The sequence below is a fragment of the Erithacus rubecula genome (assembly GCF_903797595.1).
Source record: "Erithacus rubecula genome assembly, chromosome: 11".
Taxonomy (NCBI): Eukaryota; Metazoa; Chordata; class Aves; order Passeriformes; family Muscicapidae; genus Erithacus; species Erithacus rubecula.
In genome coordinates, this window is record NC_136663.1 from 13,564,524 (window position 1) to 13,625,471 (window position 60,948).

The 60,948-nt window shown below is 39.6% G+C and overlaps 1 protein-coding gene across 2 annotated transcripts; it reads right to left on the bottom strand.

Annotated features, from left to right (window-relative positions):
- Positions 1-27,652: 27,652 nt before the first annotated feature.
- DIPK2A (divergent protein kinase domain 2A) lies at positions 27,653-45,921 on the bottom strand. Of its 2 annotated transcripts, none has more exons than XM_079314926.1 (3): positions 45,131-45,921; positions 33,421-33,724; positions 27,653-30,980 (listed from the first exon to the last, which is right to left on the bottom strand). In XM_079314926.1, the coding sequence occupies exons 1-3, from the start codon at positions 45,782-45,784 to the stop codon at positions 30,649-30,651; spliced, it is 1,290 nt and encodes a 429-aa protein (XP_079171052.1). In that variant the 5' UTR covers positions 45,785-45,921; the 3' UTR covers positions 27,653-30,648. The 2 variants fall into 2 exon arrangements, with proteins under 2 accessions (XP_079171052.1, XP_079171053.1); XM_079314927.1 differs by lacking the exon at positions 45,131-45,921 and adding an exon at positions 44,643-44,902.
- Positions 45,922-60,948: the final 15,027 nt, after the last annotated feature.

Below are 60,948 nucleotides of genomic sequence, written 5' to 3' on the forward strand. Positions count from 1 at the left end.
GCTGAGCTAGCTTTTTCCTAAAAAATATCCCACTAATATATAGTTGAAGCACGCTGGCATAAGTTCCTGCTTCTGTTTTCATGTGCTGTGTGAGTACTTGCTATATTTACAGCAGATTACTGTCCATAAGAAAAATAATTCATTTGAATCCAGCAGAAATGCACTGAGGTGTACAGCACACTTGTCAGAGAGATTAATGTAGCCCTCAGTAATAAGATTCACCTCAGCACTAGGGTTAAGCTCTATCAGCCTCCCTGCAGACAGGCCACGAAAGCCACAGCAGCAGAACACACCCACAACACTGCCCCACACCAAGGCCAGCAGATGCCAAAAGCCACACACGGCCCAGACAAAACCAATTAGCGCCTTGGGTGACCCCAGTGGCTGTCTCTGCCAGGGTTTAGGCAACTTCTCTGAGCTGCTACCAGGACTGTTCAGCCAGGTAACAGCCAGAAGGAGCCAGTGGCCAACATACTTTCCTATCCTTGGGCTGAATCTCAAATGAATGGGAGTGGGGCTGAGGCAACACCAGCTGGGAGCTGGGGCAGCCCAGACCAACATGCTTCCAGTGCTTTCTGCCAGCTGATCATAGCTCCAGGGATTTCACCCCAAAATGTTAAATGCGCACAGACATGAATCACTCTCACAATAGCAAAAGACAAGAAAACATTCTTGGTCTTACCTGCAGCTCCATATTCTGATTTATCCAATGTATTGTTCTTAAACATCAAACAAAAAGTAGAGCTAGGACATGCCTAAATGGACCCCTTCTAGGCAGCCACCTAGAAAACCTTCTTAATCAAGCAGGCACAATTTAAACCTTAATGATGGCAACAAAAAACCCCAATTAACAGCAATTAGCTACACAGCTGCCAGTCACAAAAGCGTTAACCCCTCCTCTAGCACAATCAATTCTGCAAGCACAAGTTACACCATCTTCCTCTCCCATCAGAACCTGCAGGTCTCAAATACTTACTGTATTTTAAGCAGGTTTTATTTGCCAGGTATGAATTCAGTTTCCTACAGCATAATTGCAGCACTTGGGGTAACTCTGAAACATCCCAAGCTGTCTTGTCTGATTAGGCAGTCTCAAAATCCACTAAGCCAGTCTTGGATCAAAAGCCAATTTCTAGCCAGATGTGCTATAAGTGAATGGGGTTACAGAAAATAAAACACAAATACATTTTGTAGGTGTTTTATACCTCTTAAAGACATTTGATTCCTGTGAGCATCCAGGAGCACCAAACTGCTGAGCTTTAACAGTAATTGGAGCTGAGAACAGAGAATGAAGTTTCTTTAGTTCATTACTCCCTATGACAAGAACAGGTTTTACTAATGTAAAGTTAAAAAATAGGGAAGCGGCGAATTTCCCCTAATAGAAGTTAATAAAATTAAATAGTCTTTAAAAAGCAACAATGGATCTCCTGTTACTTGGAGAATTTAAAACTGCCCTAGCCAAAACACCAAAGTTGGTACATAGCAATTTTCTTCTGGCAGGAAATTGATCTAGAAGAAGAAGAGAATCATTTTGGTTGCAGAGAATTAATATTTATTCCACCTGTGTTACAACAATGCAATTGGAGCAGTGACAAGTGTTTTATTTTGTGAGAATCAAAAGGCAAGGTAAAAGACAGAGATGTTCAGGGCCTGTGTTGGTTATGTGTGTTGTCATCTGCTGTCACCTGCAGAGCATAAACTGCTGCAGGCCAGGCTGTCCTTGGTTACACCTCTGCAAATCCTGCTGAAAGCTAATAGGTTTGGACAAGTTTATTCAAAGTTGTCTCTTAAGAAAGAAATAAATGGGGGCAAAAAAAGTTTTAATGATGGCCTCATTTAGCCTGTGGTGCTCCTGCAAACAGCAGAGGAGCTGGAAAGGAAAATATCCACCCTGGCTTTCAGATTTAGGTGAGGTTTACGGAGCTAACAGAGATCATAGAAAATCTTTTATGCATAAGGAGAGGGCAACTGGTAAAGTTCCATGACAAAAGAAAAAGACTACTTGAGTCATTGACACCTTTGCAGACCTAGAATAATCAGGTTTCATTTTGACTTGAGACATTTTTTTTTCAGGAGACCTACCTCTAGAAGGAAAAAGTATACTCTTATCCTGTCATGCCCTGTCCACAATGACACACCACATTCTCTTTCTAGAAACGACATTTACTAAGATAATGAATATTAAAAAACTGGCATTTTTTCATGCCACAGAAGTGGTAATTACATGTATCTACATGAAAAGTTTTACCAATTAATTCACTAATCTTAATAATTAAGATTTAATTCTTCTACCAAACCCCAAATGAAGCAATAAGGATAAGGCATGACTTGCACAGAGAAACAGCTCAAAATGAACAATGAAAGGAATGTAAAGAAGATTATTATGTCATCTATCATCAAGGAATCCATGGCATTCCTGAGGGATTACTGTTACTAGGGAGGAACATGACTCTTAGATTAAGGTCAATCAATATAGAGCTAATCAGAAAACCATTGGCTCATATTGATCTGGTGCAGCAGAACTGAGGTTAAGAACACCCCAGTGCTTGATCTATTGGCACTTGAAGATGAACTAACATTAACATTTCCATAAGAATAAATTCTTTAAAGCAAATTAGTAGTAAACTGGCCTCTGCAGTGCAGTAACTATGCCACTGTCCTTCCAGAAAAAAAAAAACAAACTTTTTCCCCCTTTTTGATGAATTTTTTTGCCTTCATATTTGATATAAGAGTGAGCCCTCTGATCTAACCAAGCACTTTTACTGCAACTGGCAAATCAACAAAGAGTATGAATGCCAAAGGAGGTGGTGATGACCAGCTGGAGACAGTAATCTCTGGGATCTGTAAGAAGGATACAAACCACAGTCTCACCCTAACATTTCTGCTTATTGCTCTGAGAGAAAGGGACTACAGAGCCAGTTTTTCAATCCTGTCCTGGCTCGTGGAGCAGCATTTACTCCACTTTCTGTTTGGAAACATGCCCAGGAAGTGTATGTGAACTGCCTCAGGAGATGAGCAGGTCTTTGCCAAAGTACCTCTAAAGAAAGCCAGGATCTCTGTTCTGTCTCTTGCATGTGGAGCTGACAGTACCTCTTACAGTCAGTACATTCAAAGCCTTCCATGATAAGACCTATTTTTAGTTGTTTATAACTTTGCCAGTGTTGACCATTCTGAGGAATTTCCTGTGCTGCTGGGTGCTTGCCGCAAGCTGAAAGATTTTGGAAAGCGTCAGCTTAAACAAATGTGCCAATTTCAAGAAAGATGCAAGTGAATAATGATCCACAATTCAAAAAAAAAAAAAAAAAAAGAAAGAAAAAAATTCATTTTTTAATACCTTCAAGCTAGAGAGTAAGAAATTGAAACATGACAGAAGGAAAATATCACTGCAGTGTCATGGTGTGAAAATCCTCCCAAATTTGTTTAAAATATAAGCTTCCTAAATTCCAGTTTCAAATGAACAGTTGAGACTTTTGGTACAGCCTGACAGTAAAATGCTTTGAATATGCAATTTCTGGCCTGAATTAAAGAAAGGGGTTTTTTCTGCAACTGCACAATTGCCATGGTTAATTTAACACCACACTTGAGAAACAAGAGAAACTCCTCCTATGTTTTTGTAGTTTTGGCTCTGAAGACAAGAGTGAGCTGTGTAATTCAGCAGAAAAAAGCTGGGACAATTTAGAAAGACAAGAAGTTAGAAAGATTTTACAGTGACAGGGAGAAGAAAAAAAACCTTAATAAGAATGACTGAAGAAAATAAAAAGAATACAATTTAGAAGGGAAAGCATGAAAACAAGTGGGAAATGGTGTAGAGACAGGATAGGGAGAAACAGTGCCAGGACAGGACAGGGCAGGGAAGGCGCAGCCAAGGTCCCTGAGGACAGTAGGGGCAGTTGTCTCAGAGCAGGTGACATCCCAGACAGACATGGGTAGCACATGCAAACTTTTGGACCTCTGTCATTTACGTGAGGATCTGTGATGCTTCACATCCTTCTCCTCTGGCACAGCTGGCAGGATTTGGGTCCAGTCTGGTTTGTCTAAAGTCTTTCACTCTGCTCGTCTCACCTGAAAGGAAGTGATCTGCTCAAAAAAAGAGATAAATAGTTCATCAGCATCTCCTTTTAGCTAACTCACAATCATAAAAGATGGAATATTTTGTGAGGTTTTTTAAGGATTATAGAAGCAAGGTATTTAGTCCCAGCAAGGGCATTAAGTTGCATAACAGCACTCTTCTGTTCTCTTTTTCTCAGCAGGGTTCAGTTTCTCCCTTCTCATGCCAATGTAACTCTTTGTTGGTGGATATGGCCATGCCCTGCCAGATTTGAGCACAGTTGTTAGTTTATTAAATAAAACAACAATACATTTTCTAGTTTGCAGGTTTCAGAAATTTGAAGTGGTTGACTCAGGTATGCACCATCTTGGAAGGACCATTTTCCTTTCCTTTTTTCTACTGGAATGTGTAGGACTGAAGGCTTTCCAACAGTATACTGAAAACCTTGGTCTAATCAGAAATCAGAGGCATGCAATGAAGGAGATAATTTATTACCTCATGAGTTTTATGTGGAGGGTGATTATTTTGTATAGTGTGATGGAGGAACGGAAGGGTAAAACTTACCAGTTGCAGTTATCAAGGCAATGCAGACTTCACTAGAACCATAATATAATTAAGGAGATGTCTCTGATCAAAGAAAGTTGTGCTCTTGCTTTTGAACTCATTCTGAGGAAAGGCTCAGTCAGCACTTTGCTACTGTAAAACTGAAGCCCTCAACCTTTGAAGTTATTAAAGATTTTAGAGCACTTTTTACAATGAAAAAGCAAAGTTTAGCTAAGTCTCTAAGTACATTATATTTGAAGCAAGCATTTCTTCTAAAATCTTAACTATTTCACTTGCTGTTTTGAAGCATTTTTGGGATGTTACTTCACACAGCTAAGCAATATCTGCATCACATTTTAGCTTTTAGTGGTTTAGTCAACATTGTTCAATTTACATAGAGAAGGACATCTTGGAAGGTACAAATTTGCTCCCTTCAGCTGCCTGCAGAATTAGATAATAAATGTGATTATTTTATTCCAGAGACACTCAGTTCTACCCTACCCTTAAGGAAAGGATGTCTGAAATATTAGGTCGGTATTTTCTGCGACAAAGTCTAAAGATAACTGCAGTGCAGGCACAAGCTGCAATGCTGCCAGCCACTGCTAAAGACAAATATTGTGTTTGTTCTTGTGCCCTAGATAGGAAAATGGTGCATTAGAGGAGCTGTACTGAATAAGTGTGTTGAATGAATAAGTGACAGTGGAGATCACTGTGCTTTAATTACGACTCCATCTCCATAGTCAGATTGGCCCTCAGTTTCCTCATGGATAATGGATACAGAAAGGCAAAAGACACATGCATTTCTACTGCTTGATTATGGATGAAAATCAGATATATATATGATTAAATTACAGATTTGGTGTTTAGATTCTGTATGAGTAAAAACTTTCCATTTTCACAGGCAAAATGCTGTCAAACTAACTTTGCACCACTTGGCCATTCCCAAAGCACAAAATCCCACAGAGGTTACTGGTACCTACACGAGGGTCTGGCAACCTCCACAGTTATCTCTGGGCACTCTGGACTGTGTCCTTTGATGTTAATAAAGATTTGGATGTTTGTGTTTCCCCATACCCTGTAATTTTTTAGCCAATTCTTAACTCAAGCCATTTTTTGCTCATCACAGATCTTCCATCCTACAGTCAATGGCTATTCAGCAGCTAAGAAATAAATTATCAAATTTCAGCAGGTTCCTTCAGGATTAATTTAAGATTCTGCATGACAGAAACAGGTTTATGTGAAGATTTAAACCTATTTTTAATGAACTTGACCAGATAGTTGTTTCTACTGTCAACAATAAAATATCTTGTACACACAGTCAATGTAAGATCAGAGTTGATTGAGTTTTACAGCCAGTCACTGCTTATTTAGTTCCACATTTACTGAATGTGGCCTTCTTTCGTTTTCCTTTCCTCAAAGGGAAAAAAAAAAAAAAAGATAAAAGAGAAATGAGCATAAATTATTTCTGTTCCTTACCTCTGAGCTCCAAAGACCAGACTTCTCTAGCAGTGATTTGTACTCCCTTTCCCAGTCACTGCTGTCCCCAGACACAGCCCTTGCTGAGGAATGCCACCAGGTAAGATCAGGACCCTGTACAGAACTCAACATTTTAACCAGCCTTTCAAGCAGCCAAGCTGCCACTTGATGGGCAGCTGAGGGTTGCAGTGCTGCCCAAAAGAAGCCAGCACCTTTTCAGGCCATATATTTGAGATGGTGGCAAGAGAGCTACTGTGCTTCAGTGGCATCTGAGAATAATATTATGAGTGCATAACTTCACACCTTCACCACAGACATTTTATTGACACCATGACATTTTATTAGAGCATCAACTTTGTAAGCTACACTGCATTAATTACATTAAATTACTAAACACGCACAAATCCAGATACTGGAAAATGAGGCTTCTGTTGCAAAGCAGTTTCTCTTGAGAATAAAGTCATTTTGGAAAGCTTAAATACATACCTTTGCTTACTAATAATAGTGTTCTTGATACACAGAATATTTTAATTCTACTGAGTCTTTAATGTTCCCTGAGTTGCTAATTTGACTAGTAAATTCCACATGCCTGGAAGCAAAATCTTCTTGTTGCATAAGTCCATAATGAAAGATAAAGACAATTAAACTGCATCTCAAATTATGGGTCTAAGACAGCATCCAAAAGTCTTAGAATATGAAAAAGGACCTGCATTTTTCTTGGACATTTGACAGCATTTGTTCCTTATTCCACAGTTTAAAACATAAAATTGCTTTTTCATTGACTCTATTTAACTTTAAACTTTATAGCCAGGAGACTTTTTGGGAATATCTGATAACACACAAACTGAGTTCCCACAAAAGGTAGCATTGTATTACACACTCTGACTTCACAGATTCCAAATTTTCAGCTCTTTGATAACAAAGCATTTCTAAAAACCTTAAAATATCACCCCAGAAATATTATCGTTTGTGCTTGCTTCTTAATTTAGTATTTCATGATTTAGACTTTTCCCAAAACATTTTCCAAGATGAGTTAAAATCTGAACTTCTAAGTTGCACTTTTTAGATATATTTCCATTACCATCAATATCAGGAGTCAAAACTATTGTGAGGAAAAACAATTTATTCTGCTTCAAGTAGCAAGTAGCAAGTTTTCTATTTTCTCATGGTATGAGAATCTTTCTCGTTAATATTTTTTGCAGTCTTTTTCCAAGACCATTTAAAATATTTAATCTTCCTCTTAAAGCATAATTCATTCAGGATAGTAATTATATTTAACAAAATAGAAGAAACAATTTCTTCTTGGCATGATTTATAAGTCATATTGCTTTACATTCATATATTCCACAATGATTGCTGACCATTCATAACAAAGACAAGGTCCTGGTCTGACTGAAATTTGCATATTGCAGTTACTGGCAATCTAAAAATATTCTAGTATGAGAATTATTGCTTTCCTTGGTAGCATTTGCAATGGCACCTCAGTGATTTTAAGGCCTGAATATCCTTTTTAAAATCAAACTGGCATTGATGTAGGAGCCCAATTTTGAATGTACCCCCAGCATTCATAGGAAAGCATTTGCATTATTTGGGAAAGCCCAGTGTGTTCTTTAGCTGGTCTTTAGGCAGCTAAATACATCCCAAATCTGGCATTAAATCATAACTGACAGTGATACTTGGTTTATAAACTTCTTGGTTCTTGCTCTGACTTACAAATATTCAGCTACTCTTTGGCCTGGTAGAGCAAACCACTACAGCCTCCATGCAGCACACTCAGGCTCTGGGGGGGAAGGAAAACCAGCTTAAATCACTGTAAGGCCTTGCATTGACTTCAACAGGTTTTGGATCTGCCCACAGCTGACAAAAATCTCTGTTGATTATTTTCAGCTTTTCATCTATTTAATTATTCCTCACAAAATCCCTTAACAGGTTTTATTTTCTATATAAAGCATAGCTAAATTGTACTGATAAAGCATAACCTGACACCATTATTTCCCAGAAAAAAATGGTCATGGCTTTTGTTTTATTTTCTAGATATATAATGCTTAATTCTTTAATTTCACTGAACAGAGAAACCTATGTATATGGTGGTTTCCAGCAAAGATCAAAGAAGAGCTTAATTTCATAGCTTATCAATAAGAAAATCTTTCATTTTCCTAACTAATGTTTTTATTCATAGGTTGGAGACTGAGATAAACTCCCACAGAAGAATAAAAAGGCATTTACTCTCCTGTGAAGGCTGCACAGTTAGAAGGAAAGCAGTTCCTGCCAGACTGGTAAATCCCTGACTAAATGGAGGGCAGGAAACAAGGACAGTGTTAGTGCTGCTTCTTTTGCAGCACTGCACCAATTGGCACAGGGAATTCCTCCACCAGATGAAGGGGGAGCAGGGACTAAGTGTGACCTCCTGGCTTGAGACAGCCAGAAAGGTGCTGCTTTTTTTTTTTGCAAATGGCATTCTGCTTCTCTTCTGTTTGTTCTCCCAAAAGATCCGGAGAAGAATATTTACCTTATGCAATATGTAGGGATTTGAGGATAAAAGCACAGATATTATAAGCTGCTGAGCAGTTGTCTCAGATAATGTGCCATTAGTCCAGGAGCTGACAAGCATCCTAACCTTAAATCTTCAAAAATTCTGCCATGAATATCAGACCACTAGAGACAATCATGTATGTTTGACTAGAGCATAAGAACAGTGTGTGATATAAGATAAGAATATATATAAACAGGTTATGCACCTAAATTCAGTAACAAATTCAGAGCATAACTAGCCAAGGTTATGTCTCCAAAAATAACTAAGTATGACTGGCAGGACTGCTCTGATTAAACCAATGTCCATCCTAAAAACAAGGGAGCTGTGAGAAATAAGGAGCACACAGAATCCCAGGGAGAGTGAAACACATTCATCTTGTCTGTACTTGCAGAACTCTCAGCCTTGAGTAAGAAAAGACACATGACTACAGTTTTCTAATAAAAGCCTGCTTTATATATGAGAATGAGATTCATTATATTGATAAGGATTTTAAAGTATTCATTTTGGTTACTGGGGAAAAGTCAGAAGCAGAATTGTAATTTTTAGCATAAGAGGCAAGTATTGGGATGGGATGATCCTTGACTGACAACATTGCCAAGTGAGTAAACAATGTTCAGTGTAAGTGCTCAACCCCAAACCTCTCAGTGGAACATGGCAGACTGCACTGCAGTCCACAGCAAAGAGACAAACTTCCAAGAATGTCATTTTGAGGCTGGATAAAAAGCCTGGTGGGAAAGCATATTTCCTTGGCCTACAAGAGGCAAAGGAGCTCTGTTCAGGTCTCCTGGCCTGCAGCCCTGTGCCATTCCACTATGAGGTTTAGAAGTTTTCCAATGAGGAGTGTGAATGCAAGTTCTCCAAATCACCAAAATGAAGCTAGGAAAAAATGAAATATATACATGTATATATATATACTTTAATTCACCACAGAACTTTTTATTGGAAGGAGATGGTTTGGCTGCAGTAGAATCGTGTGCTTAAAATGTAGAAAAGGATTGTGGGTTTTCATCCCTCTGAGATTTTGTTTTGTTTATTTTACAAAGCTAACATCCCAAAAAGATGACTTATGTCCAAAGCCATGTGTAAGTAATTTCTATAATTTGGTATAATTTAGAAAAAAAAAACCAGATCACTGAAACTCTGACTCAGTAAAGTACTGAATATGTGCTTGAACGCCACTATGAATAGTTGGCTTTTCCTAAAACTAAGCTGAGCACTTGAGCAGGCAGTGGCATGAAGAAGTAACTTGCATGAAATGCACTGATTCCTTCAGCAGTCCCCCAGTGCATCTCCTGTGTGTCCCCTTTTGCATCAGCACATGCCAGCAAAGGCACACAAGGCAAGGACACCTCAGGACAACCCTTACAGGCAGCATTGCTGATTTTTCTTTCATGAAAATGTTCAAGTGTGAAAGAGAAGTCAGGAAATGAGAAAAGGAACAGCTACAGAAAACTGGTGCAGTGACCCAGAGGGGTAAACTTGTAGATTAGATTATGAGAAAAGAGATAGCAAAAAGTTTACAGTACAAAATATTTTAACAAAAAGTCTAGAAGAGCACCAGAAAAGTTTTGCTGAGAACCATTTTCACACAATGCTTTCCTATATTTCTTATTCTATCCTAATATGTCAATGTAACAATATTGCCTATCTTGTCTAGGCTTAGAAGGAAAGGCAAAGAAAAGGAAAAGCTGAAGAGACAACAGTGAAAGAGTAAACATCAGTAAGAGAAATGTGACTTGACAGGAATGTTTCAGGCTTTTTTTTCCTCCTTTCTCCTAAATATAACTGCATTTTCCAAGGGTACAGTAGTGTTCAGACTTTGACCCACTAGTGTTTATTATACAGCAGTCAATGTCATTCAGCCTTCATTCTGATTACATTAGTCATTACAAGTCCATGTTACAGACTTCTCACCCTTCACTTCAGGTTTCTGGTTATTTCTATCAAATCTGGCAGCCTCTCACCACCAGCGAATTCTGATGAACAGAAGGGAGTTCAGCAATTAGGAGGAGCCAAAGGCAGGAGGAGCTGAACTTCCCCTGCCCTGCAGAGGCCTCTCACATCACTCTAGCCAAACATGAAGTCTAACAACTTGCTGTGTCTTGTTTTCCAAGATCTTGCTTTAGAAGGACTTACTTTGTTTCCCCAGACTACTTATTCCACCAAAAAAAATGGATGTGACCTGGCCTCTCCTCTTTTCTGCAAGGGTGGCACACAGAGTCACATTTTTGGAGGAAGTTCACACTTCTTCATGAAATAGAAAAAATCCAGAAGTACTGCAGCTGGGCTACACAGCTGAATTATACCAGGGAAGAAAATGTGACAAGGGCAACTAGGGCAGGACCAGTTCTTCAAGGTGTAAGTTTAAACAAGTTCATTAGTAGCAAGGAAAATACATCTTCAGAAATTACTGTCTGCCATAAGCACCAGTATTTCACAGTGGTCTAAAAATTTGTGTTTGTATCTGTCATTTAAAAACACATGGACACACAAAACAAGCCCATTTCCAGCCAGATGCAGCAATGCAATTTTCAGAGGTAAACCATGACCTTATGTAAATGTAAACACTAGTCCCAACTCCACTTCTAGTGCTCAGAAACACCAACTTTTAAACCAAAGTGCACTGGTGATCTTTTCTTTGCCAACCATTCCTAAATATCTTTTTTTCCCCTCCTCTCAATAGACACATTATTTTGTGTTTCTGTTTAAAAACATTTTAAACTTAGTTCTGTTATAGTTCCCATATTACTTGAGGGGCAAACAGGGGCTTCTAAAATGATGTCAAAATTTCATTATAATATTTTTTACATAAAAATATGTCAGTAATTATTATCATTTCAGCTATCCACTGTTCACTGCATTGTTTACAGTCCTTGGCAACATGATGCTTGAAATGCTCTCTCACAGTCACTGCCATTGTGCCAAAGCCATTGGACCTGAACCTGGTTCTATCCAGGTGCATTTTCCAAGTTAGCCAAAGCAGCAATTCTGAAATTCAGGTTGCCTTAGACTTTTATGGAACATTACTCTGGCTGCAGAAGACAAATAATACCTGTTCAGCATAAATGAACTGGTACAATGTCAATAATTTAAAAACTTATCAGAACATGCAGAGGTTTTAGACAGAGTCAGCATCTTTGCCATGTGCCCATAGCAATTTTTGCAGTACTAAGAGGGAGTGCTAAATAAGGATTTATTGTATCATTAAAATACATCCCAACTCTGCAAGCTATCTGGACAGAAGTACAGTCTCCTGAGTGGAAGGCCTTAAAATCCATTGACAAATTTAGGAATTATCATAAAGAGGATGTATAAGGTGATAATGGAGACACTGGAATGGAACAGATTGAAGTTGAACGCTGTATCTGTCAAGGTTTAATAGCACAAGAATTACAAAAGGCCCAAATATTTCCAGTGTATCAAATGCTCCAGGTTCCATGCTGGGCACAGTAGGGAATTGCAGCAGGCACAGAATCCAAGTAGCAGCAGAGGGACATTGCACAGCTGCACCTTGGTCAGGCACTGTCCTCAGGTGCAGCTACACCCAGATTCCCCTGCAGGGCTGGGCTTGTGTCCCTCCCCTGCTCACATCCCCAGGCTCTGGGAGACCCAGCACATCCCACCTTCCTTCTGCACGTCAAAACAGCCTCTGAACCCATGGGAATCCACTGAAGGCACCCACATTTACACCTCAAGCCTAAAGCCTGCTGCTCTCTTCAAAGATTTGACAAGACTTGGCAGCATTGCCAAGAGGCATCAACCTCTATGAGCAGCTTTAAATTAAGTAAGAGCCTCTAAACTTCATTACTTGTGGTACCTTGGAAGGCTCAGCTGAATGAAGAGGTTGCAGCAATAGCTCAGCACAATAATTACACCAGTCCCAGATCTCTTGGTTTGAAGCTCATCCATAACCTTCAATCTGGGTTTCACACACACAGCTACAATTGTAGAACTGTCATTTTAGCTCTGGTTTGTGCAGATTTTTGTTTAACAGTCTCAGTTTCAGCTACCACTTGTGCTACATCACTCCTTTGTGACAACCTTCTCTCAAGCTCTCAGTTATTGGCAATGCACAGTAGATTAACATAATTGTTATTAATATTTTACCATAGTAGCTCTTTCCCAGTACAGCTTTGTCATCTCATCTGTTTCTCAGCACTGGTGTGTTTTTCTGAGCTCAAAATCAACCTAAATCAATTATTTTTAAAATTATGTAATTTTTATCATAGATATTTTTATTATGCAGTATTTTAGTAAAGTGGGTAATGATCAAAGTACTATAGTTCCTAGAACATGCTCTTCTCACATAGTCAGGATTTGTTACACTGAGAAGGCCCCAATTCTGATACAAAACATATACTTTACATTTTAATGCAACATCTTAGTTATTAGAGCTCTTAGTCCAGAATTTCAGAATGATCTGCCCTACTGATTTTACATTATAAGTATTTAAGCCACTTTCTAAAATAAATTTTAAAATCTGCATATAGCAGAAATTAATAATCATTTATAGTTTATAATACCTTCTGTGAAGAAAAATTAAGAATAGTTATATGGGTCATACAGTTAGTTACCTGCAAAGAAATGCTGACTACAGGGACCATTTAATGATAGCAGCCACTCACAGAAAGTAAGTAGTTATTTATCCAGCTGAAGCTAGAAGTTCAGCAATTGAATGCCACTGGAGTACCCTAACTCCACACTGGGGCATTGGCAGATACTGGAGTGGAGAATGTCCTGCATGTAACCCTTGGGAATCACTGTCTTTAGGCATCCCAAACTGAGCCTGTGCAGCCCCTGCTGCTGTGACAGGCTTGTGCTGCTCTTTGGGGCTGGCTGGGGGTGACAGCTCTGTCACAGTGATGCTGGGAAACAAACTCACAATCTCAAATGTCATCTATTGTTCCAAAAGCCACAAGGATGAGAGGATTAGCTGTTACAATGCTAGGATGGGTTTCAGCTACAGCCTAAATGATTTTGTGATGCCAGTGGCACCTCTATATGTTTTTGGAGGACACATGGCATTTCCTCTGTTGGTGACCCCATATGCTTGGAATGCCATTGCAGGTTTTTGCACAGAATGACACCTTTTTTCATATGACTTATTAACTGCTATTCACATTACCTTCTGCAGTGTCCAGTCAGCTTCTACAAGCCCACAGACAGGGTACATATCCATCTTGAGAATGAAGTTGGACAAGACAGCAACTCAGAGGGAATTTCTGTAGAGTGCGAGCGAGTGACATAAACACATAATAAACACATAATAAACACATAATAAACACATTCACTGGGTGTTTCACAGCAAGCAGGAGAGACCTGCAGTTTTCCAAGGTGCAGTTTGTGACCTAAGCCCTGTCAGATCTGCCACCTGCCTTGCTGAGAGGCTCCCTCTGGCCCCCAAAAGCACTGAGGCAGCTGAAAGCAGCTCATGCCCCAAGGCCAGCCCTGCCCTGTAAAAATAAGAAGCTACTTCAGCATCCCTCCTATGCCTTTGCCTTGCTGACTTGAAACAGGCCATTTTCTGACTGAGGGGTGTGCCATGAGGGATTTGGGTATTGTGTTCTGAAAGTGCTAAGGGACAGCTGTGCCACAGGAACCAGACATCAGTGTTAATTATTGGCTCTGCACAGTTGCTCAGTGAGATATGGGGTGTTTGCTACTCTACTTGCTTTCTTTCTACACTGGTTGTAGTGTTTATTCATCAGTTTTTCTGTGCTTTAATTTAGTTGATTGACATGCCCAGAGAACAGAGAGTTCTGGTTCTTTTATAAATGCAGAAGAAAAACTAACACAAATTAAATCAGCCTTGACATTAACCTACATCCAAAATAAGTGAACTACTTAGGTGATGTGAAGTTTTAATTGTGCTTTTTATGAAGCAGAGTAAAATCTTATCCTCAGTGTAAAATCCAGGCCTCAGTGGAAGAAGGCATTCTGGGGACAGGGACAAGTGCCAACCACGTTTCCAGATGTTTCCAGATGTTTCCAGAGCCACCCCACCACCCCAGTTCAGCAGGCAGCCACTCTGGGCACAGGGCACATGCTGCTGGGTTTAGGAATCACTAACATATTCTCCACCAGAGGTAACATGAAGCTCCCATCTGACCGTCCATGCTCACTCAGGCCAGCTCCTGGAGTGTCCTGTGTCCTACCCCAGCCACACCCAACCCCTCCCAGCCTTTTTCCCTGCAATGGAAAAAAAAAAATAAAAAAAGCCTAGAATGTAGCTGCCAAGTGAACTGGTTCATGGAGCTGATTCAGAAATCCTGGAGCTGGAAAGCTTGGTTTTCCTCATGAGTTTTCAGCTCAGCTGCATGGAGTGGCTGCCTAAATAATTTCAGGTTTGCCAGTGCCTGAGTGAGGACGATGGCAGGACTACAGAGCTGAGGGTGCCACATGGGAGCGTTGAACCTGCAGCCTCAGCTGCTTTCTGGAAACTTTCTTCTGTGTTTGGTTGGCTTTTCATAGCTACAAAGGCAGGGAAGGAGCAAAAGGTTCTTCTCCCAGTAGCTATATGTGCAGATCAAAGAGGATTCTTTTTGTTGCTCTTATTTCCTGAACCAGTATTTTAAATCTTTTCTAAAACAAGAACCTGAATTTAATATCAGTAGTACCAGAAATATTTGGACAGGAATTAATATCTTCCTCTCTAAAGTCTCATCTCCATATGTTCTGTTTTTCTGTCCCATCTAGACTAGACGAACAGCATATGAATATTTAGTTATTCTAGATTCATATCAGTGTATTTGAAAGCACAATTTCTCTCTCTCTTAACTAACCAAGCAGGGACAAAAAAACCCAACCCAAACAAAAGGTCTCTTCAGGAAAAACAAAATAAAACAAGACTCCATAGCTTCAACCTAATGCCATATACAAAGAACAATACCTAAAAATGGCAAAACCTAAAATCTCACCTCCCATAACACTGGCAAAGGTTGAGAGTTTTTGCCCCACCCTCTTACTGCTATCAACTTCCTCTTGCAACATCTTAAAAATATTTTCCACATTGGTTGTGCACTTTATAAAATCAAATGCGAAGATAACACATATCTTAAGCCACCTGATAAGCTTTGATTGCAAAACTTAAGTTGCTCAATAAACTTTCCTGTGTAGTAAAGTCTGCTGACTTCATAGCCTTAGAAAGCCCTGAGATCCTGAATTTTTTAACAAGAAAGTAAAAAGTTAAGAAATTGTTATTGTTTTAGATAACTTGGAAAGGTTTCTGAAAGTTAGATACAGTGCCTGAGGCCAGCACACTTGAAATCTTAATCATCAGTGTCTCCAACACTTTGGATATGAAGGTTTTATTAAAACAGGGCTAATAGATATTTTTAAGAGTCTCTAGCCTTTAAAAGTGGTAGGTGCACACATAATGTGCCATCCCCTAAAGAATTACTGGCACAGATCTGATACGACCTACAAAATTAAGCCATAGCTTCACTACTTCAACCTGAACTCATGAAACCTCTGAGCTCATTATATTATTACTCTGTTCTACAGATACAGAATTGAACTTCAAATCAATATATAATCCAATTGCTAACCTTGTGAGCAATAGAGAGATCTTCCTCAATGTTCTTTCCCCCTACTATAAATTCATACATGGGCTGACAGGTTTTAGATGTTTCATTGTTTACAATTTGTTTCATGGTTGCAAAAGGAATGCAATTTTGACAGTTCTCAAACCAGAAATCTCTCTGATTAGCAAATATTCACCAACCAAAACTGAGCAACATCTAAACAAAACTTCCTCAAAAATCTGAAATGGGGCATGCACATGAGCATCATTTGAAAATAAAGCTCTGTGTGCATACCAGAAAGACACATTGCATCAGTTAGAGCCGAGATGGTGAGCACAGCACACGAGTTCTAGGGGGGGATGATCTTTTAATTCTCTTTGGTTTGCACAGCATCTGGATTGCCAGGCTAGGCTCACCAGTTTGGCCTTCAGTGATGTGCTGTGGATCTCACCTGGAAATTAAGAATGGCAATTTTTCCTCATTTCTCTTAACAACATGCAATGTCCAATGCAGGGATAACTCCCAGTGTGGCTCTAGGCAAAAGCCTCCTGCAGACACTGCTAGAAATGCCACATGGCTGACACCAAGGTCACCCTCAAAAGTTCCCCACCTTTTTGCTCATGCTTCAGCTCTAAGACTGATTACATTAACAGATGCACATAATATCTGATTTTACAGAATGAGGTGTAACGTTTGTTGCCAAATTATTTAATTGCCTGGGAAGCAGGAGCTCCAGACATAAATGTATTTCCAGAAGAATCATTAATATACAGCCTCATTTAAAAGTTTGCAAAGACACTATATCTTGGTACCCTGACTTATCTATTATTTAGGGCACTTTAGGGAGTTGAAACTGTGACCTCTGTATATTCTCTTACATACTGACAAAATAAACTAAAAACTTAAAACAACTCATTACTTCAATTGCTTGCAAGTTTTAGGCAGCTGGCAGTAAATTTTCTTTTATATAAATAAATGTTATCTCATTACCAACAATCTCCATTAGGATCTAGCAGACCATGAAATAGACTTTGCAAGATCAAGCAGTGTGCTAAGGCCCAGAAAACCATTACTTTAGCTCCAGCTCCAGAAATTATGAGAGAAATGAAGCACTATATTACAGTGTGAAGCACACACACTAAACAAGCCTTTTTAGTCAAGGCATTAGGAAAAGAAGCACAGATTACTCATTACTGTGAAAAGTACAGTTGGGTTATTTGGCACCTGCCTCTTAGCTTAATTTCCTACTGTTATTAACTTTTTACAGAATGTGCTTTTTGCAGAGGAGAGGCTGTAACACTTCCAATACAGGATCGTGAAAAACTCATTTTAGACACTAGGGGAGGCAAATCTATTCTAACATACTACCAAAAAGACTTACCTGTTCAAAGAAAAAAAGTATTTACAGATCTGTGGTAAGAAATCCAAGTACCACAAAAAAAAAAAAAAAAGACAAAAATATCACCCTGCATGGTAACTAAAATATTTGAGCTTCCTTACTGTTTGAATAGAAATCATGTCCAGTTTATTAAACATACTGAGTTTTAATCTCCCCATGAGGCTAAAATGATATATTTTAAGTCAGTTCACTAAAATAACAGAGGATCACATTTGCTGCCCTAGATGCCACAAGACACATAAAGCTCAGGCAAAATGCAAACCTTCAACCAAACACAGTCCTGAGCCATCCAATCCACACCTGGGGGCAGAACAGGGATTTTCATTTTGTAAAGGACCTGGGCTTCAAACCTAACTGTGCTTCTCAAGGCTTCTTTTCAAGCTGGGTTGTAGAGAAGAGAGACCCAAATTAGTAAATCTCAAGAGGGAAGATTAGCAGAATCAAAATCTAAAGGTTTTTGTCCATCTGCAGCTACTGGAGGGTCAGCAGTCTTCCATCCAAACCCCAGCACTGCTCTTCTTGCCCTGTGCTGGGATGGAAAACAGGGAAAACCAACTTCAGGGGGCATAGGGTACAACACAGATCACAGCAAACATGTTTGATTCATGTGAGAACTTAAGAAACAACTTGTTTCCCTTAGATTTAAAAAAAATGCAGTCCATGAATATAAAAAAAAAAATTAAAATTGAGGAAGATAAAATGTTGTGATCCACAATAAGAATGCTTTTGAAATTCTGTATTTAGCACTTTTTCCAACCTTACTTTTCCTGAATCCATATTTAAAATTATCAGAGTAAATTTTTTAATTGTCATTTAATTTAATATGATCTTACCTGGGCAATGATAGAAACCAAAATTCTGTGACACAGAAATCAAACCATCACAATAATATTATAATAATCATAATGGTAATACAGTAGCTTCTACAAAGGCATTCAAATACAGGTCTAAAGGAGCTTTAAAATGTCTATAATTGATAAATTAAACATGCTTTTGTGAGAATTTATAGTGCAGTTATCCAGAAATTCCAGCTTTTACTTTTCAAAATATTAACAATGATTAAAATTCCTTTCAGAATCTGCAGTTATTCTGTGCAATTGGTTTTGTTATAGCTATATCATTACTATAAAATCAGAACAAAAAGAAAAATGTGTTTGTTTGCCATGATAGTGATGCTTACAGTATTAGAAATTCTACAGCTTAAAAGTCAAGGAATTCTGAACACTATATACTTAAAAAAATATAGGGAGATATTTACAACCAATTTCACTGTATTCTCTCCTTCGAATGTCTCCAGAATTAGAATCTCTCATGTATTATATTATTTCTTGAAGTCACACTCCTGAAATAAGTTGAAAAGCTTCTAAACTGAGAGATCCTGAGAGTTTAAGACTAAGACTGTAATTCCTTTGGGCGATTATAGGTTTTTCAGCTTTAGCTGATAAACAATAGAGGCCAGGAAAAACGAGCAACACTTTTACTGAAAGTCCCTCCTGCTCCATTCCTGCAGCTCCTGAGCCATGTTACCCCTCAGACCTGGCAGCAAAAAACCCCAAAACAGCCACTGCTTTCCACTGCTCCCCTGGCCCAGCTCCCCGGGCTTTGGGGCCACTTCCCACCAGTTTTATTGTTATATCCAGTAGGAAATGTGTGTCATGTGTGGGACTCAGTGAAAGATCACATCCTCCACCTGATTATTGCCATATTTCAGGGTATTGAAATAAGAACTGAACTTTGGGGCTGCTGAGGTACTGGGTAATTGTTCTTTTCTGTGGAGGGAATTTCAACTGCTACAAACTCAAATCCAGTTCAGAAAACTACTGTGAGCACTAATTTATGTCTGTTTTTGAGATATATAAACTCACTCACTGCAGGCACTCCAAAGAAACTCAAAATCACACTGCTGCTTTGAAGGGGATTTAATCCTCCAGTGAGTCCCAAGCACAGCTGAACTGCTCCATCTGGGTTCCTGTGTAGCACCCACCATCCAGATGCCCAAGTACCTGAACCAGTCTCTCAGGAGTTAATTTCCATCCATCCCCTCCTGCCACACCAAGGCAGCCTTGAGTAGCTCTTTCCCACAGAGCTTTTCTGAACCTGTCAGAAAATATTTCCCATTTCCCTCAGTATAATTAGGTCATGTTCAACAATCCACTCATCATCTGAGCTCGTTCATCAGCCCTCCTAACAGGACAATATCAGCCCAAAATCCAGGAGATTTAAACGAAGCATAAATTGTTGAAATAAACACATTTCCCATTGTAACAGCTGCCTTTGTGAGTGTCTCTTCCATGGTTCCAGCTGGATTAATTGAGGATTGCCTTTGGCCAGGCCTGGGTTAATGTTTTATGGCAGCCCATCCCATGGTGAGGCTGGGAATTGTGGCTAAGCCAGGCTGGATAATGCCCCAGTGTTCCAGCTCTACTGAGCCCTGCTGGCATCCTGGCAAGGCTCTGCAGCCCCCAGGCACAGGAGCTGGGAGGGACAGCTGGGGACACCCAAAGCCCCATTGTGGCACAGGCAGGAGCTGGGGTTGGAGCTGCTGCTGCAGGACTGGCTGCTGGGATGTGGAGAGTGACTCCCTTTGTGTCACTCCACCTATTAAAATATCTTTATGTCAGCCCAGGAGTTCTCTTTTGCTCTCCCTGTTGTCTCCACCAGGCAGAGCCTTTTCATATTATGAGACTTCAGTGCTCAGGTGCCAAAGCCACTGGACATTTAGCACAGATGTTTCTGCATTCAGCTTCCTTCCTTCCTCAGAAATGATTGTCACAATTTATAGAATAAGAGTCATAGGAGCAGAGGGATCCAACTGCTGTTAAATTTCCGCCTCAGAACAATTTGTCTTTGTTCTTTCAAAAATATTTCTGGAAATGTTTTTATCCCCCCAAAGCAATACAGCTTCAGTGCCATGTCATGCAATGACCTATATATGCACAGAGGATGCTTGGTAAATAATAAACTCAACAGAAAAGCCACTCTTCCAAAACACTGGAAAAGGTTGGGGGGATGCAGGCTAGCACATATTATGCAGGAATTTTCAAAGCAACAGAGAAAATAGATTTCTTGGCAGAATCTCCTTTTTTTTAAACAGTCAGGTTGAAAGACGGACAGTTCCAGATGGCACTTGGGTGAAAACATGCAGCTTCACTGACAATGTTTACCAAAGATGTTTAAAAAAACTACAAACAAATAAGAAGTTTTATGGCAGCACTTTAAAAAATGGTTTCTTAGCTCTTGAAATTTGAACAGAAACAAGAGGGTAGCACTGCAGATTGTAAAGAGCTGCATTTTTTTGAGGACAGATTTTTCTCAATTTCTTTAGGGAGAAAAAAAAAAAATCTGTGTTTACCTGCTGAAAGACAGAGTGTCTCTGTGGAACAGACCCGTGGAAAACCCCAGTGACCGTATGAGAATGCTTGGAGAAAATGACAGCTCTGCACATCTCTCATCAAGGTGTGCTGAATCTGAAATACATTTTGGTTTACTGTAACCACACTTAAAGGTTATCAGCCATATGTAATGGAACTGTGACATTTCAGGAAATATTCATCTTCCAAGTTCAAAATACTGAAGAACCTTTTTCAATTTTAGCCAGCTCTCCTATGCACACATTACTAGAACAATCACTTCTAGCTTTTACCTTTTCAATTACATTTGGGAAATGTTAAATGACAATCCCACATCCATATATATCTCTTATGTCAGACAATCCATGGCATTAAATTTGATATCTATGCAGCAGCATTTTTGCTTTGTCTATTCCTTTAGCAGAATTTCCTGAATATTATTGTCTCGTTTTTTAATTTATTTTCTTTGTTTTAGCTAATATTGAATAATTCATATTTATAGAAGTACCTTTTAAATCACTGTCCATTCAGCCCTGTGGTACAGGGAAGATGACAGTGTTGAAATCCTAGTCTTTCAAAACCAGTTCTAGTAGGACAGAACTCCTCTGACCCTTTCAAGGTGACAGGGAAGCACTGAAGTAAATGGGATTGGCAGCACAAATATTTATTTTTTCCCAAAACAGAACAAGGAAAAGTTTGTGCTGGAGCTCCTGAGTTACCTTTTTCCACAGAGGTTTGCATTGTGAAACTTTGTACAGGAAAATATGATCTTATTATGGCACAGCACATAAATGCATTCACTTCACAGCATTGTACATCTGGACTTAAAAGCTGAAGAAAAGCTATAAAGAAAACTGTCTGCACATAACCTGGGAGAAAGGTGAGAGAGAGGCAAACCATTTTCTGAGAATCAGAATCATAATCCTGATTTTTCATGTGCTTTACATTTCAGGATTAACCAATTCTTTGCCACCTCTCAGCCTCTCTCCTGCACTTGACTTACTTGCTACAATAAATCACAAGTTATTTCCAAGCCATCTTCTCAGGGGACTGACTGCTGGACTGCTCTGAGCCCACACACCTGTATTTTCCTTCTGTAAAACCCAGATTGTGCAAAGGAAACCAGATGGGAGATTACTATGCCTTTCCTACCAGGCTTGGAAATACTTCCTGCTTCCTTCTTCAAAAATAAAGAAATACATAGATGTAGCACAAACCTTGAACATTCAGTCCTCTGTGAGAGGTTTTCAGCTGAGCCACACTTCAAAGCCCAGAGTGTGGCACTTGACTCACCCAAAATGATTGCTCAGTGCCTTACACAGCTTCAGCAATCCCCAAGAGTTCCCTTCAGGGAAAGACTTGGCCTAGAACAGTCTACTTGAAATGCCCACGTTGTACAACAGTGCAGTGATTTCTGTCCTTCCCTGCTGGCAGCTCACCCTTTCCTTGCTGGATTGTGCAGTGGTGAGGGATTCCCTCGCTCCCTGCAGCCAGGACAGTGGGACACTGGCAGGAGTTCAGCCAGGGAACTGCAGCAGCAGCTTCCAGAGCTCACCAGCTTGGTTTGCTGCCACCTCCTCCCACATCACTTGCTGATCCATCCACGACCACAGCAATACTCAGCTTGAGCAGATTCTTTTTTCTTTATCTTTTTTCCTTTTTAATATCTCCAGGCACTGCTTTGTTCCATGGAAAACCAAGGTGGCATCAAAATCTTTTTTTTACAAAAATCTCACTCTTGTACATGGGTTAACTGCAATGAAAAGATTCTCTATCACACAGTATTGTGAACAGTAGTATAAAGACATCATGCACAGCAAATAGGAGAAGTGAGAGGTTTGTCACAGCCTTTTGTACAATTTAAGCAGCAGTTAATACACATGTTCTTCTATTCTATCTTTTTTCCCTAGGAAAACAAACTGGCAGTTAAGAGGCTACAGTCTAGAATTTACACTATCAAAGCAGTTAAATATGACTGGATTTTAGCATAGTCAGCAAGTACAGTAAATGCTACCAGATTCCATTCAGCTTTGAAATGTGATCTCTAATATTAAAACATTCCCAAACACACTGGGAAAAATACCTGCAGATCTACAAACAGGAATATAAAGGGTATCTGTGAATATTTTAACCCCAAAACTGTATTCAACATATAAAATAAATAAATTTTAGAAATACTGCTTGGCTTTGAAGCCTCTGAATACATGAAATACTTTTCTTAAGAGACCAAATTACTTCAAAGCACTTTTGACACCTCGGACATCTATCCAAATTACAGAAGACATTGGTGGGCTGTTGTTCATGTTTTCCCCTGTGGCTTGCTACAAACATCAAGGGCTGCTTAGCTGTCTGTAAACAGGACAACTAGCAAGAACCTAGAGACCTTCAAAAAGCCTAGAGAAGAATAGGCTTCAATACATATAACATGAAATAACACTGATATTTGAATTACAAACATATGGACTGAATACTCTTAAATGGTTTGCCTTTAGGGAAATCATCTGACCATACCTTTTAGCCATTGGGAAAGTATGACCTACTGTGAATATCTGGTAGACATTGGTGGAGAAAAAGGTCCCTGGAAACTGGGCTCAGCCCAGCTACAGGAACCGCAAAAGAATTTTCAAGACACGTGGCTATCCCAGTTAAACACTGTTTTCTTTTTAACTGGTACCTGACAAAGGGCACTGGTACCTGGTAAGCTGCTCCAAAGCTTCCTTTGGCAAGCTACTACTCCACATCAGCCTGAGGTAGGAATCCTTTCCCCAAGGCCTTTGCAGGCTGGAGGGCTGGGGAGCTGAAGCCCCCTGATCCTTCCTGCAGGGAGCTGCACCAAGAGCCACCCAGCACCCAGCAGAGCCTGGCCTGAGGCTCCTTTGCCTCTGCGTGGGGAAAAGCACAAGTCCAATTTACTCTGGCTCTTGAATGCAAAGCAGAAAACAGCCACCAAAATGAAATCATTAGAACAAAAAATCAACATCTGTGGAACAGAGGATGATCATGGGCTGCTGAACTGATTTCCTCCTGCAGATATCTGACAGCTGCCTGGAGTGAGGTGCTATTTCAACAAACATCCTCCTTTCATTGTTTCTGCTTTGGAAAAAATACTCTTATCCTGGTTCATGGTCTTCTAATTATACTTTTTTTCTTTTTGCTAAATATTAAGCACAAATAAATCTTAAAAACAGATCCTGACCCCCCAATACCTGCTCTTCCTGCAATTCATATGCTGATACCATTGTATACCACATCCAATTACCATGGTTAGCTCATGGGAACAAAATCTCTTCTCTCTGGATGACTTTCCAAGGTGTGGGTTATTTTAAACATTGTCCACTCTGCCTGCAGTATGTGAAGTGAGAGTTTAACTTCAAACCCATTGCTTTTGTATACTGTTCATTAATCCACTTTCTCTTACTTTACCAGCTCCTTTCAATTCACACCAACACAGACTGTGGCTCATGCACTGGCACCAAACAATGCAGCACAGTTTGTTTGTTTGTTTATAGAATAGAGAAGTTCTGGTAATATACCAGTAAAGAGCTGTGCTACAGACCACAAACACACACTGCTGCATGTGAAACTGCAACTGTGTCCTTACTACACATCAGGTTTTTAGTGATAGCAGACAGGGAGAAAGCAGTGTCTCCTGGGTAATTCCAAGAGAGATGCTATGATGGTTTTGGTGGTTCAGTGTACAGAATAAACTGCTAGCCTACACATAGAAAAAGCACATAGAAATGATAATATAAAATATGTGGTTATACTTGGCAAAAATGTTTGCAATAACGGCTTATTTATGGAAATACATCACAGTAAAATTAAAAAATTCTAAATTGTTTAAAAGGCACTAATACAAATTGCTAAAAAGTAACTTTTGCAAAATTTTAACATTGTAATGGCAGCAGAATTAGATTAATCTCACATAATGTAATCAGTTGAACTCCAGGTAAGTATGGAATAATGCAAAAAAAAATAGCCATAAAGTCACCTATAAGAAGATATCTTCTTTTCAGAATGCTTTTGCCTTAAAAGAGATAGGTTAAAGTTTCTCATGTCTCAAAAATCCAGGCATCAAAAGAAACAGTTTGTTTCAAATTCTACATCTAGTGAATTCCAAGAGCCAGAGCTGCAATCTTTCTCTTACACTTCTAACAAAACCTTTTCAAGTCTGTAAGAGCAATATTCCAAATCAAAATATCTTTGTAATTACCAAAACAATCAGATAGAACAGCTCCTTTTCAGTAAATCACAAAAATATAAATACAACAGTGCCATGTAAGGTCAGCTATTACATTGCAAATCAAAAATTTTAACTTGAAAATAACTTACAGTAAGAATAGGAAGATTCTTAGTTCGTTCTAAATAACAGCTGGTACAGATCAGTTTTTAGGTCCTTAAGACATCAGATCTGATGAACAAAGTCACAAAGAAGGCAGGGAAATTAGGTTATCAGACCTTCCACAGGTAAAGCAATTGGGTAAAGACTCAATAGCTGTGAGCCTGAAGTCCAATCTAGATTCTGCAATAGCAGCTTATGCTAAATACCCATATAGGTGTACACTTATATATATACATTTGTATTGAATACGTCATTAACAAAAAGTAATAGATAAATAGTATACAAACTTAACTCTGAGAAGCTCAGTCAAAATGCAGGGTTCTCCTTCTGCCTAGGGAAGAATACATTCATCTCTCAGAGCCTGGTTTCCATCAGCCCTGCTCAGGAGTAAAGCAGACTTGACATGAATGTCTCAGTCCTGTTCCTGCTTCCCGGTGCTGGTTTGTTGCAGAGCAGTGTTGATGCACATGAACCAGGTTCCAGCTTTACCCATGTGCACACCCCATGTCTTCCAAGCCCTAACAAATACAAATTGGAACTGCTAATTGAGCACAGACACACTGAGGATGTTCAGAGGAGACAAGCCCCAGCTCAGGCATGCACACACTGAGGATGCAGAGGCTTTGCTGAGCCCTGCACTGAAGGAGAACACAGCCCCAGGAGCAGAGGGCAGTGCAGGGGAGAGAGGGACAGAGACCCTGCTCAGGGCACAGAGACTCCTCAGCCTTTGTCCCCTCCCTACTGCACTTGCTGGTCAGGCACCTGGATAATGCAGTCCTGACATTACAGCCTTTATAAATTCAGACAGCTATATCCACAAGCAAAGAATTGCTACAAGTTTTTTTTAAAGAACCATTTCTGGTAACATATGTGGCCCTGGGGCAGGAACACATCATAGCAAGTATGTGCAGGTAGGCAGTCCCATAGCATTTTCACATTTCAAACAGTGACACCACCACACTTCACCAGCCAGTCTCTTTTTACCCAAACCCCACCTTCCTGAAAGGAACAGGGAATGAGGTGACCCCAATACTTCTACTTCAATTGCCAATTAACTATTTAGAAAAGAAGACAATATTAGCAGAAGGCTAATCCAGTCTATTTATACTGTAATAGTGCAAAATTATGCTGAAAATAAACAGGTTATATAAAGATCAAAGACAAACATAATTTAATAACATATGTATACATAATTTTACTATTTGCCAGAGACAAAACGCCATCTCTTCCAGGAAGATGTTAACAATAACCCTAATATGAAGTTTTGTATAATACCTTGGGGAAAAAAAGTAATTAGAAAAATAATTAGGAAAATATTGTAATGGACTGCTCACAGTATCTACAGGAGACACTGGGGAGAACTGCCAAAGTATGTACAGCTGAGAAGGACAGGATTGCAAACAGCTGAAGGGATAGCTGTTAAACTGGTTTAATCTTCCCTGTCAAGTTCTCCTCCTTTGTAAACTGGGAAGTTTTTAAACAAAACATCACCACCAACAAAAATAAACACAACCAAGAACATCTAAGTCAATGAACATAAGAAGGTGGTGTGAGAAAGGAATGTGTTTTCCTAACCTTTGTCAAGTCTCACCTCTCTAAAACAAATTGACAGCTGACAGGTGTTTACATACTTTGATTTTATAAAATAATAAGTAAATTGAGAATTTTTTTCAAGTATATTGATTTATATTAGAACTGGATAAAAAGTAGGATGTGAATTGCAAATGCAGTGTGTGCTTTGCCATATTCCTGTAACTGTGTGTGTCACTGTACAAACTCCACTCTCCACTCCAAGTGTGCTGCCTGTTGATAAAGACAGTAGCTCTTGAAAGTTGTTAAATCTGCTTTTTGCCAGAGCTCTAAACTGACCCTTAGGAAAGCAAACATGAGTGTGCTAAGATGAACCATCTCCACATACAGTTTCTCAAATGAGTGTACCTAAATAAACAATTAGAACTGCTCCCAATATTCTGCAAGAAGTACAATAATTAGGCCCATTATTGGTATTCTAATTTTCTACTGTGAGGCACTGTGAGTCAGCAAGTTTCTCTTCATTCAATTCCCCAGCAATATTCCAATTTTTTTCCTCACTATTCTGGTTCTACTTTTCCATGCCCTCTCCTGATGAAGGCAGGTCCTTCTTCTCAGAGAAAAATGAAAATTAAAACAATAAACAATTTCTTTAATATGTGAAACTACCAATAATCCCCACATAATAAGGAAAGCATTCATTTTTCTCGTAAGGAAAATACATCTAGTGGGGTGAAATAGCTGCACACTTGACAACTGGTACTTTTTACAGAAAACCAGACATCCCTATCCCCAGCCTGAAAAGCATAATTGAGAACTTTCTACAAAAACTGGTTCTATGTACATTTTAATGCATCCTAGACAAAGACAATTCTAAAAAGACTTACTGATCTGAAAACGAATAGCTGAGATGAGGTTCTTAAAGTATTCTTTATTAATATCATTAGAAGTTGCAGAAACAACTTTCTTGTAATATAAAGGCACAGGGAGACAGTTTTGATAAAATATTCCAAACAAACAGTAACTTACAGTACAAAAGGACAATTTTAATGCACATACAAACCCCAAACATCTCATTCAAAAATATTTCACCATGTTCATCAATAATAATGGGCAATGACTAAAAATATAAATTGTTATTGTACAATAAATATCTGACAGGTGCAAATGGAACAAGATTTATTGCTCTCCACAATGTTTTCCCTGTAGTGTTTTTGTTGTAGTGGGGGGTTTTTGGGGTTTATTTTCCTTTAACTTCTAAGTTCCTTTCACAAGCAGCTTTAGTAACTTGCTTCTGGAAGGACTAAACCCCAAACAAAACCTAAGAGAACATTCTGACAGCTACAGAACTGTCTCAAGTAGTAACCAAAACTGGCAGTGTTTATTTCTTTCACAACTTTAACAATCATAGTCCACTCTTTCTCTGGGAAATGTGGTAGATGTTTAAAAATCAACATAGTGGTAACTCAAGGCTTTTATGGTAGGGTGGTAATGCTGCCTTGAGAGGCTGCCTGGAACAGAGGCTGGACAGAGTTAAAGGAATAAGGTAGGGATTTATTTAAAAGCCTTCAAAGGATACACCTTGGGCAGTGCAAGAGCCTGGTCATGGCTACACCCACTTTTATAAGTTTTGGTCCATTTACATATTGGGGTTAATTGTCCAATTACAGCTTCAGGTTATGCAGTCCCATCCTCCCAGATTGCTCCTCAATTCACTGTTGTTTACACTTTTTGGGCCCAAAGCTGCAAGGGTGTCCTTGGTTCTCAGGCTGGATAAGGATTGTTTTGTCTAATTAAACTGTGAAGAGAACTTGCTGACACTTTATATGAAGTTCAGAGTTATATACTAATGCAGTACAGAATCTGGAAAATATGAAAGCTAGAACTTAAGGCATCAGTTGTATCTAGTCTGAGGGTTAGTCTATTTTCTTCAAATAAGTGAATTTTATGAAGAAAAGCAACATGAACCTTCTCCAACAGCCCGTGCTGCAGCAAGCACATGAAACTGTTCAAATGAGGGGAGAAATTAAAATTAAAAGCTGCAATGGGCATTCTAAATTCAGAAGACGAGACAAGGGACTGGGAACAAATTAAGACTATAGAGGCAATGACGACATAAGAGTGAGAATTTCCAATTCTAAAATATCCTTAATCATAGAATATTTCAAGTTGGAAAAGATCATGAAGTCCAACCAGCAACCCAGCACCACCACCATGTTCACCATTAAACTGTGTCCTCAAAATGCCTAAGAAATCAAAGAGCACTCTGCACCTCTGTGTGGCTCCACTCTGAGCTCTGAGTAAGGAGGGCAGGTCAGTGAGTTTGCCATTTTCCTCACTTGCAGAACAATTTCCATCAGGCTTCGATGCAGTAAAGGAGGCAGAGCAGCTCTGCTCTTGGAAGTAGCACCCATTACCTTGCTCAGAATTAAGTTTAGCTTGTACAAAATAGTGTTTTATACACACATTTAGGAAATATTAGTCTCCTTCATTACTGTTACTAGAAGTAATATGCACACATTTCCTAAGAGTATCTTTGTATGAACAAGACTTCAGGAAAATGAAGCATAGTAGCTGTAAAAAAAAAAAAATAAAATAAAAAGCAAAACCAAAAACTAAGGAGGCAAGCTTTCAAGTGAGTTCTTGTAGCAGTAACTGAGGCTTTTATAAAAGCTGTAATTTATGAGAACAACTCCATATTTACACAAACCTCAACAAGTCAATTTCAACTGTACTGGGAATAGTCAGATTCAGCTCAAGAGAAGGTACCTAGAGTGAGTACAGCTTGCTGGTAAACCAGAAGATGAACATTCAGAAAATTCCATTTATCACTTGGGAAGGATGTAAAACAAACTGCTAACTTGCTTGACATTATTATTCAAATTAGGCTTTTCTGTAGCATAAGTACAGAGTTTTAGAAGTCCTTCAGAAAGTAACCAAGGACCATCAAAATCTGAATTTTGAAAATTAGCTTTACTACAGTATAGCATTCTTTGTTACTATATATTCAAAAACTAATAAACAAGACCATTTTCTTTGGCTTAAACTACACCAAACTAGTGATTTTTTATTTTTAGTCAATCTTCTATCCCCAATTTAAATTAACACAGACCTTTTTATTGTAGTATCTTTCCAATTTTCAAATTACCTCTGTTAAAAATAAGAGTTTGCTCTCATACCATGATTTCCTGTTAAACAGCCATGTGCATATACTGGCATGAAGGGCAAGTTTTGTACAATAGTTACATTAAGTGATATTTCCAATGGCAGAACCACAGAAGACATTAAAATGAATGTAAGTTCAAGTGAGATTTGAGCTTATGATGATCTTAAAAAAACAAACCACGTCTAAGCATAGTAAAATACAGTGTAAAACCCCCTAAAATCAGAGAGTAAACTCAGGAATCCTGCACTCACAGCATTAACATGAAAGCCTGTTCAGTTTGGAACAATGCAGACAGCTAGATACCCGGATGTAAATGCCACTTCAAGGTGTTTAAACAAACACAAAAATGAGACAACGATGTCAGAAAAAAGGCCTTTAAAACAGGCCACCAGTCTAACTTGACTTTCCAAGTAAGAACATCAGTTTCACAAAACTGTGACACTAATGCAGTTTTATGTGAAGTACCCTTTGACACACGAGCTGTCAATTAAGCTATCACAGTCTTTTGTGACCTACTCCCTTTTAAACAGTGAGGGAGAATGGTCAATAGTAGCTCAAGTTTTAATTCAGTAAGTACCTTGTTTGTTTGCAAAGGAACATTATAACACCATAAAATTCTATTTTTACAGTATTTAGAAAACTGATAAACTAGGGGTTTTTATTCTCTCTTTTTAACACGGGAGTCCAAAACTTCTGTTTTCCATGTGTCCTTGCAAGAGTGTGAAAGAATTTGGCTGTGGACTACCTGGCGTTGCTGCTGAGCTGTGCGAGGTACTCCCGGAGCTCCCTGGCGGCCTGGAAGCGGCCGTACCTCCTCTTTGGGTTGGCACACTCGTCCAGCAGGGCCTCCAGGCGCCCCTCTTTGGCAATGCCGGCTGGGGGGTCGTGCAGCAGCCCCCCCGAGGTGCCCCGCCACGTGGCGTGCCGCGACAGCAGGTTCTGGCACACGGCGTAATAGTTGTGATCCACGGTGACACGAGCACAAAGGATCTCCTTCGAGAAGGACAGGCAAGCTTCTTTATCACAGTCATCGAACTTGCTCTCGTACCACACGTCCCAGTTCTCAGGTTTATCTGTGAAATGCAAGGAGACAGTAAAACAAGTGAGAGAGGGGTAAGAGCACATGTGTGTCTGAACATAATCAGAAGCTCGGTACGCAGCAAACTGGCAATATTTAAACTACAATCCAGTTTGGTTTAGATAAATGTGGAAACTGCATCTGACAGTCTGATACATCCTGCTGAAACAGTCCTGGCAAAACAAAAAATAAGGGAAAGAAAGAGGGCACAATAGATAGCAAAGAGAGGGCAAGAAAAAAAGCAGCACAGCAAACACATGAAATCTACATTTACACATACCCAGAGGAAATATGTAGTATGTGCAAGTACAAGAGAACAATCCAGAGCCAAAGCTGAGAGAAAAACAAACAAGCAACATGATTTATTTTAGCTACATAAGATTTGGGTTCTCCAGTTGCCCTGGAAACTACTGCTGGCAAGTGGTCTACCCAAGACTAAAACAACAGTGTAAAGTAATTGCCTGAAACTTTATCTTCTTACTTTCAACATGGCAGTGACCAGAAAGAATATAAAAAGCAGATACTTTACTTATAATCTTTGAAAAAATTAAAATTCAATAAGGCAAGTGGTATTTATGTACATGCACAAACCCTCCTTGTCACAGCTTCCTTTAACTTAAAACCTGATTTACATAAAAATACCTCGTGCAGTAATAACACTTAGAAGTTTGCTAAGTGTGAGCTCTCCTGAGTTCTTGCTAGTTTTTGTTAGAAAACTTTCATCTGAAGATTCCAGACTCCTGCCAGCTTTGAGAAAAGGTCCTTATCATGCAGTCCCACAGTTCTGCAGATCTCTCTTAGCAGTATGAGGTACAAAGAAAAATTAATCTGTGCTTGGCTAGTCTGAGCTGACTGTTGGTGTTCTCATTCACGGCACACTGAGGGACAGTTTAGGAAAAAAAGAGTACTGAAGGATGAAAGCTAAAACTATAAAAACATGAGGTAAGATCTGTAGAATTAACAGCAAATTCATTGTGGGGAAAAAAAAAATCAGCAAAGGAGAATGGGAAGAAAGGGCTTCAGCAAATTCCAATGTGACATCCCATATGGAGTAGAATTACATATTAGTGTACAGTGCAACTGGACAGAAGGCACATATTGAAATATCTTAACAGGCATATTGATCACTCTGGACAGAGACTGTCTAATGGAACTTCCCAAAAGATCCACAAAATCAACATTAAATGTCAGCCACAGCACAAGTTCATACAAAGAGTAATAATTTTCTCATGTACTCTTTTGTTTTCTGTGTTCTTGATTGTTAGATCACAAATCACACCAAAGCCCTGTTTTGTTTTTTGACCTGCTGGGACAACAGATGTGACACTTGCAGCATTCAGGTTCTGCAAGGAGCTAGTCATTCCTATTCCACATACATATCAACATTTTCAGAACTCACTGGAACTTTCTGTCTGAACAATTCAGACATGCTCCAAAAATTAAAGCCTTCAGTAATTAAAGTGGGAGGGAAAGGAACAGAAAAGAAAAGAATGGAGCAGAGAGGAAAGGGTTCTGCAATAAATGTACTGAATATTCAATATATTAAAAGGTTTCCTTGGTAGTCTCATAGTTTTAATCTAAGCTGCTTGAAAATATAATAAATCTAATTAAAAAACCCCAACAAACAAACACACATTCTTGTAGGAAAATGTGTGGACAGAAAAACACCGTCTCAAATTAATTCTGCAGCACAACATGTGAAGTCTATTTGCAAAACTTAGAAAAATCCCTTCACCCAAAGCAAACTGCAATCACTTGGCCTCTTGTCATGGACTTCTGCAGAATCCAGAGTTTCCTGTTTAATGTCTCCATCCCTTAGGTCTGGAAGTTTTCTTTATAAGCTCAAAAAGAATATAAACCTACATGATGCCACTGCTTTGAGCTTTTACAGCTGACAGAAAAAAAAATAATTTGCAAACAGCACTAGAATTACTCATTCCTTGGGTTCCATTATTGCAGAGAACCATTGGGAAACAAAATCAGGTATGGGAGTAAGGCAAAGCAGGCACTAACACAGTTTGCCATTCACAGAAAGCAGAATTCCAAGACTTGCATTGTTACATAGGTGCCTGGAAGAGCCAAAAAACCCTCTTTTTCTTAGCTAAGGTGGTCAAGACAGGCTGCTTATCTGTCCCTCTGTCCATCCACCTGTCCAAACACACCCCGTGCCAACACCCTCTGTTCCCACCCCCACCTCTTCCTTTATGCAGCTTTACAGTACTTAAAGGTATGCTCAACAGTACATAAAATTGACAAATTAGTCAAGTTAATTTGTACTCTAATTGCAAAGAAAGCTAATTCGTTTGTTAATTAGTAGTCTAGTTGTAAAGCAAAAATAAAATTTAAAAAATGCATTTACCAATCACACACACTTTAAATACTGCAGAGAAAGAAGGGAGACACAGGGGGTGAGGGGAGGGAAAGAAGACACTTACTCTGTCTGATCAACCTTTTGTCTGCTACCAGAACGTTTTCTGCATCTACAATGATAACCTTCCCATCTCTCGGTCCCACTGCAAAGTTGTCAAAGCTGACATCAAGGAGGTAGAGTGCAAATTCAAAGTCATTATTTGTCAGCTGCTCAGCTATTTCCATTAATTGCCAGGCCAGATCCACTCGTTTCTCCCATGGTGCATTGAAGTAACTCCACAGCTCCTCTCCCACGTAGTTGACTGCCACCATTCTTCCACATGCTCCCAAGTACTTTGCAAATGGCCAACCCTCGTCAGAGGGAAAACTCTGCATATAAAAAAAATTAAGATTTTTATTTAATATTAAACAGCTCAGATTTTAAAAGGCTTTTCAATAAAACTAAGAAGAGAAAGCTGCAAATATCCATCTAACACATAATCCACATATTTCTCAGTTTTGAAGGGAAAGGAAAAATTATATAAAATGTATTTATGTGACCAAGAGGCCTTGCTGGACTAACACAGGGAAAAAGTTGGATAGTCTGAAAAAATACACAACCCATAGCTAGCTTTCCATATGTACACACACACTCACAAGTATTTACATATACAATTTCACCAACCATCTCTTTCCCTTGGTGTTTTATTACACATATGTTGTAGTAATGCAAGTATATTTTTCATCAAAGTATTTCTGCATTTGATCATTTAATTAAAACCAGTTCTTTTAATAACCTAAAGAAAAAAACCTCTACAAAGTGGCATGTTCTCTTCACCACCACCCTCTCCATTTTCCCAGTTGATTGGATTTCTTTGAGGTTTCTTAATATTTCTAGTATACCTTAACACCGTATCTCTTGATTAATTGCTACATATATATGGTGTGTTTATTACACACAGTCAGGTAACATTTTTATCCACAATAAAATCTGTCTCCAACAGTACCTTTCTTGGAAAAAAAAACAAATTTCCTTTGTTATGTTAACTTCCTTTCTTGGAAGTTAACATAAGAGACTGTCTAGGAATAACACACTGCAAGCAATTACAAAACAAGCCATAACACACCAGTATGGTTTTCCCAATTCAGTTCTGCTGGATATGCCCTAGGACTTCAATACAAACAAACACTTAAAAGTTACCCTCCAAACTATGGAGGAATGCAACAAGAAGAAACTACAAAAGCAATCATTTAAGAAACTCCAAATTTATAGAAGAATAAGATGTACACCAGTTTTAACTATTAGGAGATACCCCCACATGTCCATGCTCCTTCCTCATTTTCTGCCAGACACCACTCATGATCAGTTCTGCAGTGAGGACATAGCACAGGTTTTGCCACAGCTGGGGTGACCAGCATGGTGAGCTTCAGGACCAATGAAAGCTTTATACCTTCTGGAATCCATGATGGCAGAAAACATTTGCTGCCAATTGGGCAAAGAGAGGGGAAGGAAGCACACCATGCAGAACAGGTCTGAACTACAGGACCATGCAGAGAAGAGGTGCATAACATAACCTACCTTGTCTGTGTAGTACACCCAAAGAAACTAAAATCATGATTAGTATACATAATTGACAATGTTTGCCATTGTTATGGCAAGAGCCATGAAGCTGCTCTCTAAGGTGGCAAACCTTAGAAGACAAGTAACCGTGTTTACAATTACAAAGAACCACCTTTCTTGGCTGGGAAAAAGGACATCTGAGCCACAGTAATAACAGAAAAGTTTTTGATGCTTCTGCACGTCTGAACTTCAACTCTGTTTTTATCACATGATCTACTCACATAAGCAAAACAGGTTGTGATAAATCCTGAGGATAATACAAACTAATTGGACAGGTTTGAGAGCAGTATGGCATTTTCAAGCTGTGATACCACGTAACTCAGCAAAACTAAATCCCTCTCAGTAACTAAATCTACCATGCAATAGGGAAAACATTATCCAGCCTCAAGGCTTATTCACCTGCAGGACTCAGGGCAATTAATGAAGGTAGAAGTACAGCCAAAGAGCCAGGTTCAGGTCAAGTGTCACATTCCACAGTTAAGAGGGTTTGGGGGCTTTTTTCCCCTTGTTTTGTTGTTAACCTTCCAACAACTGAATTCAGTGTTCTCTACATATTCTGAACAGACAATATAATAAAAACATGGCTGTGGCATCAATGAATGTCACCAAAGAGCTATTTCATGTGCATTTACTGTGACTCTATTTAGTCCTGGAGCAAAAAAAGAAGCAAATAGCTGTCGTCCACCAAATTAAATTATTTATTTTACCTACATCATATAAACTTCTCGTTAAACTGGAGAGAAGTTGTCTGACTACATTTCCTGATAAACACATGCTTAACTAATTTCAACAACTGTGCATGACATTCTCATATTGCTGCATTTTATCAGCACTCAATTCAATGACACTTAAATGTTTTTATTTAAATATTACTTTGGACCACCCCACTTCTTTTCCACAGTTCTCCTTTTTTATGTTCCTATCCTGATCTGCTTATGACTTTGCCTCTCTTTTCAAACACTAATTCAACCACAAACAGTTGAACCTGGCAAAGGATGTGCTACCACTGGAAGCAAAGGTGTCCCTCCCTCCCAACCCACAAGCACACTCATTGCAATCCCCTGCACACCATTAGGAAAACAGGGCTGGTACTTGCCAGGCTGGTGCTCCCTTGGATCAGAGCCTGGTCCATACCACATCACCACCTCATGCTGGGATGCAGTGCTGAAGAAAAGAGGAGGCCTCAAGAGCTGGGTGCAGAAGAAGGGAGGAGCTAAGGGGACTTCTCCTTTCCAGCAGCAGCAGGGATTTATGTCATGCATTAAACTGATTTTCAATGTACAGCGTTAGTCACTGATCTTCCAAACACTCCCGGCACTATATACACTGAATTCCATTCCAGACAAGAAATTCTAGGAGCAGTTTGGTCTATTCAGAAGTGCACACCTTCCTGTTAGCAGTAGAATAGCTGCATGCCATGCTGTAACAGATATATTTATAACACTGTGGCAATAAAAACATCTTTTGACAACAGGAGAGTGGGGAATCCTGCCAACATCTGCACATGTACAAACAACATCTCTGCTTTGGCTCCCTTCCAACTGGCATGTAACAGCCCCATCTACACTTCATTACCCAAGTCAGTAGCGGAAGGAGGGGATAAAAATATGTACAAGTGCCTCATTCAGTAGTTTTTATATTCACTTGGTGAATTTGACAGGAATATTAATTGAAGTGCAGATCTCTTGTCTTTGCAAGCAGCTGTTTGTAACTTTTTGTACTATTCTATTTTGAAAGCTGTTTTCTAAGAGGAAACTGCAGCTAACTTGACCAGGATTTTTCATGTATTAAAATTTTGAAAGCCAGTAAGAAATTATAACAAATTTATATGATTAATGAATATGTTTTCCATTAAATAATGCAGAACTTTATTTTAGGTTTTATTTTAGTAGTCTGCATATTTAATTAGATAATTTTGTACTTGAATATGCTATTTGCAGGCTTAAAAACCTGTATTTGACAATCAAGGCAAGAAACTAAGCTCTTGTTCAAAACCAGAAGCAGATGTTTGACAGAAGAATCTGATTCTGATGCACCCACTCACATTTTATCTGTGAACATATATACAAATGCCATGGAAACCACAGACAATTAAATTTCTTAAAGTGTTTGAAAATACAAGTAATGCATATAAAAATCTAAAAACAGGTAGCTTAGTAAGACTCCCCTCATTAACACTCTTGTCTTTCTCTATTTACAGAAATATGTATAATCTTCTAACAGAAAGATGGCAAGCAGTAAAGATGCTCCATTCCCAGTGACACACCCCAAAATATATTCTGCTTGCTCTAATTAGTGTATCTCTAATATACCTCTATAAGCAAAGCTTAAAGACCTAAACAAACCCAGTCAAATAGACAATGGACATGTTCTTCCTGAAAGAATAATGTTGCATTTATGACTTTAAAAAAAGCACTGTAGTCTCAGAATAAATATTAAGAATTAAGAGTGAATTTATCACTCCACTGAAGCACAAAACACACTATCAGTGCATTTGTCTTTCTCACTTCCATCTGTCTAAACCTGAGAAGATACACAAATGTGCCACTGCTTTTTGTTCAGAGCTGTGAATTAGATCAGGCAGTGAAGACTCATCAGCTTGAAGCTGATAAGGCCTATTGTATTGTGCAGTAACAAAAATCCCCTTTGAATTAAACACTTGGAAGAATATTAGTTTATCATAATGAAGCATATAATTCATCCTCATATTCAAGAACAAAAAGCCAAATCAATTTAACAACTGACATTTTCTGTACCACTAAAAACCATGGTTTTCATTTTCAGAACTATTCCAAAAGATGCTCTATTTGTCATCTCCAATGTTTGCATAAAGTGAGTTCCAGCTCAGAAAAAACACCCCAGACAAAGCCTGCCCAAACAAAGAGCTACATCTTCTATGTGATTAAATGTTTAAAAGCACACACAAACAGAGGGGGGCCTTGTCTCTGTAGGACACTGAGGAACTTCATGGCAAGATGAGCCTCTCCCTGCCACCTTCACTGAATCATTCTGCTGAAGTGCATCTGCCCAGGCACAAGTGGGCAGGGCAAGCAGAATTCGAATAACATGTCCTTCCTCAAAAGGAACATTAGTTTTCTCTCAGAGCACTGCTGATTCTGCAGTGTAAACAAAAGTGGCATTTGTATGATTCACCAAGGCAAATAAGCAAAGCTCTGGAACTGGGAAGAGCTGGAGAGCACATTTTACAGTGATGTTTTTTGGATCCAAGGACTTACAAAGCACAGTCTCAACACAGATGCCTCCTTTTATCAAGAATTGATCTGCATTCTGGAAGATGCAAGATAAGTATTCAAATGATTTTTGGATGCTAGTGAGTACAATGAAAACCATGTAATTCTCAAGTGTATGTCACACCATTTGACATTTACCTAGAACTCCCACAGAAGTTATGCATATATAGCCTACACACAGAGCATGAACAGTGCATTTCATTGAGTACTCCAGTTACTGGTGTTCCCACTGAAACCATGTTTTTTGATTTATTTGACTTTTGTTCCAGTTTGACTACATTTCAACCAGTTACTACATACAATTCATGCCAACAAGAGGTTCACACCAGACTTAACACACTATAGAACAAAACCACACAAAACTCTAAATACTCAGTTGTCAAGACGAACACTTGAGCTGCAAAAGTTGTATTTCACAATGTCAGCAGAGATACACCTCTTTTCCAAATACATCAATGAACAATGATTAAACTCAAAAGCCATAGTAAAGCAAATTTAATGTCATTATTGGTTTGCAGTTCATAGAAGTTTTTTTCAGATTACATTTGCAACAGAGGAAAATAATCACTGTGTATTTACTTCTCATCAGTAATGAGCATGGAATATATCACTATAAAGGAGTCCTAGCAGAGATGGCCTTATTTTTAAAATACTTTGCAAAAGTCTAAAACAAAGCCTCTATTACTTAATTCAGGGAAGCAAAACATAACTCCCCCATACATCTGAGATACCAGAACAATATTGGTATTGCAAGGTTTCTAATGTGGGGTAACAAACTTTTTTCTGCTTCTGAAAACTGAAAGAGTGAGAATTTCTCAAGAGAATTTCTATTTAAGTCTGTATAGTGACTTCCCAGCAGCCTTTAAGTTCAAACAGCCATTCATCATAACATACACTCCACAATAACTTCAAGAATTTCTAGACTATTTTAAAATATCCCTTATAATTCACCCTACATGTTTTCACTGAAGGGAACTTTCACTAAGAAAGAAGGATGAAAATACTTTTGATAACTTAAGGAACATAATTAAATATGACAGTTAACATGACAAGTACAAGCCCGTTCTGGTCTAATATGCACAGTCATGTGTCACTGCAAAAAATGATTCTTCAGTTTTCAATCCAACCACATCAGTAGAACATTCTTGTAACATGAGGCCACTCAATTTTAATTCAACAAAGAACAGTTTTTTGTTTCTTTTGAAAGGTTCATGATGGAAATTCAGTCTATAAAAATCCTAGTATCTGTATGAACCAGGACTTAAACAGCACAAGCCCACTCAAGGACATGTCAGGTAGTGCAGATAACCAATTTAAATCTGCTACTTGGCTTATGGCATCAGAATTAGGAACAGAAACACCAAATTCAGTAATGAAGAAAGCTGAATGGGTACCAAGTATTAAAACTGCCATTCTATATTCTATCAATAGAATAGAACTACAGAAAATAACTTCTGATTAGAAGAATGTGTACAATAAAAACAGAGAAGAGGAATTTGCTCATTTACTTCTTATGTATGGATCAGCAAAAAGATTTTGTGGAGCATTTGGCTAAATTGCTACTTTGAGTGAATTCTGTGCAAGAAATTGTTTCAAATTGATCAGTTAAAATTTGAATATATGTTTACCAGATGCCAACTATTGCTCTTCCCATAACAAAACCAAACAGAAAGCCCAATGACGACAAGCAGAGAAACCAGAAGAATTTTAGGTTATGTGGCAACAGTCTGTTCATGCAGAGTAATTATACTAGTAACAGAGATACAGCTGTTTGTTTTGTTTTGCTTTTTCCCCACAAGGAATAAGAATGATCAGAAGTTGTGAGAAAAATAAAGCCATTAAGCTCAACCATTTAAAAAGCTAAAACCATTTCTGAGGGGGGGCAATGATTTACAGTCTATTAAAAATGCAGAAATACTGCTATTTGGTACATAGAGATTGGCATTTCTCTTAGAGTCAGAGAAATAAGTCCTTGAGACTTGTAATTTACATACAAAACACAAATGTTCACCATCATTCTTTGAAGAATGTTCATTTAAACAGGTTGTTAAAAGCTGCAGCTAGAGACAAAGTTGCATTAATGCACTCTGGATTTGACAGACACCTTGAAAAAAATCATCATTACATACAAGCATTTTATTTTAATTGCAAAAGTATGCATGCAAATTTCAAGTTTGCTTTGTGTGCTGGTCTAGTATTTTCCACAGTAGCTGGTATGGGTCTGTGTTTTGGATTTGTGCTGGAAATGGCACTGATAATTCAGGGATGTTTCAGTTCTTGCTGAGCAGTGATTACACAGAGCCAAGGCCTTTTCTGCCCCACCAGCCAGGGGAATGGGGGTGCACAAGGAGCTGGGAGGGGACACAGCCAGGACAGCTGACCCCAGCTGATCCAAGGGATATTCCATCCATATGGCATCATGATCAGCACCTGCAGCTGGGGGAAGGAGAAGGAAGGAGGGGGGAGACACATCCAGAGTGACAGCATTTGTCTGTCCAAGTCATTCCATGTGATGGAGCCCTGCTGTCCTGGCAATGGCTGAGTACATGCCTGCCCATGGGAACTGCTGAATGAATCCTCCTTTGGCTTTGCTTTCCCAATTCTCTCTCCCATCCCAGTGTGAGGGGAGGGGGCTGCATGGGGCTGAGTTCCCAGCTGGGGTTAAACCACAACACTCTGAAAACATGCAAACAGAACTGACATTTTCATATGGCACCTGGCAATACTGTAAACCAGCACCACAGCCAACACAAAGGCAAGACTGAGGGTTTCAAGACCAGCTCTAGATGCACTTTTGCCAAAACAATTTTTAAACCCTGCATTTCAGTTTTGTCAGTACAGATGTCGACTGTTTTTTGTGGGAAGCATAAGAACTCAGCAGAAATACAACACCTCACTGAAAAACAGCTTTCTTATCTGGAAACAATTCCTTATTTCAGCTGTCTTGAGTGACACTGCACTTTTCCTAACACTGAGAACAAGGATTTGGGGCATTGTTGTTTTTTCCTGTTTAAGTACAAAACATAAAATTTGCCACTGGCAAAACGTGTCAGACACTGCACGGCTGCTCCCCATGGCTCACAGCACGGCAGCAGCAGCTCAGGAGCTGCCGTCCAAAACTGTCACAGCACCTCCAAAGAGGAAATCTGGAGGCTGACAGGGATCAGAGGAGCACTCTCAAAAGTGAGGCATCACACTTTTCAGTTCTATTAACAGTAAGTTTATGTTCCAACTTGCAAGTGAAGATAAAAATTAAACAAGTTACTTGATAAAGTTGAATAACATCCAATATTTAAGCAGATATCGCTGCTGAAAATATCTCAAAAACTTTCTCCACGACATCTATTTTACAAGACAAACTAGAAGTTGGGTGGTTTATATAAAGTCACAGGACAAGGATAAATCTGCTTACATCCATAATGGTTCTATGAATTCTACAAAGAATGAACAGCCACACTGCACTCCATCTGTAATCCAAGTTATTTTCACAATTTTTATACTTCTTAAGGCAACTTCAGCCAACCTATCTTTGCAAGTGCTTGATGTACACCAACATCATATTCAGTTAGAAATAGGATGCTATGCATAGATCCTACCCCCCAGGTGACTCCCCTTTAAAACACTGTTGCTTTTGTCCAAATAAGCTGTTCATGCCTATATGAAATACTGGTTTAGATGTAGCATTTTGATTACAAATGTCACCTTATTTTACTAAAAAGTAAGCATCTTTATTGCAGAAAACAACTCCTAGGAGGGGAGATGAAGAAAACCCAAATCTATCAGAAGTTAAATCTTTAGCATATAAGTTCTTTGGTTCAAATGTGAATTCAGATGAAAATTACAAAAGGATTTAATTAGTGAGCCATTTTGCAAGATTCTACAGAAGAAAAATTAGTATTTTAATACTCAGAAATATGTAAACTGTACTTGAACAATACTACATCTGTCATTCCATTTGCTTAACAAAGAAAAATGGCAAGAGGGGCTGAGTTCTTCCCTGAGTACACCTACACAATAAATAAGTGTGAATGAAGAAGGTTAACAAGAAAGTTATAAAATATACAAATAGTGAGTTCAGATTACAATATGGAATCTATACTAAACTTTGCAGTGTTATACATTTGATACAAACCCCTGAACATGTAAGACCATGCTATGGGTTAAAGCCCCACCTGAACAATTCCCACAGCAGAAGCTGTAAATCACTTGTGACAATGCAGTTCACAAGCAACACCACTTCAGGAATAATCCATACTTCACACAGGCTTCAAGCTAAAATCCCAGTCTCTGATGAGAAGCCTCATAATCCACAAATTGCTGGCTCTTGTAGACAACTACAGTCAATTTTCTGTTATAAATGAAAGACCAAGCTTTGAATTCCTACCAAATTGCCTATTTACATTTGTCTATAACACAATTAAGCAACACAGAACTTGCATGCCCTGTACACCAAGAATTTAGACATTATCTCCACTTCTAAACCAAAACTGTTATGAATACCAGTGCTCAGTCACTGTAGTGTTCCATGAAAGGCTTGAGGCAAAAACAAGCAATATTTTTTCCTTATGCCCTCCGGTGACAGACAGCATGAGTTAAATCCATCAATTTATTGATTGCTTTCTTTTAAATTAAAATCTGATTCTTCATACAACATCATGCAGGTTTATTTTCTTGGAAGCAGCTTATTTTTAAAATAAGCCTACAAGTTTCATTCATTTCATAGCACTACCTGCCTTCATCAATACTGCAGAAACTACACCATAAAATGTTTTACGGATGTTATGTACAAAAACAATCTTTTCTCAGTAGTCAGTTATCAATTCTAGAAAGTAACCACCTCTCACAGTGTCTGGCATGTTGCTGCTCCAAGAGCTGCAGAACATGTTTCTCAGATGGAGACTAAACCTGGAATACTATGGGATTGGAAGGCTTCATACAGATTCATGCATGTTACATATTTCATTCCTAATTGAGGGAAGATCCTCACACCTCGAGTACCCAATGCCAAAGTTAATTAAAACCCCTCTGGAGAAACCAGATCACTAGCAGTGTTTTAGCACACAAAGCTGACCTGAACCTCCTCAGAAATATTGTCCAAGATACACCTAAACACCAAAATTTACAAGACTCTATTAAACACTTTTGACCTGTTAAAAGGTGACAGAATTGCTTTATCTTGCTATGAGCTGCTAAAGGCTGCCTCACTGCTCTCAGCTGCACCCTTATTAAGATACATGTCAAGCTCAAGTCCACCCAAGATTTTCTTCTCTTCAACAAATTTTCTTGACAATCTCAGGACTCATCCACAGTTCATCAAGAAGCAGAGAGGAATCAAGGCTCCTAATCAATGCACAGCCCACCATTTATGATCCAGCCCATTACAGAAAATGCCACAGGTGTGCCATACTCTTTGTGTGTAAGGAATTACACAGAAACACAGCTGTTCCCTGGCCATAGAGGTCTACACTCAGTATGTTGGAACCACTATTCAAAACCAAAAAAGTAAGCTGTATGAAACACAGCCAAAACAAATCGCTTCTCAAAGAATTTCTGAATATACTCAGCAGTGCAAAGCAGTTTTGGTTTTGTTACTTAAGTGGAGTTTCCTTTCTCACTATGCTCAGGATGAACGTGACAGCAAAATAGGAGAGTTACTGTACCCTCAAGTCTGCTGAGAAGCAACTGAAAACACCTCGGAAACAAAACTAAAGAGCTGTACATGGAGAGACTGAAGGGCAGAAGGCACATTACTGAAAAACATACTTGTAATTAAGTTCATAAATTGATTTTCTAGAAATTAGTCAGTAGGCGAACTTTCTGGAGGGTAAAGCCTGCAGCACTGCTTTTTAAGCATTTCTTGGCCTCTCACTAGAGAAACAGCAGATGTTAATAGTTATCATGAGGTAATGTTTTCAAAACATATTTGCAAATATTATTTTAATCATACATTGGATAAAGGCAAGGACAGTTCAGTAGTTAGACAAAACAGTTCTGATTTCCAAACCTACATGCTACAGGCACACTTGGGAGCTCCCCTGATAATGTTAAAAACCAAAATGCAAAGCTCTCCATCCAAATAGACATGGAATAGAAACAACTGAGTGGTGCCAGAGAACAGAAGTTGCCTATGCATTTTTTGCCTAAAAATTTACATAACGTATGAAAGCACAAATTTCAGGTGTGTGCTGAACCCGTCCCCCTAATTAAAGACTACAGAACATGTAACTGCTGAAAGGAGAACACTGCTCGTTTATTTGTCGGTCTATTTTCAGACTACAAATACCTACTTCTAATTTTTACCAGCACTAACTATATTTAGTTCACATTAAGAACATGACATAGCACATGAGTCAGTTTCTGACAAGGAAAGCACAACAGCATCTCAGCACAGTCGCTATGCACTCCCTCTTAAACTAGAGCTTAAGAAATGACTCACGGACACCCAACAGCTGCCCGGGAATATGTGAATTGTGGAACACGCTGACGGTGAAGTGTGCGAAAGGCACAAGTCAGCGGGGAGCATCAGCCCCCAGCACTGCCCCGCACGCTCCTGCGGGACCGCGGCTGCCGCTCGGTACCCAACGGCACAGGGGATGGGGATGGAGTTAAAACCCTGAGGAGGACGGCAAATCGGGAAAACACGCAGTCTTTGAGGAAGGAAAGGAGGAGGAGAGCTGATCTAGGCTGAGCGAGCTAAAGAAACGCCTCCTGCCCGGAGGCAGGGACCGGGGACCCTCCGCTCAGCCCGCCCTGCCGGCACCGCTGCAGCAGACAGCGCACAGAGGCAGCGGCGGCCCCGCGATCCGGCGGGGTCTGGGGCCAGCTGCCCGGAGCCCTCGGCCCCCGCCCGCAGACACGGCGAGGGGCAGGCAGGGCCATTCCGGCGAGCGTCCCGCCGGGACGGGCAGCGCCGGCCGCGCTTACCTGCAGCACCAGCGGCTCGGGGTTGAAGGCGAGGGTGATGAGGAGCTGCATGCGCTCCGAGTCCTTCAGGTTGCGCAGCAGGAAGCTGCCCGAGTCCTTGGTCTCGGCGTAGCGGCGCACCAGGCGGTCGAGCAGGCGCTGCGAGGGGCAGTGCACCAGGTCGGACCAGCCCTCCACGGCGCCGGGGGTGAGCAGCCGCACGTCGCCGTTCAGGCTGGCGAACTCGGTGGCGGGCAGCGCCTGCAGCAGGTCGCAGCGGCCCCTGCCGGTGGCGCGGCGGCAGATCTTGGTGTCGATGTCGGCGAGCTCCTGCGCCGAGCCCAGGCGCTTGAGCACGACGCGGCGGGAGCCCTCGCGGGGCTCCCCGTACCGCGCGAAGTACACGTTCTTCACGTTGAAGAAGTCCAGCAGGCGCAGGCGGCCCCAGCTCTCCAGCCGCAGCTGCCCGTTGAGGAACTTGCGGCACCAGCTGGTGCCCCAGCAGGCCGGGCACTTATTGAGCTGCAGAAAGCGGCGCTCCGACAGCTCGTTGCGCTGCAGCGAGGCCAGCAGCGAGTGCGTGTTCAGCACCAGCGCCGCCGCCAGGCTGCCCAGCACCGCCAGCTTCACGTAGCGGTACAGCCGCCCCAACTTCAGCGACACCAGCCGCAGCATCGTCCCGGGCCGCGCCGGGCCCCCCGCCCTCCGCCGAGCTCGCTGCCCGCCCCGGCCGCGCCGCGGCTCCGGCTCCAATAAACTCCCCGCCTCGCCGCCCGCCCGATAAAAGGCGGCCAAGTTACTGAGGGGCCGGCGGGGAGGGGGAGGGCAGGGGAGGGGGGGCGGCGCCTGCTGCGCGCGGGCCCGGGCGGCCCCGCCCCCGGGGAGGGGCTCGGGCTCCGCCGCCGCCGCCGCTCCCGCCGCCGCGCCCCTCCCGCCCCGGGGCTCCTCCCCCGCCCGCCGCTGGACACGCCCCCGGGGCGGGGCCTGGCGCGAGCGCCGCCGGCCGCCAGCGGTTGGCCGCTCGTGACGCGGCGCCGTCGCGTGCGGCCCCGCCCTCTCCCGACCCGGGGGCGGGGCCGCCACGCGCAGGGGGCGGGGCCTGGCGCCCTTCCCGCCCCTCAGCCCCCGGCCCGCCGGACTCTGGGGCCGCCGGGGAGGGGGCGCGGGCTGCCGCTGCCTGCCGCCATGTTGCCTCTGCCTGTCTCCGTGTGTGTGTGTCCGTGTGTGTGTCTCCGTGTGTGTGTGTCCGTGTCCGTCCCCCGTGTCCGCCGCCGCCCCGCTCGCCCGCTGCCCGCGGAAGCCGCTCTGCCCGAAATCGGCCCGGGACGGCCGTGCTGCCCCGGCAGTGTCCGCCAGTCCCCGTGTCCCTGCCTGCCCTCACGGCTCCTGCCGCGTCCCAGCTTGGCTTGCTGGTGCCACGGGAGAGGTTCTCTCTTTCCCAGTGCTGGCAAGGGGCAGTTCGAGTGTCTCGTTCTATCCTTGGAGCACTGCACCCGATGCTCTGCAATGCATTCCCCCTATCCCCTCTCCGGGCGGAGGAACGCTCCGGACCCCGTGCTGTGTGTGAGGGCTGTCACCGGCGAAGAACCGTTCTATAAAACAGCACAGGAACAGACATTAAAAAAAAGGGTGAAAGTCTTGATCTCATCTGACACTATGCTCTCACAAGTTAAAAACAACCTTCATATTGTGAGAAGTAACTCACTTTATCACCTGCTCAATCCCAAAAGTGCAGTAGGGATATGGTCGTTGCAAAAGAAGTGTAGCACACTGCATAATTTCCGGTTATATTATATGCACTGTACAAAAATTTAGCTGCTTAGTATTTAGAATACTGGATATACGTTTGTCTTTTTATACTGTCATGTACTGATATCCACGTGTACTGTGTTTTGACATTTCTATGTCTAGTCTAAAGTATTTCTCGTATTGAAGTTTTGCCACTGACCATATCTGTTTCAATATGCCTTGTTAAATGCTGCTGGTAGGGTGAAAACATTCCATCAGCGAATTCTCATCTACAAACCAGTGGGTTTATTACAAAGTAATATTTATTACAAAGTAATATTATAAAGTAAATATATACATAAATATATATCATCTCCCTTAATTCAAGTTTTCTTTAGGGGATGCACTGTTTGATGCCATATTTCAAATAATCAGAATTGATCCTGAAAGACGAACTGGTTTTTTTTTCTGCATGGAAACTCGAGACTCACAAGCTAAACATGTTTGATCTTTATATGTTGGTAGTGGGTTTTTTAATCTAACAATATCTAGTCTGTATGTTATTAAATCACTAACAAATCTAAATATAAACAAATACATCCAATTGATGTTTATTTTCTGCATTGCTTATTTCTCAAGCTTTCTCATTTATAGGGAAACAGCTTGATCCTTCTGAACGTGAACAGAATATTTTAATCTTTACTAGATGAAAACATTTTAAAGTACAAAGAGTCATTTAAATAGTTTAATACACTCAACAACAATGTAGTGTAAGTGTTCTTAAAGCATTTGACATGGCAAATTCATAAACAAATACATCTGCTGTTTCTGAACAGATCAGAAAACTTGTTCTGTAGCTATTTCTGGTTTCACTGGCATTCACTGCAGACCGTGGGGGTTCTTTGTGAGGGACAAGGAAAAGTGGAGGCTGCCTTTCTATACAGTGTGTCTTTAACACACATTGGTTTCACAGATTTACAAATTTTGGGGTAGAGAAAAAAAAGGGAGACTGAGGGGAAAATGCAGCCATTTGGAAGACTAAAATGCATGGGGAAAAAAAAAAAGGTTGAGGCAGAGTTGGAAAGAAAAAGCAAAGGAAGGGGACCAATTGAGTAAAAAATGGTTAATTCTGACAGAAGGACAGGTATATCTTGTCGTTTTAAAACCCCTAATTTGTGAATGATCCATTTCAAAGCGCAAGGGAATGCAAAATAAACTAAATAATGCATTATAATACATGCATTTTCTGTCTTTCTAGAGTTGCCTCCTTCTGACCAGCCTTCAAAACCACCTGCAGTGGTTCTCCTGTGAAGGCTTCATTCTGTAGGACTGTAATTCCTCAAAGCTTGCAGTGGCTGGGCTGCACACCCAGTGCAGTGCAGAGCCCGTGCACGGCGCTCTCTGGTGTGCAGCGGGTTCTCACTAAGGGCTGGGCCACAGGGCCATTCCAACAGCTCTCTGATATTGCTGCCTCCATCCAGGCATTTTTACATCTCTGTCACAATGGTGTGGTGGAGTTATGCACAGACCTTTTATACAAGCAGACATGAAATATTCCCTCTGTTTTGAGAGACATCCAGGCCTCGTGGTGATCACAGACTCTACAGCTGCAGAGGCATCCTATGCAATGTTAAATTATCTCGTATATTGATTTGAAAGAAGACTTGAATAGATCTCAGTCTCCATAATGAGAGAGCAAATAACCCTCAGAATTTAAACAGTTTAGAAAGAAAAGATAATCCAGCAGCTCTATTGAAAAGTCTGATAACAGTCTCGCGTACTAGGGCACTTCACTCTGAGCTCTTATTGCAAACTACAGAATAAGCAGCTGTTCAAAATGGCAGATATCTCAAAATCCTTGCAGATACTGCAAAAGAGTTTGGAGTATCTCTTTTTTGTTCATTGTCTAGACACTCATTCCCACACTCGATCACCAAATCACTTTGCCACTTTCAAAATGGGGATCTTTGTCCCTTTAGCCAGGTAGATGAAAGATGTGGTGGTAAGAACAGTTCTAAGTTCTTCACCTTTATAACCCAGAGTTTACATATTTATGTTTATGTGAATCAGACTTCTGCAGACACATGGTTCAGAAGCCTGTGTCCAAGCAAGGGCTGCAGTGGGCATGCCTGAGATTTCCAAATATTTTCCCTTTTATGTTTGGGGGATAGCTACAGGTTGGGCCAAACATTCAGCATCCTCAAACATCTTTCATATTTGATCCTTGAGCAGAAGTAGAATGTAGCTGGAGGAATCTGAATATATGGCTGGACTGTGTAAAGGATCCATCCAACCAACCATCCATCACACTCAGAGGAACACTGCAGTGCTCTGAGGATGTGTAGCACAGCTTCTCTTCTGTGCTCTACCTTCTGCAGATTGAAAATCTGTTTTGTTATGTTGTGCCACTTACTGATGGCAAAATAAAATTAGTATTGTGCTTCTGGAAAAATAACACCTTAAAAGTGGGTTAGGTTAGTCTGTTAATCTTACTAGGGAGTATCTGCCTTTAACTAATAAAAAATTGCAGTAAATTGGAGTTTTAATTGTCTGCATACCATACTAATTATTGCTTAGAGTGCAAGCAAAAATGAAAAAAAGCAACAAAATGACAATTTTTATAAATAATCATAAAATTTTTTATTGTGTTGAATTTTATGCACATAGCATGCTGTATTTGGTGCAGTGTAATAGAAATACTGGCTCTGTAGAATTTTTGCCTTTAGCAATCTAGCATTTTTTCTCTTTTTTTTTCTTCCTTTTAATTGCTGGCTGACTATTACAGCCTTTGAGGAGCTGAAAAACATTACAGATTATTTTGCTGAATCAACATCCTAGCAAATGTGCTTTATCATCATGAATCAGACAGTGCCTGGTTATTGCATTGAAATTGAATATAAAAAGCTGCAAAAGTATTTTCAAGTTCTCCTTTCTCTTTCCTTACATCTTCAAGTACAGATTAAGGATGATCTTTGTCCTTTAAAGTCAACATCTATTTTTATCCTGATTTCATGCAGTATGTTCTTTATATTGGTGTAAGAACAGGGTAACAGTGCTTATGTCCTTGTGTGAAGTCTGATTATTTTGTTTCTGATGGAAATGTTAAGATTCTCAATTAAATCATTTGTTTTCATCTTTGAACTTTACACAATAGTTTTACCATAAACACATAATATATTTATCTTCGGTGGAGAATTTTGCTGCTTTTATGTGTAACTTTATTTTATTCAGTTAGCTCTACATGTATTATATGGCATCTGAAATCTGTTTATTTGGAAGTATCATTGCTGAACATGGATTTTCAGGTTTGTCTGCTGGGAGGGTTTAAGTTGGATTGTTTATTTTTTCCTGTGTACCACACTATGATCAGACTGTTTTATATTATACAAATCAAAATTTTCATGGCATGGAAATTGTGGGTTTGTGAACTTTATTCTTCTTTTTGTATTATTTTGTATAAGTATGACCCTGGTAAAACTGCACCAAATTTAATATATCATTGCTTGGATATTGGCTTGGATTTCTATGGAGTTGTCCTGTGTCTGAAGTAACTGATTCAAACAATAATTTACTTCATCATGTTCCTTCAGTGGGGATTGTCCATTTGATAATGGAGTTATTTTATTTTAAACATCTAAAATCCATAATACAGGGAACTACATGAATGCTATCAGCAACTTTGCATTCTTGTTTACTAAAGGCACTGTTATTATAAATGAATTTGAAAATGTCTATGGGAATGCATTGCTATGGTAACTGGGATCCACAACAGCAGCTGCTTGCTCTTCATTGCTGTTGCATATATACATTAAAGCTGACAATGCCTCTTCATTCAATTTTAACATGTGTAGCCTGAAAAAAGACATCAGCATTTCAAAAGCCACACATCTGATGTCAAATGCAGCCAATCTGTGAGTTAGGTTTATTTAGTTTTTTGGCTTCAGTTTTAGAGTTGTTGAAAAAGAGATAGAACCTTAGGTTTAACAGATTTTGTGCCATGAGAAGTTTCTCTTAGATACTGTTTGTCAAATTCAAAACACTAGAAGACTTTCCAGCAATCCAGTTTCAAAAAATGCCTTTGCTATCCATACTTATTGGTTGTTACAGCAATTATAGTCAATAGTTAAGAAGTTTTTGTCCCTTGCCAGCCTTTCTGGGAGGAATCTATAACTGGGGCTTCTGTTCCATTTTTTAATGTCCCATACTCCAAGAACTAGAACCCAGTCAGTTGTCCTCCACTTCTGTGCTGTGTTCTGTTTTACATTTCAGAGATGTCTTTAGATCTAAGCTGTGCTATGTGTGGTGTGCCAATGGGACACTTCCTAAACAGAGTGTCTTTTGGTCCAGTGGGCAGAGGAAATGTGAAATGTGTTCCTCATGTTAGTAAGAGTAAAATAACTCACACTCATTTTCTTAAAAATCTTGTCAGAGACTTGTTTTATGTTATCCCTTCCTTAAAGATGAGGAAAACAACACAGAGAGATTACAAGTCAGATTGAAATCTCTAGTATTATTTGTAGAAGTAGAGTATTATGTCGCATCAAAGAGGGTTGCAAGAATTCAAATCTGAATTTACTGTTTGTTGTACTGGTCCTGTTAAAAAAACAAACCTTAAACTAGGACTGGAAGAGATTCAGAGAAGAGCTGCAGGTTGACCAAAAATACAACTTCCTCCCTAGGAGCCATGAAGTAAACTGGGACTGTTGGGTTCGAGAAAAAGATATCATGGGAGGATATGATAAAGCACAAGATGGTGAGTGTGATGGAAAGGCTGGCTATGTCTTAGAAGTTCTTCAGCTTTTCTACCACCAGAACTACAAGAACCAATTAACCCTTGCTCCCCCAAATTAAGCTCATTGGATCCTGTTTCAGAGCAATGAGTGCTGCACTGGGTGACAGAGCTGTGGTACTCCATGCCAAAGGCATTGCAGATGACCAGAGTTTCTGTTGGCTGTGAGGAAGAACACAGAGTTCACAAAAGAGAAACACACTGGGGCTAACCAAGTACATGGAAACTGACTTTGGAAGGCACTGAGCTGAAAAGGATTGCTGAGGTGCAGAAGGTCTGGAGAAGTATTAGGTGACAGTACATGTGCACCCTATTCCTGCTGCTTCCTAGACATCCATTTCCTTGATACACTTAATGACAACCTACTGGTCTACAGGCATATTAGCTTTGGCCCAGTAGCTTGTCCCTAAGTGTCCATACCCTGCAAACAGCATCACCTTTCAAAGCATAAAACAACTATAAGATACTTGATTTTACTATATTTGGTTTTCAAACATGAAACAAATGCAAATATTTGAATATTGTTGGCAGATCAACTGTTTGACAGTTAAGTCCATTTTTATTCTGTTTCTAAAATATTGCATCTTCAAACGCTTCAACTACACTGTAAACTGAAGGGCTAAAACGCTTTCATGTCCATTTGTTGATATATTTTTTAAAACCTAATTGATAGTTTGCTGCCACTGGGATGAATCTTCTAAAGGATGTAGAAGTTCTCTTAACTGCATTTTGATAATTTCCAGGAGTAGGGAAGATGTGAAATCACAGAGCTCATTAAAATTAAGTCATACTGGAAGAAACAAAGGAACAGTTGGTGCTATGAAAGTACATACCACAGTCATGAAATGCAGAACTTGCCTTAGAAATAGCTGCCACAAAAGATGCTTCTTTTTTAATAGCTGAGTTTTCTTCTACTCCTTTATCACTATCACTTAAGGTACATTCATACACCACACCCCTGTGAGCAAAACCTTGCCACGTAAACCCAACATAGAAATCATTGAGAAAATTAAATATTTGAATATGCTATACTTGCCAAACAATCTTAAAGCTTCACCTAGAACATAAATATTTACCTAAAGTAAAAGAGAAATTAAATGCATTTTACTGTGGTACAAAGTATGTGCTAAAATAATTTATGACAGCTAATGAGAATAATAGTAATGAGAAATATAAAACTAAATTTTAAACTACGGTAATAGGAGTTAACTTTCTGTAAGGAGGGTTAAATACAAAGAATGAAAACGGAGCATACTACATGGTGACAAATATGTCTAAAAATTAAGATTTGATGTAGAAAAGATAGAACACAGGTAGGAATTGGTAATATAACTGTCTTTAAGCAGAGCTTCTGAAAACACTGCAAACTATTGTAAATAATTATAGTCAGGAGACTGCACCATTTTAAGAATATTTGCTTGGGAAGAAAAGATCTGAAATTAGCTTCTAATTAGAAAATGTAGTCAAAATCAGATTTCCAAAGTAAAGATTAAGTTGTGGAAGCATTACCAGGATCCACTAATGCCTACACGTCCCTCCTTAACTAAGGCTACTCTTTTGTCCTGTGAGGACTCTTCCCAGGTTGTTTTCTCCTGTGTGGGTCATAACTGAAGTCACAGACATCTCAGCTGTCAGCACTGCTGCAGTGTTCTGGAGTCCTAATTCCTTACAGGGTCAAGTGTCACTGATAAATGAACCACTTATTTTAAACACAATTATATCTGATAAGTGAAAGCATCAGGAAGTATATGTAAAAGGAACAAACAGCAGAGAGTGTTTGAAAAGGCAAGGAAGACTGAGTCACTGAAAACAGCACTGCTAAAGGGAATTAAGATATTTCTGCTTTAATGGTAAGTGTTGGATAAAGCTTTAATTTCTGTGGAGTGGAGAAAATTTGCAAAAGGTGAAATTAGGCTTTTACATCTTGCAGTAGTGGATAAAACCAAATTAGTTTTGTTACTCTTATATGAAAGAGAATACATAGAGAAGCAACGTGGAGAATAATAAACCACACCAGGACACACAGATTTAAAAAAATTGTACGGGCCCTGCTTTCAAAGAAAAACGTGACCACATAAGAAATTAGCACACGTCTTCCCCAAAAAATACAATTAAAATAGAATGGATTTTTTTTTTTTTAACTGTTAAAGATGTTACTTAGTGCAGAATCAGCACTATTACTATATAGGAGCTATGAAAACTTCCACACTGTCTCGTTGGCTGCATTAGTTTAGTCTAGGAAAAAATCTTTCCAATGTGTTTGTCTAATAAAAGAGAAATTTATCTCCAGCAAGGAAATAATTCTCTAGAACAATTTTTCCTTCTTCTTAGTCAAGCAGCTGCAGAGGATTCTTAAAAATTTAATGAAATAACCAAGGTGTATTGGAATAAGAGTTTTCTTTCAATGTTGCAGGCTGATTTACAAGTTTAGAAAATAGATTTTTGCTGAGAGAGGTGGAATCCACTGTGTCAGTCAGCACCTACTGCAGCCAGTGCCAGTTGGTTCAGGGCTCTTGGAGCACAGCTCATCCCCATCTACCTGCAAAGTCCCACAGAGCCATTCCACTGCTGTCCCAGGGGCTCTTAACAAGCTGATAGCAAGCCTAGACAGGCTGGGGTCTCATGGAATCAGCTGAAATCAACCCACAGTGAGAATGCATTCATCAGGGAAATGGTTTACATGGTCTTTGGCTTCATTTGCACTCTAAATTAATCTATGATTCTGTGATTTTTCCAATTCACACTTGCAGAATAAACTGTTGGTCAGGTAAGCAATGGCTTTAGCTTAATCAAGAGGCAGCTTGCTCAAATTTAATTGTATGCAGTATGTAAGGCACCAAACTGTCTGATTTAGTGTCCTGTCCAGGAAAGTACGAAGCTCATGAGAGCCCAACTTTCTATATTGCAATAGTAGATATACCAGAAGGAGAAAAATGTATTTGGTATATGTAGTCATCTGCTTAACACTCTATGGAGGCTTTGCTGAGAAATAAATAACAAATTGCTGTCAAGTTGGCGTAACTTGAAAGCCAGTTCTAGCTGGTTTTGGCTTCAGCCAACAGTCTCACATATGGAAAAACATATAGTGCTTACCCAGCTTTGCAGATGGACACAGTAACAAAGCCTACATGTTTGCAGACCTCGTAATAAGGATGACTAGAATTAAGAGATCATGGTTATTCATGCCTCAGGCTTTCCTCAAAGGTGGTTATGTCCACACAAGTGGGTTTAGGTAGTTCACAACCACAGCAAGCTCAGCTCAAAGGTTGGTACCTACTGGCCACTCTGTTACATCACAAGGTTCCTTGGGTCTTCAAACTGAAGTGGTTTATCCAGGGAAGTGGCAGATGAATTACAAAGCAGCCTGATTTTATGGCTGAAGTTTGACTTAAAGATCCCAATAAGAAATTACACAATTTCTAGCACCCACTTATGAAAATGAATAGAGCTGTAATTTGTCATTTGCAGTCCAGATAAACTTACATTTAGGGATTTGAGGTCATAGGATTGAGCACAGTATTAAAGAGGGCTATTTTATAAAAATGGCATGTCTTTCAAGTTCACAAATCATTCACATTTCAGAGCAAGTCTTGCAGCAGTCCTTATCAACCACTGATATGAGGGAGAGAAGAAAAAAGGAAACAGCCTTACCAAGGAAAAACATGAAGAGTTTCATTCTCTGATCTGGAAATTCCTACAGAGACAAGGTCAGTTAAATTACATACTTTCTGTACTTTACTCCAGCTGACAATCTGCTGGTTATAATGCAAGAACACAAGGGCTCAAATAGATTTTTCTGCCATGGTGTGCCATCTGGCTCAGAGCAGCCTCACAAATGCTGCTTCCCTGCTCTGCTTCTGCAGATCCAGTGATGGCATAATTGTAAGCCCTGTCAGTTTTCAGCAGCAAAGGCAGCTTAATGCAATCTATCTGTAGGTATCAAAGTCACTCATGCCAGATGCAAATGTTTCATTGCCCAAACTTAATGTTGTAATTATATTTCCATGTGGAAAAAAAATTCTCCAACACTGGAAGTACATTTGAAAGTGCAGGAGGATTAAAACAAAAAGTAGGGGATTATATCTGGGACTGGTTGGTGTATTCGTGCTTAACAGAATAATGCATTAAGCAGCAGATGAATTATTTCACTGCTGTGGTGCCAAATTGTGATCCTGTTTCCCTCTGATACAAGAGGGATGAGGATCTGCTTTTAATAAGTGAAGCAGTAACACAGTGAACCATGGTGCAGCCGCTGTTGAGTGTTCCCAAGCAGCACTGTCAGTACCTCTCGCCACTGAGCAAGGATGCATAACTTGGATTTTGGAATGATGCTCAAATGTGTGCTAGTGCTGGGATGCTGCACAGATGGTGATTGGCATAAAATTACTCTTTCATTTGTGACTCAACTCAGAATCCAACCTTGTGTCTCCAGCAGGGACAGGACAGAAAACCAACTCACTGCAACAGCTTTTTTTCTTTAAATTAAATTTTTAAAATATCACTCCAAATGCTGCTCTTGCTGACAAAAATCTTGCTTTCTAGACACTAATGTTACAAGAAAAAAAAAAAATTGCAGAGTTTGTAGTAAAAGCATCATGTATGAAGACATGCTAAACATCAAGGTCTATCATTCTGAAAAACACCTTTTAATACACAGATTCCATCCTAGTGTTTCCCCACAGTTATTTCTGTATGGCATTGACTAGTGTTGATTTCATCTCCCTCAGTACAATATTCTAAGTGAATGGAAGGCACTCCTTCAACCCATTTATGATACAATATTGTTCAATGGAGCTAATATACATCTCACACTTACAGGTACACAAATAAATTGTGTACTCTCACATTTGACAACCATAATTTTGTACTCCTACAGGCAAGGTTCCAGCTTTCTGTGATTCTGCAGTTTTAGAAATGCCATTCTCCCATGGAAACCTCTGTACACTGTGGAATTAACTTAAAAGTGCAGGCTTCTGAATTGCACTCCATAGTTAAGTGCTTAGAGAACAAAGACACCTTAGATTACTGCAAGGGGCTGAAGCAGAGGACAGCTGGAAGGAAAGTCTTCTGTACAGCTATTGGCAGCATTTCTTCAATAGCATATCCAAATAAAGGGTTGGGCATGGTCACATAAAAATATGAAGCCCCTCTATAGCTGGATCTGTTACTTTAGAAAAAAATGCTGAATTTTTTGGAAATTCTTCAACCACACTTCTGAACACGTGAGCTGTAACTATTCAGGAATCCCAAAATCATTTGCAAACAGAAATAAATTATACCTCACAAAGACATAAATTATATCTACCCTATGGAACATATGTGGCAAAGTCAGGAATGGAATTCAGATGTCTCAGCTCTCTCATATCTGGACTTTAGAAGAAGTTGACTTTATAAGTTCTACATTTATTATTAGCGATTTTTGCTCTGGTTTTGTCCTACCATAAAGATAAATTTCTGAAAAAAGTTCCATAGCTCCCAAAATACTCATGCTGGGTTGAAAGGAAAAACAAAACCACTCAGGTGTTGAGAAGTGGCTTCCTAACACCTCTGTGCTTTTGAGACAATTTTTCTCTTGGTTTACAGGATCCACATTTTGAGTGATGCTGCCTACTTCCAGTTCCATCTCAACACTTGTCTCAATATTGAGGGCTCAGACTTTTTCCTTGATTCTACATATTAGCTGAATTTGCCAGTCCTTTCTCTATGGGTTTTCTTACAAGACAATGTGACTGTCCCATAGGAAATGGTTTCTGCTTCTTCATGATAGAGCAATGGGACCAATTCCCACTTATCTTGTAGATCTACTGCCATGAGCTGTAACAGTTGCCCAATGTCTCATAAAGAGCAAGATGGAAAAATATGTGGTGATTTGATGTGAAGAGTAGTTTAATTCCAGAAGCCCGTTTATATTTTCCTTCAAGATTTCTTAACCACTGTCTGGTTTTTGTTGTTATTTGTTTGGTTGGGGTTTTCTAAGAAAAGCCCATCATGTGAAGAGGAGTAGGAGGAAAAAATCCTATTTATATGGATTTTTGCTGTTATTTAAGAAATAAATATCTTTTTCTCCACTAAGTCACATTGTATTGACTTCTATTTGCTTTGCAACAGAAGCTCAGAAAGCAACTTTTGCTTACAGATATGAATGCTAGAAACAAAACATATTATTTACAGTACTTTTGAAAATGTTATTTCACTTACAGGAAGATGTTTGGACTATTTAAAGTAATTTTACTGCTTCCTTAGGACAAAGAACATACTCTATTTAACCACAGTAGGTGATATTTAAAAAAAAAAATGCAGCCTAAAATGGCTAAATTCAGATGTAAAGTTATCAAATGCAATTTATTTCTATAATTAATTTAGGTAGAATGACAGAACACAAGTAACAAGTAGTGATTGTTTGTTTTCATGGCAATATCACCTCTATGAACTGCAAAAAAAAAACCTGTCTGGTTTAGATTTAGATTGCACAGAAAAAAATGCCAAGATGAAAACAACAATAATTTATGACCGAGCAGATGGCAAATCAAGCTAACTCTAGATTTAGTTCCTGAGCAAAAGTTCTGTTTAAAATACGTTGTTTATCTGGCCAGCTATTCTTATGTCCCTTCCCATCCTCTACAAATGAGTGATAAATTTGAGGACTGTCTCACAGGGCTCTTGCAATATCAAAAATTGTACTATTTTCCTTTATAAAATTCTAATTTTAATATGAATTCTAAAATTGTAAAGGAAGAACATAAAAATTTGCCAGTTCCCATTTGAAATCTATATATTCCTCTCTTTGTCTACCATGATTGCAATTAAGTTTAAAATTTCATCTTTACCTACCTTTTAAAATGCTGTATATGTGTTGAAATATTAAATGAAAATCTACATTATACACTGTCTTTTTGAAAAAGTAATGTAGTAAGAGGTATTTCTCATCACACAATATTTCATTTTGAGGATATGCTGAAAGATGTTTTAATACCTTTAAATAATATATTAAAACATTTTTGCTAACTTTTTATTCCTAAGAAGTCTAGCTCTTATGTGAGATGGGAATTATTAAATTCCATGGAATTGTTTTCTGTGGGGGATTCAGGAGAAGATTTTGAAATATGAATTTTCATTGGGAAAACGCAACCCATTGTATTATCAGAATACCAATATACTCTTCTCTTCTACTATTTTAACACATGAAAAACATCTATTATTATAAAACATTATGACACCCACATTCCAAATGTTTTTAGTGATAAGATTATTTTTTAAAATTCATAATTCCTAAATAGAGGAACATCCTAAGCTAGATAATGGTATTTTCATTTTTACTTCTTTTAAAAGCCCTAAATTAAATCAATATGAAAGACATAAATGGAACTCAAGGAATTGCTTTCTTGCAGAGGCAATAAGTGACCATGTGCTCACCCATGTTGAAATGCATCTTTCAACAAAAGGCCATATTCAAAACCAGAGAACAGATAAACATAATAGTCTGTGTTTCGCTGGCAGAGTCTTCCAGAGTCACAAAGAGAACCTTTAAGCCTGCAGAGGAAAGTGGCAAACATGTTTTATGATGTAATATATCCCATTTAATACCCCAGAAATACCCTGGGTATTTTTTTTCATGGGGAATATTGTGAAATATATGAACTACATTCAAAGACTTTTTCTCTACACATTTAGAAGGTGGGAAGAAGATCTAAGCAACAAGAGGAATGCTCAATCTTTATGACTGTTCTGCTTTCACATCCAGTAAAAGACAACTGGCCAGTAAGTTCAAATTTCTTCTCTTTTCCAAGACCAGTTCTGTTGATTCCTCTTTGAAGTGACAGAATATGTGGATGCACAAAAGTTCTGGGGTTTGCTGCTACCAACACAAATTCTAAAAGAAGTGCTGTGAGCCATTGATCTAATAATCCCTTACTTATGTCTCTTTCCATTTTAGAGAATCTTGTTTCTGGTGGGTGAGGCCCTGCACTGCAGTCTCTGCACACCTGCAGGGCTGTGCTCAGCAGGTGGAGTGTTGACAGGTTTAGACTCTCAGACATGGTGGGGAGAACATGAATGGAAGAGTTCAAGCTGTGCTCCAGACAAACCATGTCAAGCACCAACACTGTGTAAATCTAAGTCCAACCCCTTTTTCCTTTTTTCTTGCTGGAGCTGCCTTATAAGGGACAGCTGTTTCTCCTGACCTGCAGAGGAGGCAGAAGACTGGCAAGAGAAACGACAAGGTGGATAAAGAACACTGTTAGCAAATCTGAGAACAAAGCAGGAAAGCCACAAGTGCTGCCTCAGCTTGAATAACTTCCTACCACTTTGTCTTGGATACTTAGCTGATTTATCCTAAAATTGTTTTCTTGTACTTCCAAGGATATTGAGCAGATATGCTGTTTGTTCCTAAGCAGTGTCTAACCTGTGAGAGACAAGAACATCCACAGCAGTCTCTGTCCTGGGAGTGCATTGTTTAATCAGTTGAGTATTTACTAGGGAGCACTTGTCAGAAAACAGGTGTGATTTGAAGACACACAAATCTAGCTTGTTCCAAGCCTTCAGTACCTTGGCATGGTGAATCCCTGCAGTTCTTCTCTCTGCCAGTACCAGAGAACTGCTGCAAGTTTTAATATGGGGTGGGGATGGAAAGAACAAACAGGAATAAGCATCTGTTTGCCCTCTGATAGCAACAAACACAGCCTTGACTTTGTTTATTGTTCATGTCAGATAATGTACTTTACTAGAAGGGCATAAAAAATATCTCTCTAAATAGCCAGAACACAGTTTATCTCTAAATCATACAAGAATTCACTAGACATCCAAGCAGACTATATGAATAATCTAAAATACATTTTGCATGCATGTTAGAAGACAGGACAAAATTCCTCATGTGGCTCTGAAATAGAACAGATTATAAACACAATTGGTAAAGCTTTTCTAGCAAAGGATAAAATCTCACAAAAATTAATGGTCCCCAAGAATTTTTAGTATTTCAGTTTCCTTTGTCTTCCATAACAGACTGGTGGAAGATGTGCAGGTAAGGTCTAAGAAAGTGAAACTTAGGCAAGGAAAGCAGCAGTTCTAATGTTATTCCATGTCCAAACTGACAGAGGAATGAAAATGCTGGAGTCACCATAAGATGCTTTGAGTACTATGGAGTTTATGTACGACTTTTGAATTTCATCTCTAAATTATGAATTTTTTTCTGTGTATAACTCAAAACTGCTAACACTACTGAATGCAGTACATTTTGCTTCCTCTTTCTTAGACCTGCAAATTAAATACCCAGAAAAAACAAACATAGACACTGAGCATCTTGGAGCCCAATCTAAGCTGCTTCAGA

What these genes read in the sequence shown, in the direction of transcription:
- DIPK2A (XM_079314926.1), bottom strand. Translation starts at nt 45,784, where the DNA reads ATGCTGCGGCTGGTGTCGCTGAAGTTGGGGCGGCTGTACCGCTACGTG. An exon ending in CCGAGCCGCTGGTGCTGCAG is followed by an intron (nt 33,725 to 45,130) that starts GTAAGCGCGGCC and finishes TTTTATATGCAG; the next exon opens with AGTTTTCCCTCTGACGAGGG. An exon ending in CAAAAGGTTGATCAGACAGA is followed by an intron (nt 30,981 to 33,420) that starts GTAAGTGTCTTC and finishes TGCATTTCACAG; the next exon opens with ATAAACCTGAGAACTGGGAC.